General features: G+C 39.0%; 1 long non-coding RNA gene across 1 annotated transcript; it reads right to left on the bottom strand.

Moving 5' to 3' along the window:
* Positions 1 to 13,509: 13,509 nt before the first annotated feature.
* LOC129640277 (uncharacterized) lies at positions 13,510 to 64,485 on the bottom strand. Its single transcript, XR_008708720.1, has 4 exons — positions 64,404 to 64,485; positions 41,054 to 41,123; positions 24,586 to 24,664; positions 13,510 to 13,745 (listed from the first exon to the last, which is right to left on the bottom strand). It is a non-coding gene; the product is annotated as an uncharacterized LOC129640277 (long non-coding RNA).
* Positions 64,486 to 72,089: the final 7,604 nt, after the last annotated feature.

The following is a 72,089-nucleotide window of genomic DNA, read 5'->3' as shown; positions in this document are numbered from 1 at the left end:
CTAGATTTTTAATTTTTGCTTTTTGGTATTAGTTATCAATTTTGTACCTGTAGTTTCTTTATAATTTTCACGACCTTGTTTGTTTTTCTTTGTTCGTTTTTTCTCTCTTTCTTTTCCTTCTTCTTTTCATTAACATCGCATTTTTGAAATTCCAAACTCTACTCTAGATTTCTAATTTTTGTTTTTATGTATTTGTTACCAATTTTGTACCTTTAAGAACCCAATCTTCAGGACCCATCTTTCACTAGTGTACGAGATTACTGGCTTGACTGCTCTCTCTCCCTTTGGACTCTCCATTTTCTCCACCAGGTCACCTGTATCTCCTCCCTAACCCCTCTCTACTCTACCCAACTCTGTGAATTTCTGTGTGTTCCAGACGGTGGAGAACACTTAAGGAACTGATTACTGGCTGGATCTGTCTCCCTCCTTTTCATTTCCCCCTTTTATCCTTCTGGCCACCTCTGTCTCCTGCCTCCTTCTTCTCTTCCCTGTATAACTCCGTGATCATCTCTGAGCGGTCCAGTTGTGGAGTGCACATAAGGAAGTGACTACTGGCTAGCCCACTCTCTCCACTATTGATTCCACCTCAATTTATTTGGGTCACCTCTAACTCCCTCCCCCCTCTTCTCTTCTCCATGTAACGCTGTGAACCTCTCTGAGTGACCCTCACAGTAGAGAAACTTTTCATCTTTAACGTAGATGGCTTATCAGTGGTGCTGTATAGAAGGAGAAGTTTTGAAACTACTGTAAAATTAAGACCGATAACGGGAAGTAGGAGGCTTAAGCCCAAACCCTGACTCCAGGGAACTCCTGACTCCAAGGAACATTAATTGACAGGAGCTCATCAAACGCCTCCATACCGACACTGAAACCAAGCACCACACAAGGGCCAACAAGTTCCAGGGAAAGACATAACAAGCAAATTCTCCAGCAACAAAGGAACACAGCCCTGAGCTTCAAGATACAGGCTGCCCAAAGTCACCCCAAAACCCTAGACATCTCATAACTCATTACTGGACATTTCATTACACTCCAGAGAGAAGAAATACAGCTCCATCCACCAGAACATCGACACAAGCTTCCCTAACCAGGAATCCTTGACAAGCCACCTGTACAAACCCACACACAGCGAGGAAATGCCACAATAAAGAGAACTCCACAAACTGCCAGAATACAGAAAGGACACCCCAAACTCAGAAATTTAAACAAGATGAAGAGACAGAGGAATAGCCAGCAGATAAAGGAACAGGATAAATGCCCACCAAACCAAACCAAAGAGGAAGAGATAGGGAATCTACCTGATAAAGAATTCCGAATAATGATAGTGAAATTGATCCAAAATCTTGAAATTAAAATGGAATCACAGATAAATAGCCTGGAGGCAAGGATCGAGAAGATGCAAGAAAGGTTTAACAAGGACTTAGAAGAAATAAAAAAGAGTCAATATATAATGAATAATGCAATAAGTGAAATTAAAAACACTCTGGAGGCAACAAATAGAAGAATAACAGAGGCAGAAGATAGGATTAGTGAATTAGAAGATAGAATGGTAGAAATAAATGAATCAGAGAGGATAAAAGAAAAACGAATTAAAAGAAATGAGGACAATCTCAGAGACCTCCAGGACAATATTAAACGCTACAACATTCGAATCATAGGGGTCCCAGAAAAAGAAGACAAAAAGAAAGACCATGAGAAAATACTTGAGGAGATAATAGTTGAAAACTTCCCTAAAATGGGGAAGGAAATAATCACCCAAGTCCAAGAAACCCAGAGAGTCCCAAACAGGATAAACCCAAGGCGAAACACCCCAAGACACATAGTAATCAAATTAACAAAGATCAAACACAAAGAACAAATATTAAAAGCAGCAAGGGAAAAACAACAAATAACACACAAGGGAATTCCCATAAGGATAACAGCTGATCTTTCAATAGAAACTCTTCAGGCCAGGAGGGAATGGCAAGACATACTTAAAATGATGAAAGAAAATAACCTACAGCCCAGATTATTGTACCCAGCAAGGATCTCATTCAAGTATGAAGGAGAAATCAAAAGCTTTTCAGACAAGCAAAAGTTGAGAGAATTCTGAACCACCAAACCAGCTCTCCAACAAATACTAAAGGATATTCTCTAGACAGGAAACACAAAAATGGTGTATAAATTCGAACCCAAAACAATAAAGTAAATGGCAACGGGGTCATACTTATCAGTAATTACCTTAAACGTAAATGGGTTGAATGCCCCAACCAAAAGACAAAGACTGGCTGAATGGATACAAAAACAAGACCCCTGCATATGTTGTCTACAAGAGACCCACCTCAAAACAGGGGACACATACAGACTGAAAGTGAAGGGCTGGAAAAAGATTTTCCATGCGAATAGGGACCAAAAGAAAGCAGGAGTAGCAATACTCATATCAGATAAAATAGACTTTAAAACAAAGACTGTGAAAAGAGACAAAGATGGTCACTACATAATGATCAAAGGATCAATCCAAGAAGATGATATAACAATTATAAATATATATGCACCCAACACGGGAGCACCGCAGTATGTAAGACAAATGCTAACAAGTATGAAAGGAGAAATTAACAATAACACAATAATAGTGGGAGACTTTAATACCCCACTCACACCTATGGATAGATCAACTAAACAGAAAATTAACAAGGAAACACAAACTTTAAACGATACAATAGACCAGTTAGACCTAATTGATATCTATAGGACATTTCATCCCAAAACAATGAATTTCACCTTCTTCTCAAGCGCACATGGAACCTTCTCCAGGATAGATCACATCCTGGGCCATAAAGCTAGCCTTGGTAAATTCAAAAACATAGAAATCATTCCAAGCATCTTTTCTGACCACAATGCAGTAAGATTAGATCTCAATTACAGGAGAAAAACTATTAAAAAATCCAACATATGGAGGCTGAACAACACGCTGCTGAATAACCAACAAATCACAGAAGAAATCAAAAAAGAAATCAAAATTTGCATAGAAACAAATGAAAATGAAAACACAACAACCCAAAACCTGTGGGACACGGTAAAAGCAGTCCTAAGGGGAAAGTTCATAGCAATACAGGCACACCTCAAGAAACAAGAAAAAAGTCAAATAAATAACCTAACTCTACACCTAAAGCAACTAGAAAAGGAAGAAATGAAGAACCCCAGGGTTAGTAGAAGGAAAGAAATCTTAAAAATTAGAGCAGAAATAAATGCAAAAGAAACAAAAGAGACCATAGCAAAAATCAACAAAACCAAAAGCTGGTTCTTTGAAAGGATAAATAAAATTGACAAACCATTAGCCAGACTCATCAAGAAACAAAGGGAGAAAAATCAAGTCAATAAAATTAGAAATGAAAATGGAGAGATCACAACAGACAACACAGAAATACAAAGGATCATAAGAGACTACTATCAACAACTATATGCCAATAAAATGGACAACGTGGAAGAAATGGACAAATTCTTAGAAAAGTACAACTTTCCAAAACTCGATCAGGAAGAAATAGACAATCTTAACAGACCCATCACAAGCACGGAAATTGAAACTGTAATAAAAAATCTTCAAGCAAACAAAAGCCCAGGTCCAGACGGCTTCACAGCTGAATTCTACCAAAAATTTAGAGAAGAGCTAACACCTATCCTGCTCAAACTCTTCCAGAAAATTGCAGAGGATGGTAAACTTCCAAACTCATTCTATGAGGCCACCATCACCCTAATACCAAAACCTGACAAAGATCCCACAAAAAAAGAAAACTACAGGCCAATATCACTGATGAACATAGATGCAAAAATCCTTAACAAAATTCTAGCAATCAGAATCCAACAACACATTAAAAAGATCATACACCATGACCAAGTGGGCTTTATCCCAGGGATGCAAGGATTCTTCAATATCCGCAAATCAATCAATGTAATACACCACATTAACAAATTGAAAAATAAAAACCATATGATCATCTCAATAGATGCAGAGAAAGCCTTTGACAAAATTCAATATCCATTTATGATAAAAACTCTCCAGAAAGCAGGAATAGAAGGAACATACCTCAACATAGTCAAAGCTATATATGACAAACCCACAGCAAACATTATCCTCAATGGTGAAAAATTGAAAGCATTTCCTCTAAAGTCAGGAACAAAACAAGGGTGCCCACTTTCACCATTACTATTCAACATAGTTTTGGAAGTTTTGGCCACAGCAGTCAGAACAGAAAAAGAAATAAAAGGAATCCAAATTGGAAAAGAAGAAGTCAAGCTCTCACTGTTTGCAGATGACATGATCCTCTACATAGAAAACCCTAAAGACTCCACCAGAAAATTACTAGAACTAATCAATGACTATAGTAAAGTTGCAGGATATAAAATCAACACACAGAAATCCCTTGCATTCCTATACACTAATAATGAGAAAACAGAAAGAGAAATTAAGGAAACAATTCCATTCACCATTGCAACAGAAAGAATAAAATACTTAGGAATATATCTACCTAAAGAATCTAAAGACCTATATATAGAAAACTATAAAACACTGGTGAAAGAAATCAAAGAGGACACTAACAGATGGAGAAATATACCATGTTCATGGATTGGAAGAATCAATATAGTGAAAATGAGTATACTACCCAAAGCAATCTATAGATTCAATGCAATCCCTATCAAGCTACCAACAGCATTCTTCACAGAGCTAGAACAAATAATTTCACAATTTGTATGGAAAAACAAAAAACCTCGAATAGCCAAAGCGATCTTGAGAAAGAAGAATGGAACTGGAGGAATCAACCTACCTGACTTCAGGCTCTACTACAAAGCCACAGTTATCAAGACAGTATGGTACTGGCACAAAGACAGAAATATAGATCAATGGAACAAAATAGAAAGTCCAGAGATAAATCCACGCACATATGGACACCTTATCTTTGACAAAGGAGGCAAGAATATACAATGGATTAAAGACAATCTCTTTAACAAGTGGTGCTGGGAACTCTGGTCAACCACTTGTAAAAGAATGAAACTAGAACACTTTCTAACACCATACACAAAAATAAACTCAAAATGGATTAAAGATCTAAACGTAAGACCAGAAACTATAAAACTCCTAGAGGAGAACATAGGCAAAACACTCTCTGACATACATCACAGCAGGATCCTCTATGACCCACCTCCCAGAATATTGGAAATAAAAGCAAAAATAAACAAATGGGACCTAATTAACCTTAAAAGCTTCTGCACATCAAAGGAAACTATTAGCAAGGTGAAAAGACAGCCTTCAGAATGGGAGAAGATAATAGCAAATGAAGCAACTGACAAACAACTAATCTCGAGAATATACAAGCAACTCCTACAGCTCAACTCCAGAAAAATCAATGACCCAATCAAAAAATGGGCCAAAGAACTAAATAGACATTTCTCCAAAGAAGACATACAGATGGCTAACAAACACATGAAAAGATGCTCAACGTCACTCATTATCAGAGAAATGCAAATCAAAACCACTATGAGGTACCATTTCACACCAGTCAGAATGGCTGCGATCCAAAAGTCTACAAGTAATAAATGCTGGAGAGGGTGTGGAGAAAAGGGAACCCTCTTACACTGTTGGTGGGAATGCAAACTTGTACAGCCACTATGGAGAACAGTGTGGAGATTCCTTAAAAAACTGGAAATAGACATGCCTTATGATCCAGCAATCCCACTGCTGGGCATACACACTGAGAAAACCAGAAGGGAAAGAGACACGAGTACCCCAATGTTTATCGCAGCACTGTTTATAATAGCCAGGACATGGAAGCAACCTAGATGTCCATCAGCAGATGAATGGATAAGAAAGCTGTGGTACATATACACAATGGAGTATTACTCAGCCATCAAAAAGAATACATTTGAATCAGTTCTAATGAGGTGGATGAAACTGGAGCCTATTATACAGAGTGAAGTAAGCCAGAAAGAAAAACACCAATATAGTATACTAATGCATATATATGGAATTTAGAAAGATGGTAACAATAACCCTGTGTACAAGACAGCAAAAGAGACACTGATGTATAGAACAGTCTTATGGACTCTGTGGGAGAGGGAGAGGGTGGGAAGATTTGGGAGAATGGCATTGAAACATGTAAAATATCATGTATGAAATGAGTTGCCAGTCCAGGTTCGATGCACGATACTGGATGCTTGGGGCTGGTGCACTGGGACGACCCAGAGGGATGGAATGGGGAGGGAGGAGGGAGGAGGGTTCAGGATGGGGAACACATGTATACCTGTGGCGGATTCATTTTGATATTTGGCAAAACTAATACAGTTATGTAAAGTTTAAAAATAAAATAAAATTAAAAAAAAAAAAAAAGTCACGTGGGGACAGCAGTCCTGACTTTTATTAAAGTCAGGTGCTTCATACAAATGTATACAGAGGTCTTAGGGGTGTTACATCATCTTCTGGCCAGAGGGGCCTGCTGACAATTTATGACCCTCTCCTTGTGACAGCGGTCAGTCAACCAGGATACTTATTTCTCCAGGGGTGATTATTCTTAAAACAGACACCACCCAAATAAAGTTACATTCCTATAGGGTGAGGGTGTAGTGGGTTTTAGTTAAGGAAAGAATTTACTTAGCCTAAGGTCTAACGTGATTAATATCAAAGGTTAATACTTATTTCATCTATATATTCATTAATGTGTGTAAGGGCAGGGGATGTGGAGTCTTAGCAACAAACATTGGCTCAACAAATGAAAAACCCTTCACCAATACAATTTCTAATCAGCCCACTATACTTATACTAATGGTTTTCTAACTTTTCTAAGGAACCTGTTTTTAGAAGGTTTAAAGCATCTCATGCCTCTCATGGTTGGGAGGCTGTAAGCAATCACATGTGGCCGGACAAGCCTGTTAGGCAGGCTAGAGAACCTTCAGAGTAGTTGTAGGTTAAAACACTCTTGTCACGCCCAGGAGTTTTTATTAACTGGAGCTCTAAGTTAACTCCTTCTCCGAAAGAGGTGGTGGGGAACAGCCCCCCGTAAAGTCAGAGGTGTAGGTGAGAGCACAAAGTAGTAAAGTAGGCAGGCTCTGGTTATGGGGGTAGATGCTCGAGGATTTCCAGGGGGACTCCTGAGGCTCGATCCCGCCTTTGTGTATGTCGAGCCTCCTTCCTCATGACCTTTGCCACAGGCGGAGTGCCTCCCGCTGGCTCCCCACAGCAACCCACTCCAGTGTTCTTGCCTGGAGAATCCCAAGGACGGGGGAGCCTGGTGGGCTGCCGGCTATGGGGTCACACAGAGTCAGACACGACTGAAGTGACTTAACAGCAGCAGCATTATTCATTTTTAATCTAAAAATTTGTCCATATTAATATTTCATATGTGCGTTGGTCCCAACACAGCTGTGAAGTAAACTGAAGAAAGAATAAATTCTATACCAGAGAGTATTTAATGACCCTTCCCTCCCAGGTACAGCCTTTGTGGGAGACTGTAGCTGGTTACTTTGTAATATAATTGTATTGTTAAATTTACTAAAACAAAAATATTAAATAGTAGAATATATGTAATACTTGATAGCAATATAAGAAGTCACTAGAAAATTCTTTTCTACCACAACAGGTTCACTGGTTAGTGCTCACCCTTCTTTATAGTCCACATCTCACATCCATACATGACTACTGGAAAAACCATAACTTTGACTAGATGGACTTTTAGTGGCAAAGTAATTCTCTGTTTTTTAATATGCTGCCTGAGTTTGCCATAGCTTTTCTTCCAAGGAGCATCTTTTAATTTCATGGCTACAGTCATCTGCAGTGTATTTGGAGCCCAAGGAAAGAAAGTTTGCCACTGTTTCCATTGTTTCCCCATCTATGCCATGATGATGGGACCAGATGTCATAATCTTAGTTTTTTGAATGTTGAGTTTTAAGCCAGCTTTTTCACTCTCCTCTTTCACCTTCATCAAGAGGCTCTTTAGTTCCTCTTTGCTTTCTGCCATAAGGGTGGTATCATCTGCATATCTGAGGTTATTGATATTTCTCCCAGTAATTGATTCCAGCTTGTGCTTCATTAATTTAAAACTTGCAAAATTGGTAGATGATTTTTTATGAATTCCATGATAGATTAATGCAGCCAATGATTAAATTTCTTTCTTCTTTTTCAATGTATCTTAGTGAGGTATCTTTGTCACTGAGGTATTTTATCACTTTTTAAAAGCAAGCTGTGAAATAAACTGACCTTAGATATAAACCTTCAAATAACTGGATCACAAAGTGTTAAACCAAGTTTTTCAAAAGGAATGAAACATACTCAATTACATTTCTACTAGTAATAATACTACTAGTATTTTAAGTAAAAGCAAAACTTGTTTTTAATTTTTGAATATCATTTATTTCATTTTACTTGTGCTTTAAATTTCCATTTGCATGTACTTTTTACAATGTGTATTAACACATCATGAAATTGTAAAATAAATAAGTATAACATAATTTGGAGAAGCATACTTTAAAATACTTTACCGAAAAGAGGTGCCATTTGGAAAATGCAGAAGTAACTATTAACACTTCAGATGGTAACATTTTAGCTGGCATAGCTATTTTCTTGTTAAGTTAAAATTGGAAAAGAAAGAGGAAAAATTCCTTTTTCTAAGCCATTCAAAATAAAACCATCTTATTTATATTACAGTGACCTGGTGAAATTTTTGCTGATGCGATTTCATCGTGAGCCCTGTAACATGCATTATATCCCATGTTTTCAGTGTGTCTCTCACATAACAGTCCTTGAAATCTCCATGGCTGAGGAACTTTGTCCCACAAAACACTGACTTGCCTACTTCTGTTCTGTAGAGATAACAGTTTATTGGTGCTGTGATAATCATATGTGTGTGAATTCCTTTTCAAATCTATGGCTTCCAACAGTTTCAGGGAAGAAAAAAAAAATCCATAAGCTGCCCAAAAGCCTTTTGATTTAGATCAAAGTCTCAAGAACTGTTGAGCCCAATTTAACTTTTTGTAGCACTGTATTTTCAGGTATCCAACAATGGTTTTACTTTGTTTCTCCCCAAACACCAATGTACATTTATAGCTACCTCTTTTACAAATCCTAAACTTTATCTCAATGTTTTTTTTTCCCCCTCCTAGAGGCGTGTAGAACTCTGAGTAGTATCTCTATCCATGTGTCTACCTATAAGATCTTAATCAGAAAAGTAGGTGTGAGCAGGCATAACTTAAATGGGAAAACATACCACAGAGAGCACAACCCTATTTATTCCTTTGCACTGTTGCTGGTGGAGTAGAATACAGACTCCCCGTCATTTCTGCCGACACAAACACTGGTTCTTTGCTAGAACCAGTAGAAGGATTTGATAGAACAAACACAGGCTTGGGATTCACAGAATGGGTCTTTGAGATTTACATTCTGTCTTTGTCACATTTAGCTGTAACTTTATTCTGTGGTTTTTCATATATAAAGAAGGACTAAAAAAAATCTAACATAAAATTAATGAAAGCAATATATGCCATAACCTATGGTTAGTGCCCTGGGCATACAGGGCGTCAAAAGGACCTTGTGAATTAAATGATCTGTTTCACCTAACTGCCCTATCATTTGAACCATCCTCTGGCTACCACTATAGGCATTTTTGCAACAAATAATAACGTATCCCTGCAACTTCATCCAGTTCCAACAATCCTGGAAATACGATTAGTATCTGAATACTCGCTGATCTGCTTTTGTTTGTTGTTGGGGTTTGCATAAAGAGGACAATAGTTTTGGAAATATTAAACCAATATATGATCCATGACCCAGTAAATCATGTCCCATTACACTCCTTGGTCATTAAGCATTCGCCTTGAGTTTAACTGCATCAGGAAGAAGAGAGTGGGTTCAGAGAGGTTTTATCACTAGGAAGCTCTCCTCCAACAGAGCCAAGAACAAGAGTGGCAGAGATAAACTGAAAGGGGTAGGAGGTGCCGCACATAGAGCAAAAGGGGCTGGCTTGCCAACTATTACTCCCTCAATTAGCAAGAGGCAATGATATCAAAGCATGAGAGGATAAAGTTGAAATCGGACAGGTTTTGTCCCATTGACCATTAGAGAGTCTAACAGAAAATCATGTACCACAATATGAAACAGCTACAGCAAAGCAGAAACTGTGTGGAGAACGTTTAGGCAGAAGGCAATCAGAGGAAGCACCCCTCAGCTCAGTGGGTGCAAGTAGACTCCCTCCTACCTTCAGCTCCCACATTAGCATATAGAAGGGGGAAACTGTGGCATAAGAACTGTGAATGGAATGATGATTGCAGGCTTTAAATTGACTATTTATGTGCTTTAACCCTGAGGAGACTAAGAAACCTTCAGTTGGCATGCTTATGCTCCCCTGACCTCCCCCTTCATTGTAAGGACTGACGTTGAAGCTGAAACTCCAATACTTTGGCCACCTGATGCAAAGAGCTGACTCATTGGAAAAGACCCTGATGCTGGGAAAGACTGAAGGTGGGAGGAGAAGGGGACAACAGAGGATGAGATGGTTAGAGGGCATCACAGACTCAATGGACATGAGTTTGAGTAAACTGGGAGTTGGTAACAGACAGGGAAGCCTGGCATGCTGCACTCCATGAGGCCGCAAAGAGTCAAGACACAACTGAGCAGCTGAACTAAACTGAACTGACCTCCCCGTAAGTCTTCTACCTCAACTACCACCAAGCAAAATAGGCCCTGGAAATCAAAATAGTTTAGAAAACTTTAAATTCTCCTTTTTGCAAGTACATGTCTGCAAGCACAACTGTTCGTATGTGCCAACACGAAGGGTCTGATTGTCACAAGACTGTTTACCATATTACACTGGAGTTTCAGATTACATGAAACAAAAACTGAAAGAACTGAAAAGAGATACATGCAAATCCATGATTATGATTAGAGAATTTGATATTCCTCTGTCAGTAACAATAGAACTAGTACACAGAAACTTGGTAAGGATAAATAAGAACTGAACCTCAACATCACTCATTATCAGAGAAATGCAAATCAAAAGCACTATGAGGTACCATTTCACACCAGTCAGAATGGCTGCGATCCAAAAGTCTACAAGTAATAAATGCTGGAGAGGGTGTGGAGAAAAGGGAACCCTCTTCCACTGTTGGTGGGAATGCAAACTAGTACAGCCACTATGGAGAACAGTGTGGAGATTCCTTAAAAAACTGGAAATAGAACTGCCTTATGATCCAGCAATCCCACTGCTGGGCATACACACTGAGGAAACCAGAAGGGAAAGAGACACGTGTACCCCAATGTTCATCGCAGCACTGTTTATAATAGCCAGGACATGGAAGCAACCTAGATGTCCATCAGCAGACGAATGGATAAGAAAGCTGTGGTACATATACACAATGGAGTATTACTCAGCCATTAAAAAGAATACATTTGAATCAGTTCTAATGAGGTGGATGAAACTGGAGCCTATTATACAGAGTGAAGTAAGTCAGAAAGAAAAACACCAATACGGTATACTAATGCATATATATGGAATTTAGAAAGATGGTAACAATAACCCTGTGTACGAGACAGCAAAAGAGACACTGATGTATAGAACAGTCTTATGGACTCTGTGGGAGAGGGAGAGGGTGGGAAGATTTGGGAGAATGGCATTGAAACATGTAAAATATCAGGTATGAAATGAGTTGCCAGTCCAGGTTCAATGCACAATACTGGATGCTTGGGGCTGGTGCACTGGGACGATGGTATGGGGAGGGAAGAGGGAGGAGGGTTCAGGATGGGGAACACATGTATACCTGTGGCGGATTCATTTTGATATTTGGCAAAACTAATACAATTATGTAAAATTTAGGAATAAAATAAAATTAAAAAAAAAAAAGAACTGAACAATGCCATTAACCAATTAGATGTAATAAACATTAATAGAACATTCCAACCAACAACACAGTCTTTTCTTGTGTACATAGAACTTTCAACAAGATATATCCTGAATTATAAAACAAATCTTAAAAAAAAAAAAAAAAAAAAAAAAAAAGACTCATATTCCCACCCAGTCAGAGATCTTCCTCACTCTCAAACTATGTTAATAATTTCAAGGATACATGCAATCAAGAAGCACAACTGAAGCAGGGAGACACCTCAGAACATCTCACATACCTCCTGAGGTACATTCTTTATGGATTCTCTCTGGCTCAAACTAATAGATGAAGCCTCCCAGTGAGGTCTGTAGGTCTCTTCACATAGTGAGAACTGTTTAAGTTATGAAATATTTTGAACCAAATCTTTACAGGCCCTTTGTGACCAAATATTTCCAAGAATCCATATCTCATAAATTAGAACACAGAAATGAGAAAACAAAGAGCAAAGATGACCAATAAGATATAAATATAGATATATAGATAGACACGAATCAAAAGAAAGCTTTAGTGTCTATATTAATATTTTACAAAGTAAATTTCAGGACAAAAAATATCATGAATTTACCAAGGATTAAAAAAAAAAGTTATTTCATAATGACAAAGGAGTTAACTCATTAAAAAATATAACAATTCTAAGAGTTCTGTACCTAACAATAGAGCTTAAAAATATGTAAAGCAAAATCTGACAGAACTGTAAGGAAATATAAAAATAGGCAAATCTGTAGTTACAGTCAGAGATTTCAATACCTATCTCTCAATAATGCATACAAAAGTAGACAGAAAATCAGTTAGGATATCATTATGGATTAGACTGTGCCCCCACCAAAATTCGTATGTTGAATTCCTAACCCTTAGTATCTCAGAAGGTGACCTTAGAAATAGAAATTACAGATATTTGATTAACAGATACAAACTGCTATATATATAATAGATAAACAGCAAGAATTTACTGTATAGCACAGGGATTTACACCCATTATCTTGAAATAATCTATAATAGAACAAAATCTTCAAAAAGAATGAATCATTATACTGCATACCAGAAACTAACACAATCAACTATGCTTTGATATTTTTAAAAAACAAAAAAGGAAATTTTTTTAAAAAGTAAAAGTATCATGTTCTGACCATGATAGAATTAAATTAAAAACAATAAAAGTCATTATTCTTTCATTTTCTCTTTTGACACATAAACTGATTATGTTTCCGTACTTTATACATACAGTGTGGAACGTGGTGTGCAAATGATCCCTTTATAGATTTAAAACTATGGATTTATAACAAAGAATTTGGGTCTTCCATATTAATCCAAATAGGATATAGGCAAAAGCCTTTGTAAAGTACATATAATGTCAACCAAAATACCTGGGACTAAATTAAACAAATATGCAAGGGCCTATATACTTAAATGTGCATTATTGCCTTGTTTAAAACCACAAAAAATAGAAACAATGTAAATGTCAATATTAATTATTTTAGTAACAAAAGAGAAATGAACATGAAAAAGAAAATAAATCTGAATAAGAGTTAAGGTATTGATCATTCACCAGTGCTGTAGTAGAAATCCACCAATGGTTTACATTTTACTCCAAGAAATTCTGCATTAACTAGAAACTGTTCTGAAGAGGCAAATTTTATAATCCAAAACCATAAATTTTTGGCAAAAGTATGAATTTAATGAAATATTTAATAATCCCTTTAAGCCACACAACAGTAATAAAATCACTATCATTTTTCATCGAGATTCCAATTTACAAACTGATTTGTCATAAATTACCTGATGAAAGTTTCAATATGTCCATAAAATAAACAGGATGAGGATCATGCTCAGTTTCCAGAGGAAGAAATCTAGGCACAGAGATAAAGAGAAAATGTGAAAATTGGAGCTAGGAATCAGTTCTTCTAATGTTCAAACCATTTGATGACTCAAAAAGGTGTAATTTACAATGAACATTTCCTTTGATCTAGGAAATGAAGTTTTATACGTGAAAGTAGATCCTTTTATCAACACCTCTTATCACATAACTAAAAATATGTGAATAGAAAAACACTGTTCCAAATTACATTTGGAAAATTGAGTGAAATCTATGTCGATTATCACAATCCCAAAGTGAATGAGCTACTAATCTCAAAAAAAAAAAAAAATCACAATGGCTGCTCCAAATGCAGGGCAAATGGCCCACTAATTTTCTCTCACATGTACCTGGTCAGTTTTCTCTTCCATTTTTAAAGCCCCTGAATCCCATTACAGTGTAATCAATGTGATGAATTCAGAAATAAATAAAGGAGGCAGACTTTGCCTCACAGCAGATATTTGCATTACATCCATGAGAATTTACTGTTATTAAATTAGCTGCAGGGGGGCTTTTTTTATTGCTACCTAAATGCAGAGAAATAGTCAAAGCAAATAAAATTCCATTTTTAACAACCAAATATAATACTAAAAAAGGTCAAATATACCTGTTTCTACTATTACATGCATGCAAATTTTGATACAGAGCAACCTTTAATTTTCAATTAAAAATGCCAATCAGGTTTGCCCTACATCTTAACTATTCAGATCTCCCTACAAATAAGGAAGACATTAAAATTGCATAATACTGAAGTTCATGTAATAAAGAAAATGATGACCTTAGTAGGTTTAATGGCATATCATTTGTTTTTTCTGCCAAGTTTATTGCCTATATCAATACCCTCATTAACCAAAACACCAGCCAAAAGCCAAAAAGTAAGCCATGTATTACAGTGAAAAAAAACTGAATTGTGGAGTCAGATGGAACTGATTTTGAATCCCAGCATAATCATTCACTAGCAAGGTGAATTTGAGTAAGTTACTTAGCTTCATCTGTAAAACAGAGATAATGATAGCTATTTCTTATGGTTACACAACTTAAATAAGAAGACAATAAAACACGTGGGATGGCTTTTGCACATAATAAGTACTCAGTTGTTATTATTGTTATTAAGCTGCTACCTCGTAAAACTAAAATTTTACTCCTCATAGAACCATGGAGATAACAACCAAGAGTCTATTTGCTCTGTACCCTTGGCTCTAAATATCTTGCTTTCCCTAATTCTCTGTACTAATTTTTTTTAATTTACCCATCCAACGTATATTTATTAAATTCCAGCTATGTGTCGGGCACATATTTAATCATTGGGGCTACAATAGTAAGCAAACAAAAATCTTTGTTCTCATGGACAATAGAAAAGGTACACTAGAAAAATATGCAGTATGATAAATAGCAATGAGGGCTAAAGAATAAACACCAAATACGACAGGGGGGCAGAGACCGCTGTGAGTGGGCATGAAATGTCGATGTGACCTACCTTGATTTCCAGTGAGAAACTGGCATTTGTGCAAAGACATACAGGAGGTGAAGGAAGAAGCTATATAAAGTGGTAATATTGTGGTTATATTGCAAAGGCAAAGCCAGTAAGATTTGATAGACTGGATCTAGGTTTTAAGAAGCGGAGAAAAATCAAGGATGACGTCAAGATTTTTTGCCTCAGCAACTAGAAGAATGCAGTTGCAGTTTACCAAGATGGGAAATATTAGGAAAGCAGAAGGTCTGGGAAAAAACAAACTCAGTTTGGATCACACTAACTGCAAGGAGATCCAACCAGTCCATTCTAAAGGAGATCAGCCCTGCGTGTTCTTGGGAAGGAATGATGCTAAAGCTGAAACTCCAGTACTTTGGCCACCTCATGCAAAGAACTGACTCATTGGAAAAGACTCTGATGCTGGGAGGGATTGGGGGCAGGAGGAAAAGGGGACAACAGAGGATGAGATGGCTGGATGGCATCACTGATTCGATGGACATGAGTTTGAGTGAACTCCGGGAGATGGTGATGGACAGGGAGGCCTAGCGTACTGCAATTCATGGGGTCGCAAAGAGTCAGACGCAACTGAGTGACTGAACTGAACTGAACTGAACTTTGAAATAACTATCAGACATGTAAGTAGAAATTTCAAGTTGTCAATTAAATACAGAAATCTGGAATTCAGAGAAAAGCCCATCCTGGAAGTGAATTTGGAAGCCATCAGACTGTTATCAACGTATAATCCATGAGACTTGTGAAGATCTTTAGACTCATTCAGAATTGGATGTATATAGAAATTCTAAAAGGACCAAGGACTGGGACCTGAGCTCGCTATCATTCAGAAATCAGAGAATGAGAAGGGAAAAGTAGCCAGCAAACATGACTAATAAGTAAAGGTTAGTGGCATAGAAAAAAACACAATAAACAACAGTGTCTAGGAAGCCAACCAAGAAACAGTACATGAAAGAGAAGGAAAGGGTCAACGGTGTCAAATGCTTTTGAAGGTGACATAGCAGGAGGACTGAGATTTACCCATTGGATTTAAAAATCTGGAATCGATTGGCACTTTAAAAAGAGATGTTTCACTGGAGTTGTAGAAGTGAAACACAGAGGTAGAACTCATTAAAAGAAACCGAGCAAGAAATATAGAGAAAGTTCTCAAAGACGTTTACAACAAAGATAAGGAGAAAAAGTGATGGTAGTAGGAAAAGAAAGTAAGTCAGGAAGTTTTGTTGTTGTTATCTTTAAGATAAGAGAAGTTCCAGCATGTGAAATGGTGAAAAAAGAAATTCTAAGAGATGAGGGAATCTGATGATGCAGAAGAAAGAAAGGACAAGTGTTAAAACAATGACCTTGGGTAACAATGAAAAAGGGATGTGAGCTGGTGTGATGTAGATGGATAATAAGAGGTAGGAAGACAGTGAACATTACTGCTAATGTTCATTGGAAGATATATATGTGGGAGTGGAATCTTAAAGAAGTTCTCTCCTGATTGCTTCTAATTTCTCAGTAATATGGAAATCAAGATTAAGAGCTGAGACAGAACCATAATGGGTTTGAAAAAATAAAATAAGGTATGAAATAATAGTCTGTGAGAGAGAGAATAAAATGGACTTCAGAATGGAGTAAGACCATCTGGCAGCATTGAGAACCAGTGGAGACAAGTGATCACAAATTTAAAATAAAATCATGAACAGATAAACAAAATATGCTATATTATACACAGCCTTAAAAAGGAATGAAATTCTGACATATGCACAACAAAAATGAACCTTGAAAACATTGTGCTAATTGAAATAGTTCAGTTCAGTTCAGCTGCTCTGCAGTATCTGACTCTTTGCAACCCCATGGACTGTAGCATGCCAGATGTCCCTGTCCATCACCAACTCCTGGAGTTTACCCAAACTCATGTCCGTTGAGTCAGTGATGCCATCCAACCATCTCATCCTCTGTTGTCCCCTTCTCCTCCCACCTTTAATCTTTCCCAGCATCAGGGTCTTTTCTAGTGAGTCAGCTCTTTGCATCAGGTGGCCAATGTATTGGAGTTTCAACTTTAGCATCAGTCCTTCCAATGAAGATTCAGGGCTGATTTCCTTTGGAATTGACTGGTTGGATCTCCTTGCTGTCTGAGGGACTCTCACGAGTCTTCTCCAACACCACCACTCAAAAGCATCCATTCTTTGGCACTCAGCTTTCTTTATAGTCCAACTCTCACATCCATACATGACCACTGAAAAAACCATAGCCTTGACTAGACAGATCTTTGCTGGCAAAGAAATGTTTCTGCTTTTTAATGTAAACAGGTCTCAAAAAAATAAATACCATATGATTCTACTTATACTAGGTACCTAGATTACCTAGAGAGTAGAGTACCTATGCAGAGAAGGCCATGGCACCCCATTCCAGTACTCTTGCCTGGAAAATCCCATGGACGGAGGAGCTTGGTGGGCTGCAGTCCATGGGGTCGCTAGGAGTCGGACACGACTGAGCGACTTCACTTTCACTTTTCACTTTCATGCATTGGAGAAGGAAATGGCAACCCACTCCAGTGTTCTTGCCTGGAGAATCCCAGGGACGGGGGAGCCTGGTGGGCTGCTGTCTATGGGGTCACACAGTCGGACACAACTGAAGCGACTCAGCAGCAGCAGCAGAGTACCTATGAGAGCAGTCACAAGGTAGAATGGTGGTTTCTGGGCTTTGAAGGAACAAGAAATGAAGTTATTATTTAAAAGCTGTTGTCTGAAGTTATTGTTAGAGTACCAGTTTGGGGAAATGAAAAAGTGCTGGAGATTGGTGGTAGTGATGGTTGGAAAATAATGTGAATGCACTTAATGCCAGTGAATCGTATACTTCAAAATGGTTAGAATGGTAAGTTTTACACTACACATGTTTTATCACATGTCATTCATCATTCAGAAAACATAAAGCAAAATCAGACATCAGGGTTGTGTATTTCTCTCTAGCCATGTTCAGCTATATAGCCATAGAACAGAGGGAGAGTTGCCTGTAAGTAACATTGTTGTTTTGCTTTTCAAGGTCAAGTAAGAAGTCATTATAAGGATAAATCGTATAACTTAAGACCAAAAAGCAAGGAAATGAGGACACAAAGCAAGTTACAGGCACTAAAATTCTGGTGGAATCATACCTGATTGGATTGGAAGATTACTGGAGTTGAGATAATTTGAGAACATAAGCTGAAAAAAAAAAAAACAGGATATGATTTTCGGGGAGAAGGGTGCTTGAAATTAAGATTATGGGAATATTAAATTATGTGTACTGACAGAGCCTAAAACATGACCAGGGGAGTGAAAAATTTAGGGATTTCTGAGGACAAAAATCACTAGAGAAGGGTAGGTCAAGGAACTATTGGGTCAGGGTTTTGGATGTAAAGATCTTTGTAGACAGTGAAACGATCCAGAATTACAACAGTATTATTATAAAGAGTGTCAGTAAGCCAAAAGCTAAAATCTTCCAAGAATAAAAGGTAGTGGGTGTGGGTGAAACAGATGTTGGCAACAGATGATTGCAATCAGGAAGAGTAGGGGGCAGTAATGCAGTCTGATGAAATACGATTTAAAGCTGAGTGTCTGCAAGGAGAAGCAGGGATGATTGGAATCCGCAAAGAGAACATAGACTCCATCTGCAGGTCCAGCAGTAGAAAATGCATGAAAGAAAATACAGCTCCCGCTTGGGAGGGCTGCAGGGGAAGAAGTGCCCAGATCCAGTTAGAACACAGCATCAGTGTCATGTTCAGGAAAGAGGTCAGTGATAAGGGCAGTTTGCAGTGACTGGTCTAATCAGCCAAGGACCACAAGGAGCAAAAGTGCAGTCTGACAAAATCAGATTTATTGACTTGATGCAGTGAAAAAAGGCACTCAGAGGAATCCTGGAACACCCCTTTCAACAAGAGGGAGGACGAAAGCGTGCTTTGTAGGGCTGGGTTCCTGCTGAAGGATTCGGAGGAGGGACTGAAGGGAGCCAGGATCAGTGCCACATCCTTCCAGTTTCTCAGGTGGAATGCAGAGAAGCAAGCACTAACTGGGCTTCCCTGGTGGCTCAGCTGGTAAAGAATCTGCCTGCAATGCAGGAGACCCCAGTTTGATTCCTGGGTAGGGAAGATCCCCTGAAGAAGGGATAGGCTCCCTACTCCAGTATTCTTGGGCTTCCCTGGTGGCTAAGCGGGTAAAGAATCTGCCTGCAACATGGGAGGCCTGGGTTTGATCCCTGGGTTGGGAAGATCCCCTGGAGAAGGGAAAGGCTACTCACACCAGTATTCTGGCCTGGAGAATCCCATGGACTGTACAGTTCATGGGGTTGCAAAGAGTTAGACACAACTGAGTGACTCTCACTTCATTTCACTTCACGCATTAACTAGGGATCAGGGGATGTTATGAGGTGAGGGTGGCTGAGTAATTGGGTGTCCCCAGTAATACATAAGGAGAGCGAAGTAGGTCCAGGATGTCATGGGTAAGAAAGCAATAGTCATTCGAAGAAGGGAACCTTGCGGCCTTTTAAGGTTGCCGCCTCCTATTTGCTTTGCAGTTGGCTTTATCTTTGTCTGACCTCCCAGTCCGATGAATGGCAGGGATTTTTTTTTCCTTTCTCTTTTCAGTCTGAGCTGATATTTGCTCTTTCAGTCCCAGACAGACTCACTCCTTCACTGAACATAATTCCAGAAGGCACGATGGAGGAGGTTCAGAAGAGGGAGAAGCAGTGAGAGATGGGGCCACAACAGACATATCTGGACAAAGAGGATTGAAGCTTAGGAAATGAGTGATAACCTGGAAAGCAGGGACATCTTGTCCTGATCACTTAAACATACTGTCCTGAGAGGCTTCGTGGAGGGAAGGGATGCAGTTGGGGAGGCTGAGTACTCTGGGGGTACTCAGGACCTGGAGTCCCGCCTCACCTCTGCAGAGGGGGCCCTACAGGAAGGTGGGCTTCTCTGGAGCACTATGGCCCTCCCTTGACTTCTATGAGAAAGCAGGAAATAAAAGGGAGAAAACATCTGGAATGGGTGTTGCCTCATAGTGAAGAGAAGTGACAACAGAGGAGGAAATAAAGATTATAAATGTATAAAATATATCACATTTCAAAATATACAGTTTGGAATTATTTGATATCAAGGTAAATAACCTGACATATAGCATGTTCCCTGAGGTCATCACAGTGTTATACCAGAGGATGATTAACATTCTTAATGGTGTCCCTGAATTACCAATAAAATGGGAGATTATGGTGAGTGTGCTCTTTACAAGGCAATAAGATAGAACCAGAATATATTTTCTATATCCTTCTGTTCACAATAAATAATCCATCTCTTCTTCTTCACTAGTTTCTTCCTCATCAAATTTATTTGGAAAAGATTCCCATCAAGAAATATTGCCATGCAGAACACTTGACTCTACAGACAGACTGTTAACCCAAAGGTTGTCCAGTAAGTGGACTAAAACATGCCAAGTCCCCAAGTTCACATTCCGTCCCTGAACATATGGTAATAGAACAGGTTCCTTCTACCAATGCCATCCTTAAAAGAAAAGTGCTGGAAAGTTAGAGACAAAGAAAATAATGCCTATGTACCAACGCTCACAGTCTAGCACAGATTTGTAACAAACTCACTTTTTCATGTTTCACAATTCACTTAGTGTTTTCATGTGCATTCTCCCACTTGGTCCTCACAAATACCCTGTGAAGATATTAATATGCAATCTCATTTTGCAATGGCAGTAACCATGCTTCAGGGAGTTTAAGAAACTTGTCCAAGGTCACATTACTGATGAGTAGAGTTGTGGATGTTGTTTAGTCACTAAGTCCTGTTTCACTCTTCTGTGACCCCGTGGACTGCAGCCCACCAGCCTCCTCTGTCCATGGGATTTCCCAGGCAAGAATACTGGAGTGGGTTGCCGTTTCCTTCTCCAAGGATCCTCCCAACACAGGGATTGAATCTGCAACTCTTTTAATCGCAGGCAGAATCTTTACTACTGAGCCACCAGGGAAGCCCTAATTAGTAGAGGCTAGACTTCAATTTGTGTCTCGAGCTTCACATCTGAACAATTATTTGGCCAGAGGAGGAGCAGGGAGAGATTACATGAGCGTTTTAGGGGGGCAACCATAACTCTGCTTCCTGAATATAATCAGGACACAAAAGACTGGTAAGACGGATCAAGAGGATGAGAAGGTGTCTGCACCTTAAACACAGGTGAGATACAGGAAGCAGCCACACTTAGCCACTGGCTAAGACACACTTCCCTTTGGTTCCTTCTCTTTCTGAGCAGAATGGATAAGTTCTAGCCTTGTAGCAGGTCTTACTTAGACAGTATTCATCTGAGTTTGACCTCAGAATAATAAACTCATGTTATTGGTCTCATTTGACTTGAACCATAATCTTAAGTCTTAACTCGTGTTTATGTTGGCCAAATCATATAAGCTCATTTCATAAATAAACTGGATACCATCTAATTTTCCTCATGTGGAAACTGTTTTCATTTTCACTGTTCTCATATGTTACTACCTTAGTGATATGGGCAATATATTGATTGTGCTTAAGAAAGAATAAGATCTACATTAAAATAAAAGATCCCTCCAAAAAATAAATAAATAAAAATAAAAGATCCCTAAATGTTATACATACATCCTCCTGATGCCTATAGAGATTATCGTCCCAGATCATTAAGTCAAGTACACTGACCTATAAAGTTGGACTACAAAGAAAGCTGAGCACCGAAGAATTGATGCTTTTGAACTGTGGTGTTGGAGAAGACTCCTAAGAGTCCCTTGGACTGCAAGGAGATCCAACCAGTCCATTCTAAAGGAGATCAGACCTGGTGTTCATTGAAAGGACTGATGTTGAAGCTGAAACTCCAATATTTTGGCCACCTGATGTGAAGAACTGACTCATTTGAAAAGACCCTGATGCTGGGAAAGATTGAAGGCAGGAGAAAAGGACAACAGAGGATGAGATGGTTGGATGGCATCACCAACTCAATGGACATGAGTTTGGGTAAACTCCGGGAGCTGGTGATGGACAGGGAGGCCTGGCATGCTTTGGTCCATGGAGTCACAAAGAGTCAGACACGACTGAGTGACTGAACTGAACTGAACACTGACCAGTATAACAAAAGAAACATTTAAGAACCTACAAACTCTAGAAAATATGAGAAATAGATAGTTGTTTATTAATGTGCATGGCAAGCAAGTGGAGTTGAAATGTAAGCATTCCTTACTAAAATACCTTAAATATGCCTAGATTTCTTATCATGTGTTCCTGCACTTAGATACAGTAAGCACCTGCTATATACCAGCATCTGCCCTCGTGTGGTTTACAGTTTAGCAGGGAAAAATATCCAAGTGAGAAATATGCTATGAAATCTATATGGTATGGTGGGACCCCAAAGAGTAAAATGGTAAATTATATATTATATTATTGAGAAATTCTTATCAGCAGAAATAACTTTTAGTCTTGATCATGGAAGAGGATTAAGTGTTTGCTATGTTAATTGGGAAAACTGGAAACTTGTAGAAGAGGGTATTTACAATAAAACTGTATATGATGAGAGCAAAAAAATACAAAATGGAGCTCTTAAGAGAGCTAAAGAAGAAGACAGCTTTATGCCATAAAAATCAGCTTGGACTTTATTTTCTCAACAACACCCTCATTAATCAGAGCAGGCTAACTTACCACAATTCTCAATTTCAATATTTTGAAACCAATTTTATACCAATATTATGATAATATATGAGTGGGTAGAGGGTAATGTTTGCAATAGCATGACCAAAACTAGCTGTCAGATCTTGCCCTTGGTTTTTATTTGCTTCATGAATAACACTTTTCCCTGTGGGTCAATGATTCAAGACAATCACAAAGTTCTACATTCATAGGTATCCATGTCAAATAGGTCTGGACAAAAAGTGAAGTCGCTCAGTCGTGCCTGACTCTTTGTGACCCCATGGACTGTAGCCCACCAGGCTCCTCCGTCCATGGGATTTTCCAGGCAAGAGTACTGGAGCGGGTTGCCACTTCTTGCTTCAGGGGATCTTCCCGATCCTGGGATTGAACCCAGGTCTCCCACATTGTAGGCAGACACTTTACCACCTGAGCCACCAGGGAAGTCATGCACAAGAACTGAAAGATTGGGACTTCACTTCTGCTGGTGGTACAGTGGACAGGGATCTTCCTGCCAATGCAGGGGACATGGGTTTGATCCCTGGTCCAGGAGAATTCCACATGCCACAGAGCAGCTAAGTCCACTCACCACAACTACCGAGTCTAGAGTAGTTTTAGATTACCAGAGTCCACATGCCAAAATTACAGAGCCCATAAGCCTAGATCCTGCACACCACAACTTCTGAGCCCATGTGCTGCTAACCCTGAAGCCCTCACGCCTAGAGCCCATGCTCTGCAACAAAAGAAATCGCTGCAGTGAGAAGCCCACACACCAGAACGAAGAGTAGCCCCCACTTGCCGCAATTAGAGAAAGTCCTCTCACAGCAACAAAGACCCAGCATGACCAAAAGTAAAATAAATAACTATGTTTTTAAGTCTTAAAAAAAACTGAAAGATTTATTCTACATCTGCTGGGAATAATCTATAATAATTATTGAGTATGTAATATCCTTCTAAGCTAAGTGCTTTCTGTGTATATAAACTTTCATCCTCAAGATACTTGGATTATATAATACTATTTTCTCCATTTTTTTTAAGGAAGAAACTACAGCTCCAAAGATATAAATAGTTTATCCAGGGTCATGCGCCTTATGAATGGCAAATTGGAACTCAAACCCAGGTCTCACAGACTGCAAAAGCCATATTCATGATCTTTACACTGACCCTAGAAATATAAATAATTACAGTTCCTTCACTCAAGGAACACATAATTTAGTGGAGTAAATAGTCAACTGCAAAATAGACGGTAGATACACAATGTGAGGGCACATTGGATAAACACCTACCACAGACTCGAGTCACGGCGGAATGTATGCCGAATGAAGGAAGAAAAGAAAAAGGCTATTTCAGGCTAAAGGGAGAGAGATAAGAGACCAATGTCTCTATGCAAAACCACAGTAACTCCACAGGACCACAGGGGTCTGGTGGATGGTGGCAGGACTCTGAACTAAGACATACATTGTTCACCCACCATTGCAGCCGCTTAATTTTGGTTTTAATACTGTATCTGGACTCTATCTGTAGTCCAAAAGAATACATTAAAGTTAGAGGTCAAAGACACGCACAAAATATAAGCTGCAAGGAGAATAGTGTCTGTTAAACATGATCAGACACATATGTAGTTTCTAAGAGCTTGCAAACTTCTGTTATTATGCACAATGAAAATGTTGGTCTCTGTCTAAGGCTGTAAGTACCACTTACCCTTTCATACCTCCAGGGTCAGGTATTTCAAGGTTATGTATACAAAAGGGCAGCTCTTCAGGGAGCCAGCTCAGTGTACCTGTAGGTCAGAAAAGCATAAAATTTGTAAGATGATCCAAAACTGTGATATCTAATTTAAAACTTACAGTTTCAGGATTGTGGAATACCACTAAGTATTATAAACTCTAGCAAAGGGGATGGAAGTATAAAAACAAGGAAGCTTGGGGCTGGTGCACTGGGATGACCCAGAGGGATGGTATGGGGAGGGAGGTGGGAGGGGGCTTCAGGATGGGCAGCACATGTACACCCGTGGCGGATTCATGATGATGTATGGCAAAACCAATACAATATTGTAAAGTAATTAGCCTCCAATTAAAATAAATAAATTTATATTTTAAAAAAATTCACCAAAAGTGTCTGGATTACTATACTAGAAAAAAAAAAAAAGTGTGGATTACTATACTAGAAAGTATGACCCAGCACTGACTTCAGGAAGTTTTTCTAATTTTAAATTAACCTTCAAAGTAGTTTAGCCTCATGAACTTGTATCACCAACACAACTCAACTTCCCTCCCACACCCACAAACACCAGCAACACCATCACCAAGAGGAGAAAAATTATATCACTCCTCACATGGTGGTTGCCATTTGGGATCCAGGACTTTATAATATCCTCCAATATGACTCCAGCTTAGGCAATGAAACAAGGATTTATCAAAAAAAAAAAAAAAACACTATACCATAACTAAGCTCAGAGAGGCTGCCTAACCCTGTCTCTGAAATAGAGACTGAGCACAGTGTAGTCCCAAATTACTTTTTTTCTTACCTACTGATCTACACATCCTTAGTTTTAATTCATCTAAATTTTGTTTAAAAAAATAATCCCTGAATGTCAAATTAAGAGAGATACAAACTTGGGACAATTCATGTATCAGCTGAGCTCATGTCCTCAGATTAAATTTGGGGCTGTCCCACAAGTACTTTCCTAATTCAGTTCAGTTCAGTTCAGTTGCTCAGTCGTGTCCAACCCTTTACGACCCCATGGACTGCAGCACCCCAGACCTCCCTGTCCATCACCAACTCCCAGCGTTTACTCAAACTCATGTCCATCGAGTCGGTGATGCCATCCAACCATCTCATCTTCTGTTGTCCCCTTCTCCTCCTGCCTTCAATCTTTCCCACCATCACGGTCTTCTCCAGTGAGTCAGTTCTTCACATCAAGTGGCCAAAGTATTGAAGTTTCAGCTTCAGCATCTGTACTGCCAATGAATATTCCAGACTGATTTCCTTTAGGATGGACTGGTTGGATCTCCTTGCAGTCCAAGACACTCTCAAGAGTCTTCTCCAACACCACAGTTCAAAAGCATCAATTCTTCGCCAGTCAGCTTTCTTTATAGTCCAACTCTCATATCCATACATGACCACTAGAAAAACCATAGCCTTGACCAGACAGACCTTTGTTGGTAAAGTAATGTCTCTGCTTTTTAATATGCTGTCTAGGTTGGTCATAACTTTTCTTCCAGGGAGTAAACATCTTTAAATTTCATGGCTGCAGTCACCGTCTGCAGTGATTTTGGAGCCCAAAAAATAAAGTCTGTCACTGTTTCCAGGAGGGTGAAAGAGAGAAAAAAAAAACTGAGCTACCTGAAAAAAGCTGTAACTTTTGGGCAAAGGATGCATCCAGTTTGTGGCGCGATGCCACACAGTAAAGACTAAAGGAATAAATCATTCCTCTCTCCCTCTGACCTACTCCAAGTGCTCCACCATCCGACCCAAACAGAAGCCAGAGAACGGGAAAGGCTGTCAAGTGCAGTCGATCCAGTTTAGCCCCTCCAGGCACAGTGTCTGGAGGATTTGAATGATCAAAAGCAAAACCTTATATAGTAACTGAAATTCCTCGTTCATAAATGAGTTCAACCAGATGCATAGGCCAAGCAACACACACAAAATTTTTTTCCCAGTCACTCCTCTCCCTAGAAATATCTTCTACACATTTGCAGTTCCTTGAGAAGTCACTCAGAACACAAATTATTAGTGTTGCTATGCTTTATTATTAAATTTTGTGCTCTGAATACAGATATGAACAAAATTCATATCAGCAGACACAAAATAGTGGTAACTAAATTAATCAAAATATTTTATTCAGAATAAGTTTTCATCTTCTAGCTAAACAGAGATAAATAGAGATAAGAATAAAAAAAGATAAGATGTTTATATCTTAAATATTTCTACAATCACTTACCAGTTTCCCATCTTCTACTTGTCCTTTTTTTTTCTTTTTAGCAGCTTTATTTTTAGTCTAACCATTTTAAAGATATCTTCTTTCATTATAAAATAAATATAATATCTGTGTTTGCAACAAATCAAATTTATTTCAATCTGTATCAGTAATGTTGGCAGATAACATTGACCCCTTTCATAAAGGCATAAATTCAATGCATATACACAGAAGAGCAAATAAACACTATGAAAAGACACTGGCAGCTTGAGGTAAGATCATTCTGCGATATACTGATATTTAACGTCTCTGCTTTTAAAAAAATTCCATGTATTAGAGTATTAGCTGATTAGATCTCTTTTAAAAGTAAAATGTCCTATGGATAACAGGTAAGTTTCTCAAAGGGAGCATTCATCTGATTTAAACCAAGAGTCTAAGTAATCTAAATTAGAATCTTGATTTTATAACATTAATCATATACCTGCTGTGTGACAGATACTGTACTAGGAAGTGTTAGTGTAGTTGGAGAAACTAATTTATAAACACTTATAAATTCATGTGACTCAAGGAACAATCTATTGAAACATGCCTCCAGCCATTTCCAACAACTTACTTTTTCACAGCCACGTAACATGACTGTCATCTGCCTCGCCCTCTGTTCTTCAGCTTCCTCTGAGGTATGTTCCCTTTTTCCTCTCCAAATCATATGCCTCTTCAAAGTTTCAACTCAAATGCTTTGTGATACAGACTGCGAACTAACCACCAAATTAATTCCTACCCTTCTGCTGGGAGTATACTTTTACCACATTTCACTGCCCAACGGGGGCCCTAAAAATGAGTCCTAGCCAATCAAATGGGCATGGAAGTGGTTTGATCCCCAGTAAACAATCCATAAAAAGTGGTGCACTCACTTCTTCATGCTTTCAGGAGACTGAGATGGCGATACTCAAATCAACTTCAGAAGCTATTTGTTAAAGATGTAATTTCTACCACTAACCTGGATTCTCATGACTGTCTTGAACCAGAATCCTCCTGCCAACCAAGAAGCCTCTGAACTGGTACAGGAGCAAGGAATGAGCTTCTAATATGATGAACCATTATACTTGGGCCTCTGTTTATTATAATTCAGTTTTCCATAATCTGCCTCTTCCACTAAACCACTATGGTCATTCTCATTCACATCCATTGAACACTTGTGTATTATACCAAATATTACAGCACTAATTTGTGTTCTTATTTTTTGGTTTAACATTATAAGTAGCCTTCTTGCACTTCTTCAGCTCAGTTCGGTTCATTCAGTTGCTCAGTCATGTCCAAATCTTTGTGACCCTATGAACCGCAGCACACCAGGCCTCCCTGTCCATCACCAACTCCCGGAGTCCACTCAAACCCATGTCCATTGAGTCGGTGATGCCATCCAATCATCTTATCCTGTCGACCCCTTCTCCTCCTGCCGTCAATATTTTCCAGCATCAGGGGCTTTTCAAATGAGTCAGCTCTTCGCATCAGGTGGCCAAAGTACTAGAGTTTCAACATCAGTCCTTCCAATGAACACCCAGGAATAATCTCCTTTAGGATGGACTGGTTGGATTTCCTTGTAGTCCAAGGGACTCTCAAGAGTCTTCTCCAACACCACAGTTCAAAAGCATCAATTCTTCAGCACTCAGCTTTCTTTATAGTCCAACTCTCACATCCATACATGACCACCAGAAAAACCATAGCCTCGACTAGACGGACCTTTGTTGACAAAGTAATGTCTCTGCTTTTTAATATCCTGTCTAGGTTGGTCATAATTTTCCTTCCAAGGAGTAAGTGTCTTTTAATTTCATGGCTGCAATCACCATCTGCAGTGATTTTGGAGCCCCAAAAAATAAAGTCAGCCACTGTTTCCACTGTTTGCCCATCTATTTGCCATGAAGTGATGGAACGGGATACCACGATCTTAGTTTTCTGAATGTTGAGCTTTAAGCCAACTTCTTTCACTCTCCTCTTTCACTTTTATCAAGAGGCTCTTTAGTTCTTCTTCACTTTCTGCCATAAGGGTGGTATCGTCTACGTATCTGAGGTTATTGATATTTCTCCCGGCAATCTTGATTCCAGCTTGTGCTTCCTCCAGCCCAGCATTTCTCATGATGTACTCTGCATATAAGTTAAATAAGCAGGGTGACAATATACAGCCTTGATGTACTCCTTTTCTTATTTGGAACCAGTCTGTTGTTCCATGTCCAGTTCTAACTGTTGCTTCCTGACCTGCATACAGGTTTCTTAAGAGGCAGGTCTCTTAGCTCCTCTAATTTAAAAAACCAGAGATAATTAAATATCTGAGTTGCAACCAGGAGTTTTAGCATAAAAGAGACATGATTATAAAGCAAAAATATTAAATAAAAGCCTTGTTGTGTCGTGAATAACGTATAACTCATAGCATCGATGTGCTGTAGTACACACCTGCAGTGTTTATTTAAAGAGGAATGTGTCCCAAGTCCTCAGAGGTAACTTCTGAACACTTAGGATCTCCCAAATGATAAGGAGTGTCCTTGTTATCCAGACCACGCCTAACGGTTCATGCTACTCAGGAAGTTCATGGTGTGCCTCTAGATAGATTATGCTAATGGCTTGCTCCTTGGAAGTAAGCTATGACAAACATAGACAGCATATTAAAAAGCAGAGACATCATACTGCCTACAAAAGTCAATATAGCCAGTCCAGGTTTGATGCATGAGACAGGGTGCTCGGGGCTGGTGCACTGGGATGACCCAGAGGGATAGTACAGGGAGGGAGGTGTGAGAGGGGTTCAGGATGGGGAACCTTGTACACCCGTGGTGGATTCATGTTGATGCATGGCAAAAACAATACAATATTGTAAAGTAATTAGTGTCCAATTAAAATAAATAAATTTATATTTTTTAAAAAGTCAATATAGTCAAAGCTATGATTTTTCCAGTCACCGACTCAATGGACATGAATTTGAATAAACTCTGGGAGATAACGGAGGTCACAGGAGCCTGGTGTGCTGCCATCCATGGTGTCACAAAGAGTCAGACATGACAGCGACAGAACGAGTCAGTGATACCATCTAATCACCTTTCCCTCTGCTGCCCGCTTCTCTTTTTGCCTCCAATCTTTCCCAGTATCAGGGTCTTTTCCAAAGAATCAGCTCTTCAGATCAGGTGGCCAAAATACTGGAGCTTCAACTTCAGCATCAGTCCTTCCAATGAATATTCAGGGCTGATTTCCTTTAGGATAGGGCTTCCCTGGTGGCTCAGATGGTAAAGAATCTGCCTGCAATGTGGGAGGCCAGTGTTCAATCCCTGGGTCAGGAAGATCCCCCGGAGAAGGGAATGGCAACCCACTCCAGTATTCTTGCCTGGAGAACTCCATGGACAGAGGTGCCTAGCAGGCTACCTGGGGTCACAAAGAATCAGACATGACTGAGTGACTCATTTCACTTTCACTTCCTTTAGGATTGCTGGTTTAATCTCCTTGCAGTCCAAGGGACTCACAAGAGTCTTCTCCATCACCACAATTCAAAGGTATTAATTCTCCAGCTCTCAGCCTTCTTTATGATCTAACTCTCATATTCATACATGACTACTGGAAAAACCAGGTATGTGACTATACCAACCTTCATCAGCAAAGTGATGTCTCTGCTTTTTAACATATTGTCTAGGTCTATCATAGTTTTCCTTCCAAGGAGCAAGCATCTTTTAATTTCATGGCTGCAGTCACCATCTGCAATGATTTTGGAGCCCATGAAATTAAAAGCTGTCACTGCTTCCACATTTCCCCCCTCTATATGTCATGAAGTGGTGTGACCAGATGCCATGATCTTAGTTTTTTTTAATGGTGAGTTTCAAGCCCACTTTTTCACTCTCCTCTTTCACCCTCATCAAGAGGTTCTTTGGTTTCTCTTCAATTTCTGCTTTTAGAGTGGTATTGTCTGCATAGCAGAGATTGTTGATATTTCTCCCAAAAAACTTGATTCCAGCTTGTGATTCATCCAGCCCAATATTTTGCAGGATGTACACTGCATATAAGTTAAATAAGTAAGGTAACAATATACAGCCTTCTCATACTCCTAGTTTTGAACCAGTCACTTGTTCCAAGTTCAGTTCTAACTGTCATTTCATGACCCACATACATGTTTCTCAGGAAACAGGTAAGGTGGTTTCATACTCCCACCTCTTTAAGAATTTTCCACAGTTGTGATCCACACAGTCAAAGGCTTTAGCACAGTCAATGAAGCAGAAGTAGATGTTTTTCTGGAGTTCCCTTGCTTTCTCCATGATCCAGTGGATGTTGGCAATTTGATCTGTGATTCCTCTGCCTTTTCTAAACCTAGCTTGTGCATCTGGAAGTTCTCAGTTCATGTACTGCTGAAGCCTAGCTTGAAGGATTTGGAGCATAACTTTGCTAGCATGTGAAATGAGTGCATATGTATGGTAGTTTGAACATTGTTGGCATTGTCCTTCTTTGAAATTGGAATGAAAACTGACCTTTTCCAGTTCTGTGCCCATTGTTGAATTTTCCAAATTTGCTGACATACTGAGTGTAGCACTTTAATAGCATTGTCTTTTAGGATTTGCAATAGCTCAGCTGGATTCCATCACCCCCACTAGTTTTGTTTGTAGTGATGCTTTCTAAGGCCCACTTGACTTCATATTCCAGGATGTCTGACTCTAGGTAAGTGACCACAGCATCATGGTTATTAAGGACATTAAGACCTTTTTTTATATAGTTCTTCTGTGTATTCTTGCTACCTTTTCTTAATCTCTTTTTATTCTGTTAGGTCCTTAACATTTCTGTTCTTTATCATGCCCATCCTTGCATGAAATTCCCTTGATATCTCCAATTTTCTTGAAGAGATCTCAAATATTTCTCATCCTACTGTTTTCCTCTATTTCTTTGCATTGTTGATTTAAGAAGGTCTTCTTATTTCTCCTTGCTATCTCTGGGACTCCATATTCAGTTGGGATATCTTTCCTTTTCTGCCTTGCTTTTTGCTTCCCTTCTTTTCTCAGCTATATGTAAGGCCTCCTCAGACTGCCACTTTGCCATCTTGCATTTCTTTTTCATTGGGATGATTTTGGTTACTGACTCCTGTACAATGTTACAAACTTTCATCCATAGTTCTTCAGGCACTCTCTCTACCAGATCTAATCCATTAAATCTATTCATCACCTTCACTGTATAATCATAAGGAATTTGATTTAGGTCATACCTGACTGGTCTAGTGATTTTCCCTACTTTCTTCAATTTAAGCCTGAATTTTGCAATAAGGAGCTCATGATCTAAGTCACAGTCAGCTCCAGGTCTTGTTTTTGCTGACTGTATAAAGCTTCTCCTTCTTTGGTTGCAAAGAACATAATCAATCTGATTTTGGTATTGGCCTTCTGGTGAAGTCCATGTGTAGAGTCATCTCTTAGATTGTTAGAAGAGAGTGTTTGCTAAGACCAGCTTGTTCTCTTGACAAAATTCCATTAGCCTTTGCCTTGCTTCATTTTGTACTCCAAGGCCAAACTCACCCATTACTCCAGGTATCTCTTGACTTATTTTTGCATTCCAGTTCCCTATGATGAAAGGGATATCTTTTTTGGTATTAGTTATAGAAGGTATTGTAGGATTTCATAGACCCCTTCAACTTTAGCTTCTTTGACATCAATAATTGAAGCATAGACTTGGATTACTGTGATGTTGAATGGTTTGCCTTGGAAACAAACTGAGATTATTCTATCCTTTTTGAGGTTGTACACAAGTACTGCATTTCAGACTCTTTTGTTGACTATGATGACTACTCCATTTCTTCTAAGGGATCCTCACCCAGAGTAGTAGATATAATGGTCATCTGAATTAAATTCACCCATTCCTGTCCATTTTAGTTCACTGATTGCTAAGATGTCTATGTTCACTCTTACCATCTCCTGCTTGACCACGCCCAACTTACCTTGATTCATTTACCTGACATTCAAGGTTCCTATGCAATATTACCATCTTCTTTATACCATCAGACTTTACTTTCACCACAAACACATCCACAACTGGGAGTCATTTCTGCTTTGGCCCAGCCACTTCTTTCTTTCTGAAGCTATTGGTAACAACCCTCTGCTCTTCCCCAGTAGCATATCTGACACCTTCTGACCTGAGGGGCTCATCTTCCAGTGATGTCATACCATTATCCTTTTTCATACTGATCATGGGGCTCTCCAGGCAAGAATACTGGAGTGGGTTGCCATTTGTCTTGGGGGGCCTTACACAGCATGCCTCAAAGCTTCACTGAATTACACAAGTCCCTTTGCCATGACAAGGCTATCATCCATGAAGGGGAGAAGCAATGACTACCCAGTAGCAATAAATCACTGTAGCACCCAGATCATGATTCTAAATATCATCTCTGACTAGACTTCTTGATTTATTCCAAATTAGAACCAGAAGCATACACCACAGGTTGGATCATTTCGCTGCACCAAAAAAGCAAGAAGCTATGAAAGATGAGTGGGGTCTGTGTCAAAAGGACACAGAAGTCAACAGAAAGGGACCCACGATACCCAAAAAATGGGAAAATGTGAGCAAAAAAATGGAATAACAAAAACAATAAATTGAAACATCAAATTCAAATATAAAAACAAAATTTAATGTGTTCAATATTTAATTTTTTAAACAAACTCATCATCACATCAAATACTGCTAGGGTACAATTCCTTATTTTGAAAACTGACAAATAATGAGAATAATTAAGCACAATATTCTGGATAACAAAGTGGATGAGGTGTGACTTTAAAGATAAATCCCAGACAAAACATACAGAAGGAAGAATCAAATTAGAAAATCATCTTTTTGATTCTTCCTCTTACCTCTTCATCCTCTAACCCTGGGCAATGAAAGGTCATGATATCCTGGATCATCTTGTATCAGAAATCAGGTGACTGCTCAAAGAATAATGGAGTCATGTCAAAAGGACACAGGAGCCAGCTCTCAAGGGGCGCTGACTGGCCAAATCAATTTGAGAATCAAAATTTTTTGTAGAATAGGCAGGACAACTAGAAAGCAGAAAATACTATGGGCAGATTTAAATCCAAGATGTGGACTGAAGTGAATAAAGCAAGATGCTGAACTATATGTATGTTTTAAGGAATTTTTAATAGTTTACTATTATTTTTATAGACTTGTCAATTCTGTTGTGAAGGTTTCACAGAAAGTCTTAGATCAGAAGAAGGCTTCTCTTTCATTACCTCTACTTGAAATCTCTGGCCATGTGAATGTACTACATTTCCAGTTTTAAAAGCTAATTAAAATAAATATTTGTTGAACGAAAAAAAAATAAAATAAATGATATTAATGGATTATAGCTTATTGAGTAAAATAGGAGAATATAACATACAACACTGCTATAACAATAAATAAGTTGAAAATTTCATGAAGAGCAGGACATTTAAATAGTTTCAAAGTACCTCTCCATAAAATATTAAGTAATTACAAAAGGATAAAGAATAACCTCACAGTGGAGAAACCTGGCAGAGGCTACCTTAATCAAGTGATGAGAGTGAATGTCATCAGCAAAGGAACAAATCAAAATCATGAGCCACTTGATAGTTTGGAACAAGAACACAGTATTACTTTTGTGATGTTTCTGCTACAGTTGCATAACTTGGCTCTAATCATCAGGAAATACCAGTCAAACACAAATTGAAGGACATCCCATGAGTGCTCTGTAATCTTCAAGAAAGCCAAGGCTGTAAAGGTCAAGAAAGAACTGAGAAAATAAAGAAGCATGACAGCTAAACACAGTGCAAGATTCTGAACTGGATCTTTTTCTTATGAAGGATATTACTGAGGTATTTGGCAAAACTTGATTGGGGTCCAAGATTAGATGATAGCAATGTGTCATTATTAATTTACTGATTTTGATGTTTGAACTGTGGTTATGTAGAATGCCCTTGTTGCAGGAAATACATGAAAGTATTAAAAGATGGCTGGGCATCACATCCTTAACAAACTTTCAAATATATAGAAGTGAAGTTGCTCAGTAGTGTCCGACTCTCTGTGACCCCATGAACGATAGCCTACTTGGCTCCTCCATCCATGGAATTTTCCAGGCAAGAATACTGGAGTGGGTTGCCATTTCCTTCTCCAGGAGATCTTCCTGACCCAGGGATTGAACCTGGGTCTCCTGAATTGTAGGCAGACGAGTTACCGTCTGAGCCACCAGGGAAGTCAAATATATAGGAAAAAACAATTTTCTGTACTGTACTTCCAACTGTTCTACAGGTTTAAGATTGATTTTTTAATAGAAAAAGAAAAATCACCATTTTGTAATCACAATTAAATGATTACCTAGATAACAATCAACAATGGATGCTATAATTATAAGGTATCTTGTAATACGATATCTCATAGATTAAGCTTCCATAGGCTCTTCTTTGTAGTGGAGGGTTTAGGCTGACTCCACCTGAACCAACTGATCAATCTTAATGTCATCAAATATTAGTCAACAAAGGAAAATACAAATTATGATGTAATATAATATGAAGGATACAGTAGCCACTATGAAATATCTTTCCCTCAAAATATGAGTGTGAGTCTCATAACACCTCTAGCTCTAATAAAGAGTGACCAGGAAACACAGGAAATAGACCAGTCATTTAATAACACCACAAGGATACAATCAGCCGAATCTACAGTGCAGAACATTCTACTGGACAAATGAGCTGGTCTCTCCAAGTCAGTTATGAAGAGGAACAAAAAGTGGTGTATGAGTGAGGACTTAATTGGAATAAGAGACTTCAGAGACATAATAACTGAATGTAACTATGGACCTTGTTTGATCCTGATTTGAATAAACCAGTAGCAAAATAGCATCACTGAAATAATCAAAAGAACTTAAATAAGGGCTAGTCATAAAAAATATGAAAAAGCAATTGGTAACATTATTAGAATTAATTACTGCATAATAGTTACATTTTTAATTTCTCTTTATAGACTAGAAATGTGTATCAGTGTATTTAGATGTGATGTTTCAGATTTGCTTTAAAATAGAGAAGCAAACGGAGAAGGCTCTGGCAACCTACTCCAGTACTCTGGCCTGGAGACTCCCATGGACGGAGGAGCCTAGTGGGCTGCAGTCCATGAGGTCGCTGAGGGTCGGACATGACTGAGCGACTTCACTTTCACTTTTCACTTTCATGCACTGGAGAAGGAAATGGCAACCCACTCCAGTATTCTTGCCTGGAGAATCCCAGGGACGGGGGAGCCTGGTGGGCTGCCATCTATGGGGTCACACAGAGTTGGACATGACTGACGTGACTTAGCAGCAGCAGGAGAGAAGCAAAATAAAAGTGATTAAAAAAAATTTAGCAAATGTTAACAATTTTTGAAGCTAGGAACAAGTTCTTTATGGTCTTCCCTAGTGGCTCAGCAGTAAAGAATCCCCCTGCCAATGCAGGAGATGTGAGTTTGATTCCTGGGTCAGGAAGAGTCCCTGGAGAAGGAAATGGCAACCCACTCCAGTATTCTTGCCTGGGAAATTCCATGGACAGAGGAGCCTTGTGGGCTATAGTCCACAGAGTTGCAAAAGAGTCAGACACAACTAAATACATACACACACACACACACACACACACACACACACAAGTTCAGTATATTATTCTCTCCTCTTTTGTGTATATTTAAGAATTCCCATTTTGAAAAAATCAAAAATTTATGCAAAAAATTAGCTTGTTCCATTTCTTTAAATGACTGAATATTTTTATTACTCTTTAATGAAATGTGTGTGTGTACTAAATCACTCCAGTCGTGTCCAACCCTTGGTGACTCTTTGTACTGGAGCCCGCCAGGTTCCTCTGTCCATGGGATTCTCCAGGCAAGAAAACTAGAGTGGGTGTCCATGCCCTCCTCCAGGGGATCTTCCCAACCCAGGGATCAAACCCACATCTCTTATGTCTCCTGCATTGGGAGGCAGGTTCTTTACCACTAGCGCCACCTGGGAAGGAAATAAAATGTCAACAAAGAAATTTGGGGAGAAGAAAGGACACAGGAAGGTTTAGCTTATTTCAAATGGTTCAAAATTAAGAAAGAAGGTGTGAATTCACATATACACCCACACACATACCCACACTGACAAACAGACCCCTTAGTTAACACTGTGAAGAGCGACTGCCAGTGGTACCTTGCTAGTGAAAAGTGACTAATGGAGCAAGATTATGATGAGACCACACTTTAAACCCAATTAAATCCAGGTTGTGCTTAGGAAACAACAAGTTGAATCACTGTAATAAGTCACACACCTAGTGTGGAGAAGGAAAGAGAACCCACTCCAGTATTGTTGCCTGAAGAATTCCATGGACAGAAGAGCCTGGTGGGCTACAGTCTATTGGGTCACCAAGAGTCGGACACGACTGAGTGGCTAGCACACACACACACACACACACACCTAGTCAGTCTTTAGAGTGAACTCTTGATTCTGCACATAATGCTGCAATTCCCAACTTCATCAAAGATACTAAGATAAACCCTTGCTTCCAGCCTTCATATAGAGGTCCCAGCTTACTTTTCAGAAGACTTAGAGTACAGGAGTCATCACTCCCCCCAGGAGAGAATAATTCAATTACTACAAGGTCAACTTATCATGAGGATGTCCTTATACTTATCCAGATTTTGGAAGAGATGGCCCCATGGGTCAGGGCTGCACCATCTGCTATGAAATCAGTTATCAAGACTTGTGGAGTTACAGGATTAAAGTCTTTCTATTCTATTGTTGTTCAATCACTATGTCATGTCCAACCCTTTGTGACTCCATGCACTGGAGCCTGCCAGGCTTCCTGTCCTTCATTATATTCCAGAGTTTGCTGAAATTCATGTCCACTGAGTCAGTGATGCCTTCCAACCGTCTCATCCTCTGTTGCCCCGCTTCCTGCCCTCAATCTTTCCTGATATCAGGGTCTAAAGAAATATAAACGTGCCAGCATAATGAGAGATACATTTCTGTGCAGAAAATCAATATTCAGAAATGTTTCATTGAAAATAAAATTACTCAATAAATCAAAAATCTTCCAAAGAATTTCTTAAAGAAATTGACTTTACTCCGCCACAAAACTCTTCCTCCCAAAGGGACTTGCAGAATATCTTTAAAACAGTAAGCATCTAACAACGGCTCTACTATGTTCAATTAAAAAACAGCAACCCAAAAAGCCCTACTGAATTCTTTCACCAACTGACAGGGATCATTGTGCTCAATCTAGAGCTGCTAAATCTGAATATCAAAGAGTTTCACGTAGCTTGCTCCAAACTACTCAACTGTTACTTCTTAATAGTAGAACAAATAGCTGCAAATTAAAAACTTCCGTTTCCAGCAGCCTTTGTGTTAGGTCTTTTCTTTTCTCTTTCCCCTTAAAAGGCTAGGTCGGGGAATAAAGGTAATCTTTGAAAGTGAGATAGATGGACAGAGCAACTCAAAACAAATCCAGAGAGAACCAAGTTTCCTGTGGAGGAAGTAAACATTACCGAGCTATCACCATGTGTGGAATGTATCTTCTGAGCTTAATATTTCATATTAACTTTTTCTTCCCTCTGAAATTTACTTTAGAAAATTCAAGCCAAAACACCCCTTTGGGATCCGGGTGTGTCCTTTACCTTTGACCTCAATAGGAGTCCTACACGTATGAAAGCAGAAATTGGCTTTTTACAGTAGATCGATAAAAGCTCTCTGGGAATGAGCAGAATGCCTCCCAGAAAGATTTCTGTCTTTACATCTCATAAAATGACCTCGATATCTGGGAGAGAAAATATTCTCTCTATTTTCCCATCCAATTCTATTTTCTCATATCACAGAGACTGCACATTGCTTATACCATTGCCGGTACACAGGACAACCGGGAGAGAGATTTATCACGTTCTGATACTCCTCAGTTCAGAGAGGTCTTGCTGCTGTTCCATTTCATTTGTGTGCATCTGGAGAACAGAGAAAGTGGACTCAAATACTCAATATAAGTAAATATTCCATCAAGAGAGTCAGTAAAGACATCCTCTGTCCTGTCTTTTCATCTTTCCTTTCTCCATCTCCATCTTCCCTTCTCATTCAATCCTCTTTTTCTCACATAAACGCACAGGATTGAACATGCTGTAATACATTCCAGAATTGTGTCCCCTACACTTTAATTATCAGCACATATTATGGATTTAAAAAAAAATTTCTTCAGGCAAATTGACAGAAACAATGTACAACCTTCAAATGAACTATACTAGATTTAGGGAAAACATTTTAGATTTTATCTTTCACATATAATTTCCTGAAAAATATTTACATTGAAAGAATGTTGCAAGCTTGCCTGTCCTGGCTTTCCATGAAACAAATGATTTTAGGAAAACTCCTAAATCTTGATGTATACAATCCCAGAATTTTTAAAAGTACTTTTCAAAAGCTGGTTACTTGGATTTAAAAAGGAGAAAATCAGAGTTTAGTTTTAAAGATTTTGACCATCAGGAGCTCTCATTCCAAGGCCATAGGTGTGTACGTGTGTGTGTGTGTGTGTGTGTGTACAACTAAAGCAGTACTATACTATGGCAAATATAATGACAACTTAGCAATTTCCAGATGGGACATGAAGACATGTACCTTTCTGCAGCCTTATTTTGAATTTTATACTTCTGTTCTCCTACTTCAGGCACTTTAGTTAGTGAGTCCAAGTACTCAACTAAACCCAAAATTTCCCTGGCTTATTCTTATTTCTTAGTTCAGATTTCTTATATCTTTGTTCATATACCCTTATACTTGAATTATCTATCCTTGTGATCTAAATATGGTAGCTGTATGGCTATTTAGATGTTCATTTTAATTAACTGAAATTACATAAAATTAAAATTTCAGTTCCTCAGTCACCCTTGCTTTATTTCAGGCACTCAGTAGCCATATTTGGCTAGTTGGTACTATATCAGACAGTGAAGATAAAGCCCTCATCATCATAGAAAGTTCCACTGGACAGAGATAATCTATACTACCTTTAACTTTGGGCATACTGTCTGTCCCTGCCCCCAATTACTAACAGAAAAATGCTCCTCACATAAATCTCATACATCCTTCAGAGCTTCTGCTCTGCTGTTGAATTCTCACCCTTCTAAACTCCACAGCTCTTATTTCCAGGCCCCTTGTGCTTCCAATCCTGCTTCGTATTACTAAACCTTTTTCTATATATCTTTTCTCACCAACCACCACACTCATTCAGTCTTCAAATATCCACTGAGTACCCCATGTGGCAGGCACTATTCTGCATTCTGGGAGGTGATGCTTATCAAGACAGGCAAGAGCTGAGCTCCTTCGAATCAGAGCCAACACTTTGATTTCTTTAGCACATAGGACGAACTAAGGACACAAAAGGGAATGAAAGACACACTTATTAAGCAGCTTTGGAATTCTGTTTTAAAGAAATAAGTTAAAAAAAAATAAGATATATTGTGACAGGAAAATTCTCCCTGGGTCTACATCCTGAATTAGACACTCACTGAGTCACATACATGCTGTCATGTGATCACATTTACGAAAGCATGCAACCAAGTATATCATTTCAGAAACGTTTTAAACATCACTGTGCTGCTGAGGCAATTAAATATCACATACACTAGGCTATATGTTGAGCTCTTTCATAGAAGAAAATATTTATTTCAAGCATGAAAGATGAGGCATATTAGTTACACTAGAGGCTAAGGTACTTTAACAAAGAGATAAAAACCCTGGCTTACTTCTCTTTCATATAACAACCCCAGGGGGAGAATTCAAGTTTGCTAGGGTAGTTCTGCTACTCAAGGTCCTTCGGGATTACAGGTCCCTGTCATTTTATTGCCCTACCATTCAACAAAGTTATCACTTTCATCTGCATGGATGAAGCTGGGTCACACACACACTATGTTCCTACTCACAAGAAGGGGAAAAAGAGAGGAAATCCAGAATATATATATATATATATATATATATATATATTAAGCAAACGAGTCTGAAGTTGTCTGCACAGTTTATATTCCCAATCCACCAGTGATAACTTAGATTTATGGGCACTCTTGACCAAAAGAATTTGGGGAAATGTAGTCTCTAACTAGATAGTTATTTGCTCCTAAAGAATGAGAAAATGGAATGGTGGAAGGAAGGGGAGTCTACCAGTGAAATTATTTTAGCTATATTACCAGGAGAAGCTATTCTCTTAGGTTATATCCCATTCATACATAATACATTAAGGAACTACGAATAGAATTATAATGCTAAAAATGTACCTGTTGAAGAAAGCACTACCGTGTTCTATTCAGAATTCATATTGTCATCTTCCATACATTTACATATGACCTGGAATAAAGATGATAAAAGAAATGCTTACTAGTTAACAGTAGAAGGCAATAAATGCTATAGACTTACCAAATTACTATAATATATGTACATACATGAACCTCCTTCAAAGAGCATATGACTTCAGAGGAGATCAGCAGGATATGGCATAAATAGAAATGCAAGTACATACTGCATCTAGCATAAGCTCAGATAAAATTATGAGGTAGCGATTTATGTCATCTCTCCTTTCTCTCTATTTCAACACTCAGCATCTACCAAAAACCACCAGCAACTCTTTAAAGGCTCTTTAAACAAGAACACTTTGAAAATTCTTGTCCCTGTAGGAAAAAAGATTATATCTGAAACTCCTTAATACCTGAGTATAAGTTTGCTCAAGTCACATTCTTCAAAGAATATTAACATTTTAATGGAGGTTTAGGGGAAAAAAAAAGAACACGAATGACTGAATCTGAAATGGGCACATTTCAGGATTTAGACTCTTATATGAGGAAAGTACTTAGGGTAAATTCTTTCCTGCTGGCTTTTACAAGTCATACAACATAAGGAATCAGTTCATTGTAACTGACACACAGACTGCCCTTCCTGCATTCACATTATTAAACCACTAAACGTTTGCATCGTCTCCTTCCTGTGCCACTTCAAGTGTGCCGTTTTTCCACCAAGTATACTCTGACACAGCCACCAGGGACAAACTAGTCAGCTCGATGTTCCCTTAAATTATGATGTTCTAGAATTTTAGTTTATGACAGTAACTCATAAAACTGTAAGAATATTTCCTGTTGCCAACCTTGAGAAATACCTTATTGAACCCAGTCCTTGGCAATGTTACTGAGACTCAAATATTAATCTACCCACTTGTCCCAGCTGGCAACCAGACTGCAGCTAACATAAACAGATAGAAGATAAATAGATAGATAGATGGATACATAGATAGATAGATAGAAAAATGTGATTTGTGCTCATTTCTTCAAATCCACAGGCTGTTCAACCATTTCCAGAGGTTACAGAAAATCTGTGATGATGTTGGAAGCTCTTTAGGAGTAAAATTCTGACAAAGAAAATACAATGTTCCGGTTTTTATAATCACATAAAGCAACAGTTTATTATGAGCCCTTACATCCTTGACTTGGCTGGAACAACCAGACAGTTCTTGCTTGGAGTCTCTTATTGATTGCATTCGGCAAGTACCTGGGGCTTAATTTATCCAAGGACTCTATTGGACTGATATCTAGATGGCTCAAGTGATCCTGACTGCACAATGAGACATCGATAGAGCTGCTATCCAGGGCTCCTACCCATGACCTGTACATGTGTGTGCTCAGATGCTCAGTCATGTCTGGCTCTTTGTGACTCCATGGACTGTAGCCCGCCAGACTCCTCTGTCCATGGGATTTTTCCAGGCAAGAATACGGAAATGGGTTGCCATTTCCTACTCCATGGGATCTTCCCCACCTAGGGATTGCACCCATGTCTCTTAGGTCTCCTGCATTAGCAGGCAGATTCTTTACCACTACAGCACCTGGGAGGCCCCGACATGCACGTGTAGCTTAAGCTTTACACTGTGGTAACTTCATTCCGAGAGTGTCTATTCCAAGACAAGCTGCCATTTTCTCAAGGTGTAGACCTGAAAACTGGCTCAGCATCAATCCTGCCATATTCTACTGTCTAAGCAGTCACATAGCTCACCCAGATTCAAGGGGAGGGGACCGCAGACTCCCCTTCTCAATGGAGAAGGGTCAAACCATTTATGGACACCTTTAATTGGTCACACGTGGCCATATACTCACTGCAGATGGAAAGAGCCCAGAGATCATTAAGAATATATTTTTGGTATTACTAGATAATTAAACTAAAAGTGATATTTCATAACAAAATAATTTACTTCAAATTACTTCACATGAAGTTCATCTGGCCTCTAAGGAATTACAGAAATCCTGTTATGATTATTACTTTGTAAGTTATGGTGTTCTCTTCAACAGAAGCAAAGAGCTTGATAATTAAAGTGAGATCCTAAGGTAGCAATAAATATAAAAATAGGAACTTAATAGTTATATTCAGAATATGCTAACTTACAAAGAAAGGAAAAGTGAATAAGTCTTTCATGAAAAAGCAACAAGGATAAATTTTAATTAATATATCAGCTACCACCTGTTCATCATTCAAAGTGAATTTTAAATGCTGCCGCTGCTGCTGTTCCATCATTAAGTCATGTCTGACTCTTATGATCTATGGACTGTAGAGACCAGGTTCCTCTGTCCATGGAATTACCTGGGTAAGAATACCAGAGTGGGTTGCCATTTCCTTCTCCAGGAGATCTTCCTGACCCAGGGATCATTCCGTGTCTCCTGCCTTGCAGGTGGATTCTTTACCTAAAGAGATCTAAATTTTTCCAAATATATTCCAATTAAACATGAAACATTTGTAAAACAAAAATGTGTGCAGGTTGCCATTTTCTCTTTCTGGGCCTTGTACATACCCCGCCTCCCTGTGGTTGGTTAGGGCTATATGACCAGGTTCTAATCAATGGAATGTGTGCAGAATTAATGCGCACCACTTTCAAAACTGTCTGTAAAACCACCGGTATGATCCTTCATGCTTTCTCTTTGCTTTTTAGCTAGGCAGATGAAAGAGAGAGAGTGGACTCCCAGAAGCCTCTAAGGGTCAACCAAAACAAATCACCTTCTAGTCGAGATTTACCCTGTCCACAACTAATATGACCAAGAAAAAATAAACCGCTGACATAAGGGAGTTGCTTGTTACAGCCACTGATATTAAACAAACTGATTAATATAGAAAGTAAAAATTAGCATCCCACTTCCCTCCTAAAACAGACACTGTAATCACCTTCTTTGGAAAGCTTAATGTATCGTGGAAATTCAAAGTTGACAGGCATCACAGATGTCATCTGGCTGATCTATTTTCTTGATGCCAGTAACCACACTGCTGCCAGTGAATAAAACACTTATAAACACCCATACTCAGAGAAATATACATTGCAGAAAACAGGAGTGTAGAAGCCTACGTTGCCATGACAACAAGAACATAATTCCATTTCAAAAGGATCACCAGCTACTGTATGAAAAATAAACTTCTTTTCCAAGCAAGCTTTTAAAAATGTTGCATGCAGAATGGAAGGTATCGAACATCTTACTGTGAAAAACCTGTTACATCCTTGGTACTATCAATACCACCTGTAACAAATAGTAAAAAGCCGCTTTGGTTTCTCTGGGTATTAATGTGAGTGCCAACAACAGCATGAAACCTCCAGGTAATGTATCATTTCCTCTGCTAGGGAATAAAGTACTTTTTCCGTGAACAGTAATAGTCATGCAAGCTCAATAGTTTCCTCAAAATAAAATGTGTTTATCTAATATATTAACCTCGTGAACAAACTTATATGCCCAAAACCTTATTGTTTTAAATATAGTCCTCAAAATTACATGATACCGATGTTGTCTGAAGCGACAACATAGTAATGGTATACATATTTTAGAATTATAAGTAACCCTACAGATCATTTAGTGCAAATTATTCATATCAAGGATTAGAAAACTGAGGCTCAGAGATGTTTAATGACTCAACCAATGTCACAGGATTGATGAAGATGACCTTGTACTATTAATATTATACACTTTTATACTACTGCACTGTGGGTACTATTTCATACTGTAGAGTATTTTCTATTAAAAAATAAAGTACTCACACTTCTGGAAATTACTTTAGAATGTTTACATAACCAATATCATAATCTCTAGGGATTTTTTTAAAACTTTGCCAAGATTATACTTCAGCATGTAGAAGTAATTTCTAATGTAATCTTTTTAACTGTAAGGAGTTTAATGAAAGAATAAATTTATCTCTTAATTATTAAAAACTTCCTTGTTCCTTATTATCTTTTAAAAACCTGATACTGTAAAACTTGATCAAGTTCTTAATACTTGTAAAAGCAATTATCTAGTGAAAAGCATCCATTATTATAAATGTAGCATTATTTTAAATGTATGGCTTTATTATTCCAATTGTAAACATTAACTGAACTACCCAACATTAAAGTCCACTTTTGGTGAATACATAGTAATACTTTTATTAAAGTACCTGAAATTAAAATTTTTTAAATTTATTTCATAATAGCAATGATATAATATTTAATGTTTAAAGTTCTTCAAGGCTATTTTAAAACAATTCACTTATCAAATTTGATAGATGTGCCACTGAAATTTCGCTTACTATTCATTTTGTTAGCAAACATGTTTTTCATTGAAAATATATAAAAGTACATTTAGGTAAGCACCTCTTAAAATTAGTTTAAATTTATAATTAAGAGAAATTCTAAATAAAATATTTTTGTATATTAATACTGATTTAACATTTAAGTAACATGAAAAATAGGTCTGGGAGAAAATATTTATTGTGATATTTTCTAAACTGAAAAAATAGGGAAGCCAAGAAAAAAGTTGATAAACAAATATATCCTTTCCACCAGCCCTTTATCAACACTAATTATTTTTAAGCCTTAGCATTGTGGAACAATCAATTTAGAAATCAGATCTATTAATATTATGACCCAAGAAATTCCTCATATATTTTAGATAAAGAGAAAAACGAAAAATTATGGAGAGTGGTAAACATATGGACTGATAATGTATGAGCTTCCTATCTTTTAAGGCCACCAGAGGCTTCCTTCAGAGAAGGCAATGGCACCCCAACTCCAGTACTCTTGCCTGGAAAATCCCATGGATGGAGGAGCCTGGTGGGTTGCAGTCCATGGGGTCGTGAAGAGTCAGACACGACTGAGCGACTTCACTTTCACTTTTCACTTTCATGCTTTGAAGAAGGAAATGGCAACCCACTCCAGTGTTCTTGCCTGGAGAATCCCAGGGACGGGGGAGCCTGGTGGGCTGCCATCTGTGGGCTCGCACAGAGTCGTACACAACTGAAGCAACTTAGCAGCAGCAGCAGCAGAGGCATCCTTGGGACTTCTCAGGTGGCGCTAGTGATAATCAAGAACACGCCTGATAATGCAGGAGAGGTAAGAGACTAGGGTTCAATCCCTGAGTTGGGAGGACCTCCTGGCAAAGGGAATGACAACCTGCTCCAGTATTCTTGCCTGGAAAATTCCTGGACAGAGAAATCTGGCATGCTGCAGTCCATGGAGTAATCACAAAAGTCAGACATGACTGAGTGCCTGGACAGCAGCAGGTCTCTTTCTGCAGTCTCCGGTTTCCTCTGTAACTGTCTACCTCTTTTATATCACAGTCCAAAACAGTCAAGTCATGAGGTGGACCAACCCCCTCCCAGATGCCCCCATCATCACACACACACACACACACACACACACAAAATGCTGAAAAGGAGATTCAGCCTAACTGCCACTACTGGCCATTTTTTAGATCTGAATAAAAACAGATGTTATGTATTATAAACACCTACCAGTTAGCTCATCCTATAAAACACACACATCTAATTTGATGCTCATTTAATAAATGTTAAATTTAACCTTTCTTTAACTCTTTCAATTATGGCAAAGTTAGCATGTCATCAGAAAGAGATTATCATTCACACTTTATTTTCCAAAAAATAGAAGTGATGATTACTCAATGGGAGAAAATAATTCTAGGAGCAGGAAAAGATTTAGAAACTATCCCTTTCTCAAAAGGACAATCTGGTCTCCTTATTCACACAAATATCTGTGTTGAGTTACTGACAGAATGACAAAAATGTGATTAAAAGTCATCAACAGAACCATCATCATCATCTGGACTAAATACCATCCATCACATTTGTCTCTGTCTCACTGTAAACATTCTTAACGCAATCATAGAAAAGTGTAAGCTTTTTGTAGTTTCTGTTTTGTTTTGATTTCAGAATAACGCTTCCTGCCCATCTAATATAGTAAGAACAATCAGTAAATATTAACATGAAAATTATAAACTCAAACTCCATTTTTAAACGTATTTCTACTTTTAATATAACCAGAAGATCACATTTCCCCACGGCCATCGCTTTCTAGAATACCACGAAGTCTACACCAGCATGGGGATTCAGGAATCCACCCATCTCTCTGCCAGTTCAGTTGCCTAGGGGAAGACATTGTTTGGTTTTCATTCATCTCTTTTCCCTCATCAGTTCTGCTCCATAACTTAACTCGAGCACATCATCACTTCTCTACAGAAAAGCAGCAGTCGTCACTGAAAATATTCGTGATGTACAAAACTGAAAACTAATGAGGTGAGAAAGATTAAGGGACTGTGAGCAACTCATCGCCTGGGCACTAAACAGGAATAAGTGAATGCAAAATGGCTCTGAAATATGCAAGACCAAACAGCTGGACTTCCTGGGTGCTATGAATTATATTTTCAAGCTTCTAAGTCCACCTCCTAAAACGAATTTCAGAATTTTTGTCATACTCTGTTCTGGATGTACCCTATAGCGTTTATATGGGTAAGGAAGGAGTGATGATGACCTCTGGTCATCCCCTTGCCAATGCTCAGCGTATTTCCAGTACCAGTTCCTTCGAAACACTGGTCAGCTCCCCTCATTTTCCTTTTCCTCCAGTAGGAATCACCACACCGGGTTAGAAGCCCTAAGAATATCTATGTCTCCTGAATGAGGAAGTTCCAGAGTTTATCTGTCAATGGGTACTCTGACTTGTATTATTTTATTTTAGTCAGTAAGAACAGGATAAAACTTCAATTCATATTTTTAGATATTTGTTGTTGCTTAGAGAAAAATGGAAACAATAAAATCCACCACCCTCAACTTTACCAAATCACTGAAAAATACCAAACCAGACTAAGTTAACAGCCACAGAACTGAAGTATAATCTACCAACATGAGTCATGAAATTTATAAATTCATTTCACATATGAAGAAAATCAAAGACTACATGAGAATATATTTGTAAAATAATACATAAGAGCTTCTGAATCAAATGAAATGGTTCTATAAGATGGCTGAATGTACTCTAACATTTAATTTGTATATAAAATAGCCATGTTTATTAGTTTCTGTATAACTTTGCAACCTGTTATGCAATAATTTTATTTCATTATATTTTCACATGGCCAACAAATATTTTACTTACTTACTCAAAGGTCTAAATAGTGTTCATAGGAACATTTGCTCAGTCATGTCTGACTCTTTGAGACCCCACAGACTGCAGCCCACCAGGCTCCTCTGTCCACGGGGATTCTCCAGGCAAGAATACTGGAGTGGATTGTCATGCCCTTCTCCAGGGGACCTTCCCAACACAGGGATGGAACCCAGGTCTCCGGCATTGCAGGAGGATTCTTTACCAACTGAGCCACCAGGGGAGCCATTGGATATACTGGAATTCCTCAAATAAACAAGCAGCACATAAAGAGTTTTGTGAGATAAAAGGATAAAGATTAATAAAATATGTACACCTGTATAGCATTTTTAATGCACTGGAAAGATGCTATGTACATGTAAATTTGAATTAATAAAATGCTACATATACTCCAGACATCTTTATGTAAAACGAAAGCATTTGATAAACAGCCCTGAAGACCACCACCCATGTATATGCCTATTAAATCATTGTGTACATGAATATTAATTATTTAGATCATTCCAAGCACCCGAGAGCCTGATTTTTAGAAAGAAAATGGACTATCACACTCAGCAAACAGATTAAAAATGACAATGACATTTCTTTTGGTTACTCTTTCCCCGTTAGTCTATTCTTGCTGGAGAAGGTACTGAAAGAAGTAAGATGAACAAGTCCTTCTCCAGAGATGTTCACTTGCTGCAGAACTGCCAGGAATATAAGTTCCACCCATCCTTTTTTTGCAGAATTTCTTTAAAAAAAAAAATCTGACTAGGTTGTTTAGTTTTCATAGATACTTGGGTCCTTTTTTTTAATAAAAAATAAATAAATAAGCAAAGAGTCTTAATTCAGCCTTTGAGAAAGGCCAAAGTCATCACCCATTTTCGCATTATTAGCTTTTTCCTGTTTGACTTCTAAACACTCTCTAATTCTAAAGGGAGCCAGGGATTGAAAAAAAAAAAAAAGATAGGAAACACTGAATATTAGGGGGGGAAAAAAAAGGAAAATATAAGCAAACATCCTCAAGAAGAATTGAAGAGTGGAATCTCATTATATTGCTTCTTGGCCACAAGACAGTGTCTACTCAACCTGCCAGCTATTCGTATCTGTGCTGGGTGGTTTAGTTTGCTGCCCTCCCTAACTCACGCCTTCCTCAAGCACACCTTCAGGCATTATGCAGATTAGGAAGCAGAAAGTCAAAGAGACTGAGCCTTGGCCATTGTCTTGAAATTTGATTTTCTTTTTCTGATCAAATGTCCATTTTTTATATTTTGCACATATTGTCAAGTAAGCCTAGCACACCACCAGGAAACTATTAAGGGCTATCGAAAGAGATGCCCAAGTCTCTCTGGTGAGCACCCTATTGATGATGAATTTACAGTGATAACTCAGTACAAAGACAAGAAAAGAAATAATGCAACTGGCAACTCAATTTTAAATATTTCAGGTGGCAATAGACTCCTATTAGCTATTTCTAGGTCTGTTTTATGTCTTCTTTAAAAATTCATCTTTAATTGGAAAACACATGGAGTGCACTTGGGGGTCCCATGGTTCTGCCTTTAGCTTCAATAGTGTTTGAACCAAACAGACCCAGGTTTTTTTTTTTTTTTTCTGCAGCAAAAGAGAAAAGGGGGTGGGGGGCAACTATTCCAAATTTTTACCCAAGGAAGGACCTATATAAATACTTTTGTTTTCTTTTACTCTCAGAAATATAAGGCTAGTTCAAATTGAGAAAAGAATAAAGCTAAAATATTTTTTAAAATGAGACCTGCATATAATGCTCTAGTCTTCTCCTCCCCCTTCTTTACTTTTAATCAATAATTGAAAAACCTGTAACTTGCACTTTCAACTCCCTAAGTTCTTCAGTATCTGTACAGTGTTTTCCAGCATATTATACATCGTTGCACATGTTAAATGTATTTTTTATTTAAATGTCTTCTTTTCCATTAATAGCTTAAGCCTGTAGGCCCTGCATTGTGAGGACTTACGCTATAGTGAGCAAATGAGTCCCTGAAATCAGTTTGCTATAGTGCCACAGGGAGAGAGCCAATAGAATTGAAAAACTGCGGGACTGAGGACCTCTGCTGGCGGTTTCGTGGCACGATTTTCTTAAACCACGGTAATACAAGAGGGAAGGGGAAGTTATCTACTTAATACTTAGAAACCTTTGATTGCCTTCCTAAAACTTTATTTAGTGCTTCTGCCACATTTTCAGAAATTTGAGTCTTTCATTTCCACAGTAGTTGCTTTACTTTCTGAAAAAAAAAAAATACATGGAAAGGAAGACCATTGGGTGAAAACATTAATTTTTATATTATTAATGTTCCAGAAAACTAAATTTGTTCATGTATAATGCTTCAGATTTTCTTAACATGGGAGCTGTACATAATTATATATGCATATGGAGGCATAGATATAGATAGGTAATCCTCATGATATATAGAACATGGAATTTTGTATCGAAATCTAGTAAAAGTTTTTATAATTACTAAGAAAATTCTCATTTTTCCAGAAGCTAGATTTGCTTTATATTCAATATACACCTAGATAGCATTGGAAGCCAAGTTTTCATCTAAATGTTCAGAACACTTTTTTAAACTTGAAAAGGCAATGGTACTGGTTATCCATCACTCCACTTCACTGCTAATGCTGCTTACCTGTGCATTCCCTCTAGTATCAGTAATTCACAGATTACTCTAACTGAAAGAGACCTTAAAAGTCATGTAGCCCAACCCTTTGGTTTTACAAAGAAGAATCTGAGACTGGTTGAGGTCAACAGCAACCTCTGCCTGTTCTCGCCAAGTCTGGACCCAATGAACAAATAACTACCCAAGGCCTTCTCACCTTCTAGGGGAAAAATAGAAGGGGAAAGAGACAGCAGAGTCCCAGCCCTGGGCCACAGTGGCCCAGTCCTGCTGTGAAGGCAGGAAGACTTAAACCACGTCTGATTTCAAGCATTCCAACTGCTAGGAAGACGTTTGCATCGAGAGAACAAGAGCAACAGTGATAACCATTACAAACATTATTGAGCACCGAAAATGTGCCAGGCAGGCACAGTTCTAAGCACCCTACATGGTATAGCTCATGTAGTCATCACATCAACCCCATGCAGTGGATAAACTTGCTAGTATAATTGAGGAAACAGAGGCACAGGGCGAGCATCACTTGACCAAGCCCACTAAGTCACATCCATGCAGTGGAGATCCAGAGCTCACATGCTTAACCCTACACTCTGAGAAAATATAGCAAGCCTCAAAATTGGACCCAAAGGGTCCACCTTGAATTTTATAGCTGGTCTGTCTGACCTTGAATCAGAAAGTGATCTTCTATAGCCCAATCCCATTAGATCCAGAATTCTGAAATTTTAAGAGCTGGGGAGAGCCTTCTTAAGCATGTAGTCTGGTGGCCCTTCATCTCTTTTGGTTTATAGACTTATTTGAAAATCTGCTAAAAGGAATAGAACTTGTTCTCTGAAAAAAATATTCACTACATAAACACGAAAGCACAGCAGCAGACCCATGCGCAATAAAATTTCGTGTTGTTTATGGAATCTTTGAATACTCATTTATAGACCTTAGGGGACCATAGGATTCTGATTCTGACTTAGTCCAACGTTCACAATTCATGTTTTATATGAAGTTATTGATCTCATATCTCTGTAGCCAAAACAAATATGCCAGTCTTATAAATGTCCAATCTTACAAATGTCAGTGCTGTCCAACTGTTTCACATGCCAGCATGTCTAGAAAATAATATTATGACACAGTTGTAAAGAAAGAAGCTTTCTCGTGACCAGACATGACAAGCTCCAAGAACTCAGCCTCCCCAGACCTCACCAAAGCACCCAAAGTATTAAGAAGAATCAATATCTCAATGTACCCAATTCACAACACACCAGTTGGGAGGTGCCAGCTCAGAAGCCTCCAATAGATAACAAAGTATGAACAGGCTTAGGAGACCAGTGTTTAAACTTCCTTCTCACTTCTAAATCTGCTTCAAATTCTCACCCCTGACCACTAGCCCCAACTTGGTTTAGATTTTAACCCTCACTTCCCTGATCTTCAAAATAATGGCTGTGTGTATTGATTGCCACTCAAGACTATGGTTTTTCCAGGAGTCATGTATGGATATGAGAGTTGGACTATAAAGAAAGCTGAGCGCCAAAGAATTGAACCTTTTGAACAATGGTGTTGGAGAAGACTCTTGAGGGTCCCTTGGACTGCAAGGAGATCCAACCAGTCAATCCTAAAGGAAATCAGTCCTGAATATTCTTTGGAAGGACTGATACTGAAGCTGAAACTCCAATACTTTGACCACCTGATGTGAAGAGCTGACTCATTGGAAAAGACCCAGATGCTGGGAAAGATTGAAGGCAGGAGGAGAAGGGGACGACAGAGGATGAGATGGCTGGGTGGCATCACCGACTCAATGGGCATGAGTTTGAGTAAGCTCCGGGAGTTGGTGATGGACAGGGAGGCCTGGCGTGCTGCAGTCCATGGGGTCACAAAGAGTCGGACATGACTGAGAGACTGAACTGAACTGAACTGATTGATTGCTGCAAAACAAATGAACCCAAATTTAGTGGCTTAAAGGAAAGTACTTGTTATCTCACTGTCTGGGTGGGTCAGAAATTCATGAGCAGCTTAGCTCTGTGGTTCTGACTTGTGGTCTTTCACAAGGCTGCAGTCAGAGTATCTGCTGGGGCTGCAGTTTCTGGGGCTACTTCCAAGCTTAATCAGAGGACTGTTGGCAAGAAGCCTCAGTCCCACCCCACACTCTCGCGGGGGCTGCAAGAACATGTTCTCTCCGACATCAAGCAATACAAAGGGAGACAGAGAACCTCAAGTGAAAACTGCAATCTTTGTGTCACCTAATCTCAGAAGTGACACTTCTGCTGTATTTCATTGTCACCCAAACCAACTCAGGTAAGTGTGGAAAGGAAATGAACAGAGTTGTAAACACTAGGAGGTGGGGCCCTGAGGGACATGGCAGAGGCGGCCACCAGACTGGGGGTTACTGAGTGCCTACTTTGTTATGAGCACTTTAAATTTACTCAGCATTATCTCATTGCATTTTTGTGACAACACTCTGATATAGAGATTTCCTTTTATGATTGAGACTAAACCAAGAAAGGTTAATTGCCCAAGATCATACAGGTAATCAAGCCTATCTATCTTTAATGATTCACATTCTTTTCAATACATTTTTATGCTGTGCTTTGCCTTCTGAACCTCAATTTTTCTGGACCCCAGTTCTCAGGTATAAAGCCCCTCCCACTCTTCCCAGTTCTGACCCGTTATCCTATTTGGATGTGAGAGTTGGACCATAAACAAAGCTGAGCACCAAAGAATTGATGCTTTTGAACTGTGGTGTTGGAGAAGACTCTTGAGAGTCCCTTGGACTGCAAGGAGATCAAGTCAGTCAATTCTAAAGGAAACCAGTCCTGAATATTCACTGGAAGGACTGGTGCTGAAGCTGAAGCTCCAATACTTTGGCCACCTGATACAAAGAACTGACTCATTGGAAAAGACCCTGATGCTTGGAAAGATTGAAGGCAGGAGAAGAAGGGGATGACAGAGGATGAGATGTGTGGATGGCATCACTGACTCAGTGGATTTGAGTTTGAGTAGGCTCTGGGGGGGTTGGTGATGGACAGGGAAGCCTGGCATGCTGCAGTCCATGGGGTTGCAAAGTTGGACACAACTGAGCAACTGAACTGAACTGATCCTATTTGCCCACTTTTGCTGCCAATCCATACTCTGTGATTACATAAATCAACAGCACTTCCTAAGGACATATTTAATTCCATCTTCTCAGTAATCATGTGAGATAATGTAAGGCATTAAGTATTAAAATATAATCATAAATTTATTAATGAAAATGAAGCTGCTCAGTCATGTCCGACTCTTTGCGACCCCATGGACTGTAGCCTCCTAGGCTCCTCTCTCCATGGGATTTTCAAGGCAAGAATGCTGGAGTGGGTTGCCATTTCCTTCTCCAGGGGATCTTCCCAACCCAGGGATCGAACCCAGGTCTCCTGCATTTATTAATAGCTATTGTTAAAAGACAGAGAGAGAAAAGAGTAAAGATGTTGCAGAATAAATTTGAGACACATAATTGTTTCATTTGCAGTGATTAACAAATGTATTCCACTATCAGAAAACACAGGCTGAAAATTTGAAGGAGAATGAAGCAAAGTGGAGGTGCCCTTGTTTGATTCTCACATGTTTCCTAAAGGCTAACTGAAGATTCTGTTGATTAAAATGGATACACAACAAATTGCAAGATAAAGTGGGTCTATAGAATGTTAACTGGCCAGGCAGGTTTTCATATGAAGAAAGCAAGAGGCAAATATGAAAAATTGTCTTGTTTTCTGACACTTTATCAACTACACTAAATAGTTCTTATTAAACCAGATTGGTGGGTATTTAGTAATTAAAGAAATCCACCCCAATACCAACTTATTCAGGTATTAACATCCCAGGATATCAATTGATCAATATGATATGAGCCAAATAAATAAGTTGAATCAAGTTTCCTGTCACACGAAAAAGAGCCTTAATAATAGTACTTCTTGAGTTACTTCAAATCTGAAGTTACCTCTCTCTTGTCATTCTGAATAGGCAGTGGTAAAAATGTGTTGGAAAGACATTGTACACATATGTATGTGCATTTATGCATGTGTGTGTGAGTACATGCCTACTTACGTGAATGTCATTCTATGATTGATAATGAAAATCACACTTTTCCGTCTATTTGTGATAGAAAGTGAAAGTCGCTCAGTCGTGTCTGATTCTTTGCTACCCCATGGACTATACAGTCCATGGAATTCTCCAGGCCAGAATACTGGAGTGGGTAGCCTTTCCCTTCTCCAGGGGAGCTTCCCAACCCAGGGACTGAACCCAGGTCTCCCATATTGCAGGCGGATTCTTTACCAGCTGAGCCACAAGGGAAGCCCATTGTTCTAAGTCTTTCTGTCTAAAGTCATGCATTTGTAGATATGCTTTTCCATTTTGTCTGAAGGGAATGCAGTCATAATCTTCCCCAACTTACAAATGAAACAAAACCAACAACCCAAAAAAAAAAAAATTGCTGCAGCTTGGAGAGAAGGTGTAAAATACAGAAAAACCAAGACTGAACCTATTCCTCCCAGCTCTGATTCTAACACTCTATCCTCTACATGAGACCAGCGAGTCATAATTAGAGAAAATTATTGGAGAAAGAAGAGCTTATGATATCAAAGTAAGGAATAATATCTCTTCAATGGGTATCTAACATTAGAGAGAGCCCTTTCACATATATCATAGCAGTATCAGCTCATTTAATGAAAAGATTGGAAATAGAGTAGAGGGATACTGTGATTAAAAAAGAAATAAAAATTTTCTTCTTCCTTCTCTCCTGTTTTGGCACCACCCTGCAATGTTCAGCTATGATAACAAGTGCCTGCCCAAAGTCTTCAGTAGAACTTCAGCCCCTGACGAATTGAATCGGTACAGCCAAATCCAAAGTCCATTACTCTACAGTTCTGCTAGTGCCATTCTAAGGCTCCAAGTATTTCATGACAGAGACAAAATTTATTCTCAAGTTCATCCATTCTTAAAAAGCACCATTGTACATGTCGGGCTTCTTTATATTGTGAGATACCTAACTTTATCTTACAAAAGACTAAAGAAATTCACTAAGAAAACTCAACTCTAGAAAGGATTAATTCAAGTAGTGATATCATAGAGGACCCTGTTAGATGTTTCCTAAGACAGAGAGAAATAAAATGATCTACTGGGAATTCAATTTTGAAGAGTGAACAACTTAAGGATAAAATTTACTATCATACTTTTTGGATTCTAAGACATTTTTTAGCACTAGTAAAAACCATAATGCATCAAATTGTTGGCATTATTGGGGTTTTTAAAAATAGGTTGTTACTTAGCAAATGGTGTGGTTTATAACCCATGACAAAGGCAAATCAAGGAAAAATGACATCTACAGATGAACATTAATGAATGTTTTAGAAATATGTGTCCAAAGAGACTTTGGAAAAAACATAAGTCTTTGAAAGTGTTAGGCATCATAACTAAGTAAACCCGTTATCTAATAACTTGCACTGTCCTCTATTTGAAGAAAAACCTGTTGACAGGGGCAGGTGTCCTATGAGAATCTCAAAAGTGGAGGATGAAGGAGGATGGATGTGTAAGTTCACCTCCAGTTGCTACAGAGGACAAGTCTCTTATCACCAGGCAAGTGCAGCCCATGTACAAGGAGGGAAGTGGGACCAACGCCCTCAGATAAGGTCTCTTGTTCTGAGCCCAAAATGTATTCAGTTCAGTTCAGTTCAGTTCAGTCGCTCAGTCATGTCCGACTCTTTGCGACCCCATGACCCGCAGCACGCCAGGACTCCTTGTCCATCACCAACTCCCGGAGTTCACTCAAACTCATGTCCATGGAGTCAGTGATGCCATCCAGCCATCTCATCCTCTGTCATCCCCTTCTTTTTTTTAATATAAATTTATTTATTTTAATTGGAGGCTAATTACTTTATAATATTGTATTGGTTTTGTCATACATCAACATGAACCCACCCTCAATCTTTCCCAGCATCAGGGTCTTTTCAAATGAGTCAGCTCTTCGCATCAGGTGGCCAAAGTATTGGGGTTTCAGCTTCAACATCAGTCCTTCCAATGAACACCCAGGACTGATCTCCTTTAGGATGGACTGGTTGGATCTCCTTGCAGTCCAGGGAACTCTCAAGAGTCTTCTCCAACACCACAGGTCAAATGCATCAATTCTTCAGTGCTCAGCTTTCTTCATAGTCCAACTCTCACATCCATACATGACCAAAATGTATTAGTCAGACATATTTCAATCGTAAGTCAAAGAAACCCACTCAAGCAGACTTAAGTAGGAGAGGGATCTTGGCTGAAACACTTAAAGATGGACCTGGTCTCAGGCAGTTCAGGGATTCAAACACTGCCTTGTGTTCATCCTTGCTTAGCCCCTGTTTCGTTTTGTTGTTTGTTTGTTTGTTTTAATGGGCGAATAACCACTTATAATATTGAGTTGGCTTCTGCCATACATCAACATGAATCAGCCATAGGTATACATATGTCCCCTCCCTCCTGAACTTCCCTTCCACCATCCCACCCCTCTAGGTAGTCACAGAGCACTGAGTTTGAGCTCCCTGCACCATACAGCAAATTCCCACTCTCTATTTTACGTGCATTTGAGTCAGTTCTAATGAGGTGGATGAACCTAGAGCCCACTATACAGAGTGAAGTAAGTCAGAAAGAGAAGAACAAACATCATATATTAACGTATATGGATGGAATCTAGAAAGATGGTGCTGGCGAATCTATCTGCGGGGCGATGGAGACGCAGACATAGAGAACAGACTTGTGGGCGTGGTGGGGGAAGGGAAGGAGGGGGTGAATTGGGAGAGCAGCACTGAAACGTATGCATCACCATATGTGAAACAGTCCCTGCTTTAGACACCGCCCCCCATCAGTCTCCCAGATCCACGTTTCTCTGTCCATCGACTTCATCCCTCCTCGCTGAGGCAGAGGACAGAGGGACATAGTCAACACATCCCAAGAGGGAAAAGAAAGCTCTTTTTTCTCAGAGACTATATTGCCCCGGCTTGTGCTATTAGGCTCACTCTTGAGTCAAACACTACAGCTGAGGGGATGGGACATTAAGTTTCCACTCTAAGTCCCAGGCCCACCCATATGACCAGGCTAGAAAGACCTTGTCACTGGTTGTCCCTACTGAGCTACAGGGGATGAGGAAAGGCCATTCCCAAGGGCAGAAAAAAGGCAAAGAAAACAACAAATATCCAACACACACATTCATTATGCAAACTTATATACACAAAGTCTGTTTCCCACATAGACTTTCCCACCAGGGTACCAATGCGATACTCACTGGAGGAGTATTTCCACATACTTGCAATTATGATTCTCAATATCTGGCTGACATTTCAGAACTCTTCAGTGTTTGATCAGTTTAAACCATCCCCTGAGCTTAATGAATCAATAACTAAACAGGCTGCCAATCTAAAAGATGACTTTGAGTAAATTAGAAAAATGTCCTCCTCCCTCAAGACACTTTAATGCCATCTACCAAAAATTGGTTATAGTGACATGCATCATGTCAACTGACGGAAATACCACTCCACGGAGTTGTATAATGCAAAACTTGCACAACCGAGAACTGTAGCCCTGACCAGGAGCTAGAGACACGTACTCCCGCCCTGGCACTGTTGTTCTGTAAGATGCTAGGTACTCCCTGACCTAACCTTTGTACTTCTCCAAATTCAGGCTCACTAACATCATCAACAGATGTCTAAGAAGTACCCACTTTGTACACATGGCTGAACAAGAAAAGACAATCTTTGCTCCAAATCAAATTTTCTCCATCTGATTGAAAAATAAAACACAGGGATCCTCAAGTTCTTTGAAGGGATAGAGTAACATTTTGAGCACTGAAAAAGGCTAAATGGTAAGAACTACCAGCCTTAAAATAATTTTACAACTGTCTAAAATTTTCTTTAATAAGTTCCATTGTATTCTCTTGAGAAATCCTTCATAAGACAAATGTTATTTAATTAGGAGCACTGTACATCAATTCATGTGATGAAATAATCATATACAATGAGTTTCACAGAAATTTTCATATCCCATTAAATCTTGCAGGTACTTTAAAAGTATCTTGGAAGCTTTCTAGCAGGTGTCTGAGCAAATCCTTACTTCCCTCACATGCCTTCTTTTACAGTTATCTCAGGACCCTGTCAGTTTTACACATTGACATTTTATTTGAATAAAGGGTTTTATTGTTTTTTAAAAGTTTGAAAGTCAATGCATTAATTGGTATAATTTCTCTCTTGACATGTACATGCTGAGTAAATGTTATACCCTAAGACAAGTAGAAAGAGTCACAGGGGCAAGGTCATTAAAAAAAAATGAAACCCAAGGAAAATGTGAAATTCATCAGTTCTGTCATTAGAGGGAGTGCAAGGCAAGCATGGAACTCAGATTCCAAGCACTTATGGAAAATAGAAAAAAAAAAAAAAATGAGTAGACAATTCCAATGAGATGAGTCGATAAAAGAGCTTCCCTTCCCATCTGCAAAACTTGGTGTTTGTTGTATGCTGGGGCTGGCCCTGATTAGGGTATAACATTTACTCAGCATGTACATGCCAAGAGAGAAATTATAATATCAATTAAGGCATTGACTTTCAAACTTTTAAAAACAATAAAACCCTTTATTCAAACAAACTATATTCAGCATAAATCTTGGAGATTATCAAGAACAATACACTTGACAGAGACTTTATGAAGCTAAGAAGGATACAACTGTACCAGCAAGAAGTATACAAAGTGTATAAACTTAAGCACAGAGGATTTTTTGGGCAGTAAAATTCTGTATGATTCTCTAGTTGGGGATACATGTCATTATACATTTATCCAAACCCATAGAATGTAACCAGCAAAAGTGAACTCTATTGTAAACTATGGACTTTGGGTGATAATAATTTGGTCATTTAGGTTCATCAGTTGTAACAAATGCAGCACTCTGGTGGGGAATATTGATGATGGAAAAGGCTATGCATGTGTCAGGGCAAGGAATATGTGAGAAATCTTGGTACCTTCTCCTTAATTTTACTGGGAACCTAAAACTACTCCAAAAAATAAAATCTACTTTAAAAATTTGTGTTAGTTGCTCAGTCATGTGTCTGACTTTGCAACCCATGGACTGTAGCCTGCCACACTTCTCTGTCCATGGGATTCTCCAGGCAAGAATACTGGAGTGGGTTGCCATGCCCTCCTCCAGGGGATCTTCCTGAGGATCAAACCCAGGTCTCCCACACTGCAGGCAGACTCTATGGTTTGAGCCACCAGGGAAGCTTCTCAGTAAATTCAGTACCATACACAGATTATAAATTTGCTATTTGACCTAGAGACCTATGAATGACTCACTCTTAACTATTTCTCCTTCATTAAAATTGAGAACAGATCTTCATCAGGAGAGCTGGCAAGGTAATACAATGCAATCAATTACCTAAAAAATGCAAATATCCATCACACAAATGAGAAAATCAGCCTCAGAAAGTTGTGATTTTCCCAACTGTATGTTGGATCAGCTCTTTTGTTCTTAGATAGATGTCAGAATTGGATTCTTATTCCACTGCATCAGAGGGAAAAAGACAAGAAAAAAAAGCCAAGCCTGGGTTGATTCTTTTCAAATTTGGTAACAGAGAGGGTGGATGCCCTTCTTTCAAGGCAAATCCCTTACATCTTTATTTTAGATCCTATCCCTTCCTACTTCCCAGGAATTATAGTTAATCAATGATATCCTATTCTCATTTGTCTTCAATATCTTCCTTTTGTCCTGGATTTTTTTTCCTCCAATATATATGTGACTATCCCAAATCTCTCAAATCTCAAACAAATTAACCAAACTTTTCTTGACCCTATGCCCTACTTAGACTGTATTCTATCCTTCTCTACTCAGACTTCTCAAGTTCAGTTCAGTTCAGTCCAATTCAGTCACTCAGCTGTGTCCGATTCTTTGTGACCCCATGAATTGCAGCACGCCAGGACTCCCTGTCCATCACTAATTCCCGGAGTTCACTCAAACTCATGTCCATTGAGTCTGTGATGCCATCCAGCCATCTCATCTTCTGCTATCCCCTTCTCCTCCTGCCCCCATTCCCTCCCAGCATCAGAGTCTTTTCCAATGAGTCAACTCTTCATATGAGGTAGCCAAAGTATTGGAGTTTCAGCTTCAGCATCAGTCCTTCCAAAGAACACCCAGGACTGATTTCCTTTAGAATGGACTGGTTGGATCTCCTTGCAGTCCAAGGGACTCTCAAGAGTCTTCTCCAACACCACAGTTCAAAAGCATCAATTCTTCTGCACTCAGCCTTCTTCACAGTCCAACTCTCACATCCATACATGACCACTGGAAAAACCATAGCCTTGACTAGACAGACCTTTGTTGGCAAAGTAATGTCTCTGCTTTTGAATATGCTGTCTAGGTTGGGCATAACGTTCCTTCCAAGGAGTAAGTGTCTTTTAATTTCATGGCTGCAATCAACATCTGCAGTGATTTTGGAGCCCAAAAAAGTAAAGTCTGACACTGTTTCCACTGTTTCCCCATCTATTTCCTATGAAGTGATGGGACCAGATGCCATGATCTTCGTTTTCTGAATGTTTAGCTTTAAGCCAACTTTTTCACTCTCCTCTACTTTCATCAAGAGGCTTTTTAGTTCCTCTTCACTTTCTGCCATAAGGGTGGTGTCATCAGACTTCTCAAAGGCAGTCTCTAATAATTCACTTTATGACCTATTTTTTTATCCTTAAGCCTAAGCCACTGTACCTTCTACTCCTTCCATGCCATTTTAATTATTACCAATTTAACCAGTGGCATTTTTATTAATAATCCAAATGGGAATTTCTCAGTTATGAATTACTGGACATCTTAGCTGCATTTTACAAAATTGATTGCTACCATTTTCTTGGCACTCTTTCCTTCCTTGGCTTTTGGGTTGGGGAAGAATGGAATGAAAGAGGAACAGAAAGCTTTCAAGACAAAAACAACAATGTATGTAAAGACTTTAAGGCACAAGGAAGTCATTCAAAGAACTAAAGGGCAGTCATTGTGATTGGAATATGTTAGTGGGAGGAAGCATAGCTGAAGATGAGCTATGGATAGAAGCTATGATCATGCAAGTCATTTTTAAAATTTTAGATTTTATCCTTAAAAACAAAGACTAAAGGATATGATGGAAGGATATGATCTAATTTGTTCTTTAACCACTCGGGCTATACTCAAGAGAAAACATTGGCAGGATAGATTTGTAGACACATCACAGAGGAGGCAAGGCCTTCCCTGATAGCTTAGTTGGTAAAGAATCTGCCTACAATGCAGGAGACTCCAGTTTGATTCTTGGGTCAGGAAGATCTGCTGGACTGGGATAGGCTACCTACTCCAGTATTCTTGGGCTTCTCTTGTGGCTCAGCTGGTGAAGAATCTGCTTGCAATGTGGGAGACCTGAGTTCAATCCCTGGGTTGGAAAGATCCCCTGGAGAAGGGAAAAGCTACCCACTCCAGTATTCTGACCTGGAGAATTCCATGGACTGTATAGTCCATGGGGTCACCAAAAGTCGGACATGAGTAAGCGACTTTCACTTTCATGAAGGAGGCTAATCTTTCATATGAAAGAGGATGATGATTCAAAGTGGACTTGTGGTTGTAAAGCTGTAGAGAAATAACTAGATGCCACTTTCTTCTAGTTTTAATGTGACTTTTTTGACCACTCCATTTTTTTCCATGACTCCTAATTTACCACTCTTGAAATACTGATGTCATCCAAAATGGAGCTTGTCTACACCTGAACTTTTTCATTTCCTTATTCACTGTTTCTAAATCAGTATCACCTACATATCTTCCAAAATAAAATGTCCAGACTCAGTTTCTTGTAACATTTGGCATATGTGGTGGCCATGAGATCATGCCTCTCAGATCTCTGACCGCAAGGAATATACCTTCCTTAGTTCACCGAGGGCCCTGGCGGCTTCTCACAGAAGCTGTTACATTTGTATTGAGGCCATGCTGAAGGCCAGGCATTTCTCTAATTCATTAATTTCTTCTACATTTAACCCTATCATGGTGTCTGTTTCTTTGGCAACCCAAACTAATCCTAGCAGTACCAATAGTAACCTAGATAAAGACAGTAAGATCAAGATTTGGGTGGTTGCCTCCTACCTGGCAGTTGAATTGGATGCCATCCCGGTTAGCAGGGGGTCACAGTTCGTTGTTGACACAAGGTCTGGGCAGGTCATTCCAGTGGCTATTCTCTTGCTGTCTGCACATGTCCTGCTCGACCAATCCCTGCTTCACTCACATGGCTATCCAGTTCACTTAACTACAGGGCTTAATCAATAACAACCTATGTGCTTGCCCATTCCCCAGCCTCTGGTTTCCCTGGTAACTGGTGAGCCAACCTGAGGTCAGTTCCCCCTAGAAATGGTAGCCTCTTTGTCCCCCAAGTAATGAAGCTAGCTGCCATGTCCTGCCTGCCATTGGCTATATGCACGGTGGGATGTCTCTCCAGGAGGACTGTTTGTTTTGGACTTGCAAGATTCCATTTCTAGTAAATCACTGATGTCTCTGTACTGTGTCTGAGCTCTTTCTTCAGTCCTGAGGTGGGCAGTTACAAGGCTTCCAGGCCTGTGGGGTACAGCCCAATACACAAAGTGACAACATAAATGTTAAAACTTCAATAATAGTAATGTGGGGAAATACCCCAGAGGAGGAGAATGCTATATGCTATGTGCAATGATGGGCATTCTAAAAAACCAACCCTAATCCCTGCTAAGTTTTTTGACACACTACGGAAGGATAATGAGAGACTGAGGGCTGTTAATGATTAAAAGGGAAAGCACTATGTCCTCTCTAATAACCCACAGGAGGCTCTTTTCTGATAGAGGAAGGGCAGACATAATTGAACAATAAGCTGAAGACCTAATTATTAAAACCAAGAGATGTTTGAGTGCTCAGCCAAAGCAGGTATGTTATGTAAAAGTCAAGTTCCTGGTGGGGAAATGTGGGACACTTAAGATAGGACCATCTGAATGGATGCCCCTGAGGCTGCTGTCCCTGAAACCTACGGATTTATATAAATGATCAACAGTCTGTAGAGACCCCTCCCTCATAAAGCATTACCTGCTCCTCAGAAACCTTCTGTTTGATCCACCAGACTGAGAACCACAAGAGTTAAAGCTGAGCAGAACTTGACTGGAAACATAATGGATCCAATAAAAGACAAAAATAAACGATATACCTAAAGAGTAGCAAGAAATAGTATTTACCAGCAGGAGCTAAGGGCAAATTCCTAAGACTGATTTAAGAATACTTGATCAAGTAGAAGAGAAGGTAAAACTGGACAAGAAAGAATTCATTGATTTGGGGATGTTTCTTTGGACACAGAATTTAGCATCTTAGCAATGTCTCCCAGGGAATGGCCAGTTCACTGCCGGTATGGCTTGTAGAGGCCTGATAAAAATAATGGCCACTGTCAAGCAAGTGGAAATGTCTGACTTGTCCTAAAGGAGAACAGAGAAAGAAATAGGCTTGGAGAAGTGGAAAAATATGTGAGGCCAGAAAAACTCGCACAGAACCATGCTCCATGGGAGGGCTCAGGGTACACTCACCAAGGCCATCAGAACTGTGCTGGTGATAAGGGCACTCCCTCGGCAGACCAGGTATGGTGGTAAGGAAGCCATTCACATAACTGGGCTAGTTAATCTCTTGGGAGATGGTGGGATTCTGATGTAATTGAAGGCAGATGTTACGATGCTCAATGGCCAAACCCAGGAGGCTACGATTATCATGAGGATCGGCAAGGTCAGAGGGGCAACCAAGGTCACTGGACCTTCAGAGAATTGAGACAGTTAAGAGCGAATGGTGCCCAACCTGCAAAATTGATAGCCAGCCCGCCAACATGCTGCCTTCCGGCCGTCACTGGGGGATGGGAGGTAAGCAAGAATGGAGGAGCAGGACTCGACACTAAAAGTGATGGCTCTAATAAAAAGCCACAATCCTTTGCTCATTTTCCAGACCTGAGCTACTTTCCAGATCCAGAATAGGAAGCCAATGGCTTAGAAGGTGGCCAAGGACCGAGGAAGAAGACCCTGCCTTACACACTGTGATGACCTTCTCAGCCCTTCCCCTAAAGGGATATAGAGCCTTTTAGTGGGTGGGTGAATGTACTGGAGAAGAAAAAACACTTGCTGATGACTTAAGAGAAGGCAAGCTAGTAACAAGGCTAGAAGTGCTAAGGAAGGTTTTAAGGAAAAAGTGCACTGACTTAATAGGACTAAATCGCATCTACTATTTGTCATTTGGGGCTTCCCTGGTGGCTCAGACAGTAAAGAATCTGCCTGCAATGCCAGAGGCCCAGGTTTGACCTCTGGGTCAGGAAGATCCCCTAGAGAAGGGAATGGCAACCCGCTCCAGTATTCTTGCCTGGAGAATCCCATGGACAGAGGAGCCTGGCGGGCTACAGCCCATGGGGTCACAAAGAGTCAGACATGACTGAGCATGCACATCACCATCATCATATAACCCATGGATCAAAGAATACATCAAAAGAAAAGTAATAGGGACTCCCCTGGTGGTCCAGTGGTTAAGACTTAGCTTTTCAATGCAGGGGGTGTAAGTTCGATCCCTGGTCGAGGAGCTAAGATCCTACATACTTAGTGGCCAAGAAACCAAAACACACAAAAAAAGAAACAATGTTATAACAAATCCAATTTAAAAATGGTCCATATTAAAAAAAATCTTTAAAAAATGAGAAATAATAAAATACTATTGAAATAATGAAAATGAAAATATAACATATCAAAATTATGAGATACAGCTATTGCCTATATAAATTTTCCCTTTGTCTCCATATGTGATCATTTTATTTATGTGTATTCATTTAGCATCTAGAATATAAGCTCTATGAAGCAACAATTTCATTTTTTTCTCCACTGCACATGTAGTCCCTAGCATAATGCCCAGTCCCAAGTAAAGAAATATAGGTATGAGGGCTTCCCAGGTGGCGCTAATGGTAAAGAACCCGCCTGCCAATGCAGGAGACATAAGAGACGTGGTTTGATCCCTGGGTCGGAAAGATCCCTGGAGGGCATGGCAACCCACTCCAGTATTCTTGCCTGGACAATCCCATGGACAGAGGGGCCTGGTGAGCTATGGTTCATAGGTTGCAGAGTCGGACACAATCGAAGCAATTTACCATGCACGTGCATGTATCATTAAAGGGTAATAAAAATACTCAAAGTCATTTAAAGAAATTGAACAAGCCGACTTTTTATAAATATAAAATTTTTTCAAAATGGAAATTCTTAAAGTGAAAGTAAAGTCACTCAGTCTTGTCCGACTCTTTACGACCCCATGGACTGTAGCCTACTAGGCTCCTCCATCCATGGGATTCTCCAGGCAAGAATACTGGAGTGGGTTGCCATTTCCTTCTCCAGGAGATCTTCCCAACCCAGAGATTGAACCTGGGTCTCCCACATTGCAGGCAGATGCTTTACCCTCTGAGCCACCAGGGAAGCCCTTAAATATACACCAAAATTCTTATAAACACCAGGGAAATTCTTAAATATACACCAAAAAAGAGAAAATAGTATAATGAACTTATCTGTGTGTGTGTTGTGTCCAACTCTTGCCACCCTGTGGACTGTAGACCTCCAGATTCCACTGTCCATGGAATTTCCCAGGCAAGAATACTGAGTGGGTTATCTGGTGGGCTATAGTCCATAGGTTTCACAGTCCGATACGACTGACTTGACTTTGTACACACACACACAAATATGTATATGAGTCCCATCACTCAGAAGCAACTACAACAAAAATGTATTGCAATCCTTCCAGAATTTTCTAGACATATACAAAGATATTTATATTCTTTTTTACAACAATGGAATAACACTATCCACATCAGCTTGTAGACTGCATTTCCTCAACTAACAACATATTGGGAAGTTATTTAAGTGCAACCAAATGAAAATTTACATTAATTACTAGTGGTTGTATAGTTTTCTATTATACAGACTTATCCTGATTTATTTAACTAATCTCTACCAATGGACATTTAGGTATTTCTTGTTTTTACAAAATTAATTTTTATTTAAAAAATGCAATAATTCACATACACCCACACATCATACTTACTTGACTATTTTTTAAGGATAAATTTATACAGGTAGAATGACTGGCTTAAAAGGCATGCACATCTAAATGTTGGCTACAAAATGACAAATTCTAGAAATAATATACAAATCTCATAGCACACTAAGCTAGTTTTTTTTAAGCTATTATCTTGATCTTGGAATCAAGTATATGTTAATACTTGTATGTCTATTATATTTATAATTTGTCCCTTTTACTCAAAGAATTGTTCAAATAACACTTTTTCCTTGCAGCATCTTTGTGCATGTTCAGTTACTCAGTGGTGTCCACCTCTTTGTGACCCCATGGACTGTAGCTCGCCAGGTCCTTCTGTCCATGGGATTTTCCAGGCAACAATACTGGAATGAAGTGAAGTGAAGTGAAAGTTGCTCAGTAGTGTCCAACTCTTTGCAACCCCATGGACTATACAGTTCATGGAATTCTCCAGGCCAGAATGCTGAAGGGGGTAGTCCTTCCCTTCTCCAGGGGATCTTCCCAACCCAGGGATCAAACCCAGGTCTCTCAAATTACAGGCAGATTCTTTACCAGGTGTGCCACCAGCGAAGCTTTGCAGCATCTTAGTAATCCATTAACAAAATACTGAAAACAATTGTACATTTTAAGATTTGCATAATATTTATAAGCCAGTTGTTTTTTCAAATTGTTGATGAATCAACTACACTACCAATAATGACTAACAGTTGAATAGAATGAATCTGAGCAAGCACTTATTTTGCAAATGCCTTAAAACTTGAGCAGATTATTTGACATTAAAATTACCTACTCAAGTTTAAAGTATTCTTTTTCCTCTCCTACAAAACCCTGTAGCTACTTTGGAAGGTATGCGCTCTGGGAATTAAATTTCAAGTCTAACACAGTTACTCCAAAATAATGTTCGTTTGAGCCTCAATTTGTCCAATGACAAGATACAAATAACCGCACTTGTATAACAGCTGCATAACAGAAAAATGAGATATATGTCAGATAATTACTGGAGTCCCCATAATAGTTCCAGGCACTTTATACTACTATAATCTTCAGAAAAGATCAATTGGCAACACCCATTGGATCACTGGAAAAGTGAGAGAGTTCCAGAAAAACATCTACTTCTGCTTTTCTGACTATGCCAAAGCCTTTGACTGGGTGGATCACAACAAACTTTGGAAAATTCTTCAAGAAATGGGAATATCAGACCACCTGACCTGCCTCCTGAGAAATCTGTATGCAGGTCAGGAAGCAACAGTTAGAACTGGACATGGAACAACAGGCTGGTTCCAAATAGGGAAAGGAGTACATCAAGACTCTATATTGTCACCCTACTTATTTAACTTGTATGCAGAATACATCATGTGAGATGCCAGGCTGGATGAAGCACAAACTGGAATCAAGATTGCTGGGAGAAATATTAATAACCTCAGATATGCAGATGACACCACCCTTATGGCAGAAAGTGAAGAAGAACTAAAGAGCCTCTTGATGAAAGTGAAAGAGGAGAGGGAAAAAGCTGGCTTAAAACTCAACATTCGGAAAACTAAGATCATGGCATCTGGTCCCATCACTTTATGGCGAACAGATGGGGAAACAATGGAAATAGTGACAGACTTTATTTTGGGAGGCTCCAAAATCACTGCAGATGGTGACTGCAGCCATGCAATTAAAAGACATTTGCTCCTTGGAAGACAAACTATGACAAACCTAGACAGCATATTAAAAAGCAGAGACATTACTTTGCCAACAGAGGTCCATCTAGTCAAAGCTATGGGTTTTTTTTTTTTTCCAGTAGTCACATATGGATGTGAGAGTTGGACCAGAAAGAAGGCTGAGTGCCAAAGAATTGATGCTTTTGAACTGTGGTGTTGAAGAAGACTCTTGAGGGTCCCTTGGACAGCAAGGAGATCCAACCAGTCCATCCTAAAGGAAATCAGTCCTGAATATTCATTGGAAGGACTGATGCTGAAGCTGAAACTCCAATATTTTGGCCACCTGATGCAAAGAACTGACTCATTGGAAAAGACCCTGATTCTGGGAAAGACTTAGGGTAGGAGGAGAAGGGGACGACAGAGGATGAGATGGTTGGATGGCATCACTGACTCAATGGTCATGAGTTTAAGTAAACTCTGGGAGTTGGTGATGGACAGGGAGGCCTGTCATGCTGCAGTCCATGGGTTCTCAAAGAGTCAGACATGACTGAGCAACTGAACTGATATGAACTGAATAATGGAATAAATTAAAATCACAGACTACTTGATAGGATACAATAAAAAGAACACATCCTTACTTTTGGGTTTCTGTGATATTCCTGCCATGTATACAAAATCTAAATCAAATAATGAGGAAATATCAGATGTACCCACATTGAGAAGTATTCTACCAAATAACTGGTCTCTAAAGGTTATGAAATTCAAAGACAATCGAGATTCAACATTGAAGGAGATTAAAAAGAAATGACAACTAAATGCAACATGTGGTCCTTGGCAGGATCTTTTTACTGTGAAACATATTACTTGGGCTACTGCCAAGACATGAATGGGTAAGCAACTACCTGGAAGTAATGTAGCAATGGTCATTTCCTGGTTTTGATGATTATCTGGTATTTGGGTTCGAACATGTCCTTGCTTTTCCATTTACCCATTAAGTATTGGAGTTAACATGCATCATGTCAGTAACGTACTTTCAAAGAGTTCAGGCCAAAAAAGTTCACTGTACTTGTGAATTTCATACATATTTAAAATTATTTCGAAGGAAAAAAAACTTAAGGGTATGATTTTTTTTTTTTTTAATCTAAGCCCAGAAACTATAGTTGAATGAGTCAGCACCTCAGACAGACAAGACTGTTTATGTTGTCTTGAGTATTCCTGGTCAAATAACCAAACAAATTCTAAAAATGATGTAGATAATTTAATATACCACTTTATGGAATTTGAAGGTGCACTAGCCACAACTGTTTCCTCATCCAGATATCTATTACTGGCACTGATGCGCTTCTAATCTCCTCCTTTGGGAACGCAACCTGCGTGGTAGACACCAGGAGTTGTCTACACAGTATCCATTACTCCTTCCTCTTTTCTAACAAAATCCCACTCTTGCTCAGGCAGAGAAATTGGTTCACCTAATCCAATTAGATCATGGTAGTTGCCTAGCCTCAAAAATTGGTTCAGGAATTAGCTTGTAACCTACTATGGGCCAGTAAGTCCTGGAGCAACAACAAAGACTTCTGTAATTTTTCATCCGCTTAGTTATATGGAGCCTAGAACCTCAAGGCTCAAGAGGCATTTTTGCCACCTTGCGGCAAGTCAGCCTAAGCAAAAGCCCATCATATTAACAGCGACAAAGCCAAGGAAACCACAGTAAATTGAGCTGTGTCCACTGAGTTAACCAAAACCTATCCTGCCCTTGACTATTACTTTGTGAGCCAATTTAAACGAGTGGGATTGAACTAAATTTTCTGTTACTTGCTTCCAAAAGTATGCTAATTTATACAGTCTTCAATTTCAGGTTTGAAAACTGGCATACACAGGCCAATCTTTTTAGGTAATTTCTTATTTTGTTCTCCCAAAGCCTAATATGAGTAGAGAGAGAAGATAAGAAAGAGAAGGCAATTAGTCTATCAGTTGAAAAGAGGTCTGAGGTTAGATGGGTGTTTGCACATATATTTAGAAGAGGGAAGTATTTTATTTCTTTAAGAAACATGTATATGGCAGTATATGTTTGGCACCATTTAGATGTTTCATAATATTAACTTACTTGATTCGTGTAACAAATTTATGAGGACCTGTTATAACTTTCATTCCCATTTTCAATTGAAGAAACTGAGGCATGTATAAGTTAAGTAATGGGCCTAAGGTTCAAGTTGCAGCGTCAGGATTCAAATCATTAAGTATATTAATACTGGAGAAAAACAAAAAATCATCCAATGAGGACATTTCAGTTTTATATGTCTGTTACAGGATACGGCATGTAGTTAATTCATTTGGAAACATAAAATTTGCATCAAGAAAGTAGATATTTCTCAACTATCAGAAAAAGAATAAATGGAACTATTAGTCATTTATCTAAAAAAAAGATAATTACCAGATGTCTATGTTTGTTTAAAATCAACACATGAGTAGACAGTACCTCAGTAATTAAGAAGTACTACAATAGAAAAGTCTATTAAAAATAGAAAAAGAAAAACTTCTCTTTTTAAAAATAGAGTGTGTGTGAGTTATATAGTGGGAAATCTGAATAATTACAGTTGTTAACTTGGAAACAGTACCAGATACAATTTTCTTGTCTATTACATTGGGTATCTTTGTTCATTCAAATCTGCCTAACCTGAACTTCATGTCTCGTCACCTTGAACCACTTAATCTGTACTTCCCATAGAAGGGTGGTCTAAAGAATCTTCTCCAGGCTTGAAAGGGGAGGAAAACAAGAAGGTGGACCCCCCCCCGAGGCTAAAGAAAGTCTTGTGTTACCCAACAGTTTGTATATGACTTAGAGGAGCAGCTTATCTCTCCTTCAATAAATCCTCCCAGAATTTTCCCTTTCAAAGCTGTCCACCTTTTTTTTTCCCTTTAATTCTTTATTTACTTTAATATAAAATGACATTTATAAAATTCAATAAAAGCTCAGCAAACAGAAAGACTTAAGCCAACAAATGTGACATAATTTACTAATGAGGTCACATTTTATTCATTTGCCAGTTTATTCTGTTTTTATTTAAAAAAAAACAATTAAAATAAAATAGAAAACTATCCCCAAAAAATTCTTTTCAATGTTTACAGTTAAGATTTTACAAATCTGTCCATCATATTTGAAGTAGGTGTAGAGAAGGGGCCTAAAGTTAGAACACAGAGAAATTGAGTAGAAAGGCATCTCCCTTCAACCCATCATGACTGAAGTGCTTAATGGTGCCTTTAATTATTTAAATGCTGCAATGTCTAAATTTTAAAAGGACAAACACAATATTGAGCACACAGGAAGGTTAACAGCACAATTTTAAATATTTCTGCTCACTACAAGGAAACTGATCAGACACAAATCACCAGGGAAACGTCCCTGTACAGTGTTTAAGCCGCCTGGCTTATTCCAAACAGTCCCCAAAGCTCAGCTAAATCGTAATAAGGCAATCAACATTACTGTTAAACTGTTCTGTTGCTCTTGTAGTTAGCATCTTTGTT

The sequence above is a fragment of the Bubalus kerabau genome, chromosome 1, assembly GCF_029407905.1.
Source record: "Bubalus kerabau isolate K-KA32 ecotype Philippines breed swamp buffalo chromosome 1, PCC_UOA_SB_1v2, whole genome shotgun sequence".
In the NCBI taxonomy this organism is placed as follows: Eukaryota; Metazoa; Chordata; class Mammalia; order Artiodactyla; family Bovidae; genus Bubalus; species Bubalus kerabau.
Note: the sequence above shows the minus strand (reverse complement) of the source record. Positions and strands in the feature narration are given on the sequence as shown.